We start from the raw sequence: 58,041 nt of genomic DNA on the forward strand, positions 1-58,041 counted from the left end.
GCACAACCTCTTCACTGGTTTCTTGAATCTGTTCCATTCATGCTAAGCACTGTCACTTCCTTTTACTAGAAACAGCATCAATTAATGAATTTTGAAGTAGATTAAAAGAATACATACGACAAATTGAAGTCTTTGAACTTGGGGAAGCGCCAAGGACAATGCTGCAGAACAAATGACAAGGAAAACCATGGAAAAACAGTGATTCTTCAAACTCTCCATAGCTGAAAAGCTTTTACCTTTTGTTTCCATTTAGACAATGTGTTTGACCGAGAGAGACGGGTTTACATAGGGAAGACAAATGGGAAGGTTGTTTGAAGTGGAGGGGGTTAGGTTTTTGATTCAACAAAATGCTCAGCCAAAAAAGCTTGGGGTTCAATTCAACCCTGTTCTAGGAGTTGATGCACCTGCCAAGAGATGAAGCAGGGGAAGAGGCGGCGGAGACGATAAGTTTTGGGAATAAAACATATGAAAAAAAGGGTAACTTGATATTTTATCTCTGAATCATTTTGGGTTTACAAAAAGACCTATAATTAGTAATTTATCTAAATTTTAGGGGTTAAAATAAAAATTAAACCATTTTACTAACGTGTCGCATCATCAAACTAACGGAATTTAATGTCTCAGTGATCAAAACTTAATTAAAACAAAATGAAAGTGACTACGAATTATGTTTTTTTAAATCCAGTGATCATACGTTTATAAAACTTAAAAAAATGTAACCATTTGTGTAATTTACCCTAAAATGAATTAAAGATTATTATCTGAGCACGTGCACTAAACGTTATTGTTTTTTAAATGCTTTAAACGTTATTTTAATAACAATAATTCAATGAATTGGTCAACTTTTAATCAAATTAGTTTGGCTTAAACTAAAAAAATCCCTAAACTATACTCATTTTTTGCTTTAAACCCCTAAACTATTTTTAGTCAAAATAAGTCCTTAAACTATTATATATAACCACTTTAAGTACCTAAACTATATTTTGGTCAAAATAAGTCCATAAACTATGTTTCTTTTTTGCTTCAAGCCCCTAAACTACTTTCTTAATCAAAATAAGTACCTATTTTTGTGTGACGTGTTAACATCTTATTGGCTTGTTTCTGTTAATAAAATTCATCTTGCCTAGCAAAACAAAAGTAAAAAAAATGATAGGGCTTAAAATGATTAAATATAATAGTTTAAGTACTTAGTTTGACCAAAAAGTAGTTTAGGGACCAAAACAAAAAGATGGCATAGTTGAAGGATTTATATTTACTTTAAGTCAATAAGTTTCACCTACCACAATTATTTGAGCACATGTTTTCCTGCTCATGCCACACGCGCTATACTCTCAAGCTTCGTGCAGTGTATTTCTTAACCCATCCTCTATAAATTGGAGCATCAATCTAAGCCTAAGCAACCAGCATCCAAAGCAGTAAGCCATGAAAACCATGCCACCTGCAGTTTCATTTCTCTTCTTTCTCTTGTCAACAAGTTCGTTTTTCTCATCGGTAGCCAACGCCGCAAGGAAGGCTGTGCTCGATTCCGAGGGCAAAGCGCTCCGCTCAGGCGTTCAATACTATATTGTTTCAACAATACAGGGTGCCGGTGGTGCTGCCCTCGCGTCACGCTCGGTTGAAAAACCATGTCCAAAACTCGTAGTCCTAAACGGAAATCAACTTGGCGTGCGGGTGTTATTTTATCCCGACTACAACGAAACCACCGTCTATGAATCCACCGATGTAAACATACAGTTCGTCCCCGGTGCGGACCCTGACTGCAAAACATCGACTACGTGGAAGCTCGACGACTATGACCCTTCGTCGGGAAGATGGTGGCTCACGGTCGGTGGGTTGTAGGTAACCCCGGTCCCCAGACTTTGACGAGTTGGTTCAGAATCAGGGAAAGGTGGAAATGGTTACGTATTAGTTTCTGCCCTGCGGTATGTGATTCTTGCATATCTTTATGCAATGAGATCAACATGTTGTCTTACAATTCGAAGGTCGTTTGGCCTGGCTAAAGGAGATGGCGGCTCATTCTACTTATGAAAGCATCAAACGCCATAAAGCAAGTCGTAGAGAAGCACTCGAGTAATGTTGAGTATTGAATTCAACTATCCATTTAGTTTCAGCTAATAAAAAAACTAGATGTTTGCTTCAAATAAATCTGGCTTTCAGTCAATGAAGCCATAGTTGTAATGATTTCGTTACCCTTTTGTAATATTGTCAACTTAGCTGAGTCTTTCGAATTAAAATATCAGTTGGATAATTCCATTCATTATAAAATAATAAATAGATATTAAGATATATCAAAGTTGTCTAGAACATTTTCGAAACCTAAGCGAAAATAAAAAATAGACTTTGATTGAAAGAAAATATAATTTATTACTTTAAACAATTAATTTAATGTCATAGAAAAATTATTAAATTTTTTCGAACATTAATTTTATTGATTTATTAAGAAAACATCTTAAATACAATTAAGAGACTAAAAAATTAAATGTGGGTATAAATTATGTTATAGAGTTTTATTCTGAATAATAAATTAAAAATAAAGAATAACATATGATGTTATCATTATATTGAGATTGGAGAAGATTAAGAGTATCATTATATTGAGATTGGAGAAGATCAAGAATTAAAGAATATTTGATAAATTAAAAAATAAGATTTGTAAAAAGAAAGAGAGAAACATGATTAGACTTCATTCATAAAAGAAAACCAAAGATTTAATTGATATTATTATAATAAAGATAATAAAAATTTAATATTCATAAAAGAAAATTAAAGATTAAATTGATAGAATTTTTAAATATAAAAGATTTTGTTATTACTTGTTTGGCCCGTAATAGAATAGAATCTTATATATTAAATTGAGCTGAATAAAGTAATTAATATATCAACAAATATTTAATAAAAAATAAATATCATTTGGCACCACTTAATCAGAGATAAAGATGGAAATGGACACTAAAATGATCCAGCGTATTATAATCAAATTTGATCCTAAATCGTGCTTAAAATTGTTTTCATACCTCTAAAACGAATCAAATTAAAATTAGGGTAAATTATAAATTTATTATTGAATTTTATTCTCTTATTTGCTCACTAACTTTAAAATTTTTAATTTCCGTTGAACTTAATACATTAATTTTTTATTGTTGTTGCTGAAGTTTCTCTCCCCCATTTTGATAACACTGTTAAATAGTTAACGGAATAAAATGATGTTTAAGAAAATAATTTTTAATAAAATGACATCGTTTTGTATTTATAAACAATCCATTTTAACGCCGTTAAGTATTTAACGTCCAGTGACCAAAAAAAAATTAATTAATTTTCAGTGAAGAATTTAAAAAATAAAATATAATGATTAAAATAAGATAGCAAAATTCATTTAAAATTTGTAATTACCCTAAAATTTAATAAATACATTATTTTGTCTTTCCTAACCAAAAACCAAAAATTATTTAATCCGAGACAGAAATTTTCTTTTGGCTGTAAACTTTTATTACAACATGTTTTTTTGAACTCAACTTTTACAACATAAAAAGCAAACCAGAAACGACACATAGTGGAATCAATAGCTGTGGATGTACTTGTTGTTTGAATTTGGAAATGACTGAAACAAAATCTAAGCACATACACTGATTCAAAGCTACAGCAGTCACTTGCATGTGTTTCGATATCTACTTATTTCTATGTTTTCTTATTGATTTAAAAGTTATATTTAAAATTTATAACAATTATTCCAAGTAATATCACCTTAGTTGTAACAATTATGAAATACCTATTTTAATGTATATAAATGAACTTCAAATTAGTAAATGGTAGTTTTTGAGCAGACTTTCTTTGATAAAAAAAAGCGACGTTGATGTGACCGCTCATCATTTACATCTCTTTTTACCACCGCACATCGCCTCAAAGATTCGTACACGCTGATATCTTCTTCCAATTTTAAAATTATATTTTTTACGTAAATTATACCTTTAATATATAAACTATTAGTTTTAAAATATTTTAATATTTTAATTTTTATTTTTTTAAAATTATACTTAATACAATTTTATTTTATTTTAGTATCACTAAGGTTGTAAATGAGACAAGATAGATTGCGATTTACTCGAGATCGACTTAGTCAATGATCGATAAATACTCGGATCGAATAGACTCGACTCGAATTCTTAACGAGCCGAAACGAGCTATAGGATACTCAACTCGAAAAGCTCAAAGCTCGAAAATATAATATATTGAGATTTTATTTTTTTAAAATAAATTATTAATAGTATTAATATTTATGTGTTGATTTTAAAAAAAAAAGCACAGTAAGATTTTCATATATTTAATGTTTAGATTCGAGTTTGAGACTTTAATTTAGTTAAGTTTAAGATTTTTTTTTCTTTTCGAGCTGCTCACGAACTTCAATTTAGAATTTCGAATTCGAATCAAACTTAAAAATTTTAAGCTCGCAATTTTTCGAGTCGAGCTCGACTCGCTCGTTTACACCCCTAACTGTATCACATTATTAAAAACTTAACATGTTTAATTCCTAACTTATTCATTTTAATCCAGGTTAATATTTAAAATATTATTTTTTTTCAAAATTTCACATCAATATTTTTAAAAAAATGCTAATGATCTTTTAAAATAAAATAAAATTTAGGTATTAAAACAGTTTTACATATATACATAATAACTTATGTACTAATTTACGCCCTCTCTTTTTACGATATCAGTAATAAACTAATTTGATTCAATTTACACATTCAAAAAATACAATTCTATATAAAAAAAAACTCGATACACAAGATTAAACAAAAGCCACAAGTTATTTTACAGATACACATGATAAAAGATAATTCAAGTTGATAATCACTGAACCAAATTAAAAAGAACCAAGATATCCCGACAGATCCTTCGGCCATTCATACGACTTGTTCCTGCACAAATCTGCTGTCACGATAGTAACTCAGATGTGTTGGAAGTTAGGTCATGGTTTACTAAAAACATAACTCAATGAAAAAAAAACACAACCATACAGCATAAAGGAGTTCTTGAGACATGTAATAAAGAAGGTTTGCTTGCATGTATGGAAGAAGAAAAGAGAAGACTGTAGATCTCCCTTCAATCCAAACAGGGATCTGACTTATAGGGTAAGGAGCTCCTGAGACACGGAAGCCGAAGATCCTATCTTTCCAAGTGGGGATAAGATAGGGCTTGGATCCATAGCTTAGCAGCTCTATATACCTCGCAAGACCCTCTTTGGACTTCAACGAGCTCCACCCCAACCCACCTTCAACCCTAGAAAAGGGACCCAAAGGACGAGTTGGTTCGAGTTTGACTCAGCTACCCAATCTTCTCAACCCTACTAAAGAAACAAGAATTCCAAGTCACAAAGAGCACAGCAGTTGGGGGAGAAACCAACAGGTTATAAAAACAATATCTAGTTGATTGTAAACTATTATTAGAATATCAATTAGACCCTTCATTAAAAATAGAGATTGATAGAAGAGATAAATCATTGAAATGTGAAATAATTGTTGAAGAATTTATTGGTATTTTAATAACAGTTAAGATTTAAATTAGATAATATTTTGGTTACATATTATATAATCGATAACGACGGTTAATGATAAAGTGATCGTTCTGTGATACATAATATTAGTGACCATTATATAGCTTTTAAAACTTTAGTGGTAAAAAGAAAATTAACGAAATATTATTGGCCATTGGTAAACTTTACCTTTTTTCTCGGGAAGCGGCTCATAAGATGTTCTGTTTTGATAAGGGCATGATAAATGGTGCAGGTCCAACCCACGAGATTACCATTAATTACTGCTTTCTGCTAGTGTGCTCCTATTCTTTTACCGTTAACAAGACAATTTAACCATGGTTCCCGTACAGTAATTTCGCATTTCATAACAAATATTCGTAAATTAAGGGGGAAAAGATGTCAAAAAAGTACAAGTCAGGAAAGATTGAATAATGCATTTGATGGGTAATTTTACTCCCACTTAATCAAATAATTTTTCTACACCCCATTTCAATGTTTTTTTTTTCACAACTATAGAGTCATTTTCAACCAAATAAGACATAAAAACATTCATAAATTTAGAATTTTTATAATTTAGATATACGATCATACGATCAATTGATATAAAGGAAGACATTTTGATGTCTTCTTCCTCATGTATGACGAAATCTAGAAGAAGATAAACATTTTCTTAAATCTTTATGTGAATGAATTTTCTCGGCAATGCTTCGAATCTTTATAACCATACATATGTTATATTGTTTGGTTATCCTTGTCAGAACTTACAGATGTTTAGTTCCTTCAAATATCTGGTCTTGTTCCAATTAATACCTTGTCTGAAATGATAGTTTAGGTACTAAAAAGATAGATACTAAAATTAAATAAATATACATTGAGGAAGGAAATAATGAAATAAGTTAATCTTAGGATTAAATCCAAAAACAATGCATAATATTAACACCTTATATAGAATTTGGCCTTTATGAAAATATAGCATCACTCAATTACGTGGGAAATCTGAAAAAAAAGGGGAAAATGGTAGCCTCTAATTTCCAAAGGAAGAACAAGGAAAGAAGCAATCACCACTCGAAATGGGCACTCAAGCAGCAGCATTATCATCCCTTTCCCTCTCCCCTTCAAGCAGCTATGCATTCAGTTCATCTTCTTCACAATCAGTCTCTTTTAAACCTTCTTACAGCCACTCAAGCATGCCAATTCCTTCAAAGAAAGGACCAGAGCCAACCTCGACGAGAAGGACAAGAACTCAATGCTCATTAAAGAGCAGGAGCCAAACCAAGTATGATGCTTTCGTTTAATTAAACTGCTCATGATAGAGGATGATAATCATGATATATGCAATTGATTATCATAACTCGTTTTTTGCGTTCTGTGTGTTGTTTAATATGTAGGAAGTTGAGTGCGTCAAAGTATTGAAAAATGCAGCAAAAAGTAGGAAGTCCCAGCTGAGGATATTTTATCGGCTTTCTCTGTTATCGAGAAGGCCAAGATTGATCCTTCTGGGTGTCTTGAACTCTTGGTGGATCGGAATCTCCTGGTAGAACCTGGATGCTCATTTTCACTGCTAAGGTTTTCGTTTGATTCCTATCTTCGTTTTTATATGGTTTATTCTTGTTGAGTGATATCCGATTGAATTGGGTGGAGGAACAATTGAAAGGTGGTCGATACTTCCCTCTTACGGCGGTTCAGAGGTTCGATGCTGCTGTAAGCTCTTAAATCCCTTCCCTTTTTTCTCTCAATATCACATTAAATTTTGGCTGCTTGAATTGGATATGACTCATACAGCAACGAAACTGCAACATTCTTTTATGTGTGGCTTAGTATTCGATAATAGGAAATGTGGAATCAGTTTCAGTGAACAAGGATAGCAAAGATAGAAGGCGACGGCTTCGATTTGCATAATTCCTCTTGTATGCTTAACAATAATGATTGAAGGTGTGCTGTTTGCTAAATTCTTGCTTAAAGTTTAGTTTACAACCATAGGTTCTTTGTGTATGTATGTGTCTGTAGGATCATTCTTCGTTCGTTAGCCGATGAAATGTGATGAAATCATGCTATCAGCATGTCTAATGGCCATTCATGCTTATGTTCGATTTAAATCGATGTTTCAGAGTGGGACATTCCAGTATGGTGAAAAATCTCAGTACAGATATGGCTTGTTAATTTTTGCGCTGCTGTTTTCTTGTTCCTTTGATGCGTGTTAATTTAGAGACTAATGGATCCCTGCTTGAAAACTGTTAGGCAAGGAGGATTGAGAATGGAGTATTGTTGGACCAATCGGTTTCCTTACTTTTGAAGGAAGATTTTCATGGAAGAACAGAATTCTGTCCTTCATTTTCGAACGAATCCGGATTAAGATCTGACCTTTTAACCCTTTAGAGATCGGTCTTGGCCAGAAAGACGATAGAGAACCAACCACCAAGTATCCCTTCTTTATCTGGTTCTATATCGACGAGGAAATCGCCGTCGCTCGAGGAAGAAGCGGAGGAACTGCGTTTTGGTGCCGGTGCACCAGTGTCACTACTTGAATATACTTCTTTGAAATTCTGTATTCATAGTATGCAAAATATACATTCCACACTCTTTTCTTAAACTGTAATATACAACAAAGTTTGAACTCTACTCGAGCTACACGATACAGCATCGTCAGCCTCTGCGAGTGTTTAAGATTCAGAAAACCCTTTGCATAGCTTTTTTAGCCTGAAAAATTCGACAAATGAAGCTTGTAAATTTGTGCTGAAAAGCAAAGCTACAGTGATGAAATTGCAGCAATGAGAGAATTGATGGTTTTTCACCTCTTGTTCCCAGTTAGTGCGTGCTGTGATGATCAAAAGAAACATCATTTGAGTAAAGAGTGCAGCCCTGATACCAAGACAAAGCCCCTATAAAAAAATTCCTGATAAAGCGGATTAATTGCATCATACGTTCTCAAATTATCGAGTCAATCGGATCGAATGAAGAGAAAATGTTACCTTGGTGCCAAGGTGGAAGACAAAAGCTAATACAATAGACAAAGGGATGCCAACAATATAATAAGATCCGAGGTTCACGTATGCACCAATCTTTTGCCAACCACATCTTCTTGCAATGCCTAAAATGTTCACAAAGATGTCACAATCCGAAGTTGAGCCGGGTTGAACCCCTAAACGGGGCATCGAGTTTCTCATTACTCGATCCAAGAGAATAATGATATACCCAAGTTCGAAGAAGAAAACCTGAAAGAACATTGAGCTCCATCTACCAAATTGGATACAGCAAGAATTGGGATCATGGTTGAGACATATGCGACAATTCGTGCATCGTTACCATAAGCGTATCCCAAAGCATTGCTCATCAGCATCAGTGCCAATCCCACCAAATGCCTGAGCCACTGCCAGGACCAGGGCTACACGCACGGCCAACCGGGGCTTTTGGATCTTCAGCTCCTAATTCGTTCACACCCTAATACTGTCATCAAACCAAAGCCTCATTAGCTTTACATTAAGATTAAAACGCTGGTAAACAAGGGTTTCCATTATCAACTCACCTTGCAGCACTACTCAGTCCAAAGTGTATCATCAAAATGATTGAAGTGGTATTAATGCTGTGAACATTGAACATAAACTGAAGATTTTTCGGGTGAAACGAAGAATATGTTGATCGAATCCGGATCTAAAAAACTGACCAGATTGTAATCACAGAAGTTTCCAACTCCGGATTCCGAAGAAGACCCGACAGGAACACCAGTATTTGGAATGACCATGATTCCAAGCTGTTCAATGCAGAGACAAACATAAAAGGTTTAATAGTTCATTTGCATGTTTCAATATCGGACTCAGGGTTTTAAAAAACGGTATGCGACTGCGATTTCGGCCGCGATATAGCGGTTTCGCTGCCTTCCGAGTTACCCGGCCGCAATAGCAATCACGGTAAATCCGAAATAACCGAAAACGTGACCGCGATTTGAAACCCTAATCGGACTGTGTCGGATCGACTTACCATACCATTACAGCTGAAGGAGCAGCTAGTCAAAGGAAGGGCACAATCTCATGCAAAGACTCTCTTGAAAAGCTAGTCCAAGTTTGGGCACAAGAGGGTGAGAGATTAATATAAAACGCCAACATCAACACACTGATCCAGTAAGAAATGGAACCAGCCAGAGCCGCACCTGTGTTCCCAAGCCCAACTCTAAACACAAGAACCAACACATGAATATGTACTAAAGTTGTGACCCCAGAGCTCAACACCATTGGGAATATGTGTTCTGTGTTCTTAGGAATCTGAGAAGGCATTGAAGGATGGCATAAGCAAACAGGGTCGAGATCATGTAACGAGCGTACGCTCCTGCTGCTCGAGAAATTTCAGGGTCTTGGCCGAGGGCAACCAGGATCGAATAGGCATTGGGTAAAACGATAGCTAAAGGTACGGTGATCAGCGAAAGAACAACCATGGCTTGTTGCGTGTGCGTGCCGAGCATTCGATACTGCTTCGCCTCGTATGATTGGCCACATAGGGTCCAATGCTGTTGACATTCCCATCTGTCACAATACAAGAAAAATAATTATAAATTCGTTCCCTTAACATAAAATCATGCATTAATCTCTGCTTACCAGCAAGTTAAACCCCAATACGGTTGCGAAAGAAGTGGCCAGCGAAGCAGACGAAAGAGCTACAGCACCCAAATCACCCACAAAAATAACGGAGATCAACTGTAAGTAGTACAGCAACAAGCTTCACCTATTAAAGGGGCCGACAGCTGTAGCTGTTTCTTCACTTCTTTGATGATCTCCTCCCTTTTTACTCCTTTGTCTTTGCTATTTTCACCATACTCCATGGATGAAACTATGTTGCACTATACGGATACGGGACGGAAAACGATAATCTTAAAATTACTATTTACGGAGACATCAAGGGTAAGACTAAAAATTAAATTATAAATAGATGTAAAAAATCATAAATAAAATTAATATTTCACAAAAAAATTAGAAAATAAAATCCATAAGTAAATTGTAATATTAAAAAATAAAATTCATAAGTCCATACTTCATAAAAATTTGAAACCCTAAGATTTGAGAATTTTGGCCTAAATCTCTAAATTATTTATGTGACCAAATTATAATTATTGTAAATTATGTAACCTTTTTAATAAACCCTAGAATATTTGAGGACTAACTATGAGATTATCCATTTTTATTATAATCACAAATCCCTAACTTTATTCTAAGGTTCAGACGCGCCTCCCCTATTTATTTTCCTCTTCTTTCCTTCGTTTTTTTTTCACGAATGTTCGTCCACAATCGTTTCGTCGCCATTCTTATTGATCTAAGGTATATAGATCACTGGCCATCGTCCAAAAGCTTCCATGTTGTAACTCCAACCCTCTCCGTCTAGGCTGTGTTGATATGAAACCTACAAGCTTTGGCTCTCATCCGTTGCCGTCGTGGGTCGTGTTACAGAGTCATATGAAAAAATTAATATTCGAGGAGCAAATGGCCAAGTCTCTAAAGAACTGGCATAAGGTTGCCAAGAAGAGAAGCAAGAACAGAACAAGAGGGGACGGATCCGTGGGATGAACAGTCATGCCTTCGTTGTCGATGAGCGTCGAATCCACGCTGAGTCGAGGAACATCATCAAAATTATTCCTGGGACATCCCCGAAACATCCCGGATAAGCTTTGACCATCCCGAATTCAATCAGCCGTTCCTTATCACCGTGGCACATCCCCAATACGTACCCCAGCCCTCTCCGTACTATTCCTGTGCCAAAAACATATCGAATACTTGAAACGGACCTTCTTTACCGCCCCGTGCTTATTAGGGATGAACTGAAACTGATGAGGGATTGATCATTTCTCTCGTCTCCATTGTGTTTTTTTTCTCTGACGAGTAAAATGATTGATTGCTGTTGATTACACTACTTTAATGCAGCTTGTTACACGTGTCGAGACTTTTGAACTTTTGACTCTACATTTTCTACGAAGTTGCTGTCGGCACTAAGTGGGACGTTCAATCTTAGGTATTTAAGTAAAGATAAACGTTAATTAATGAATAAACTATACCGATAGTCTCCCATATTTTCTATTTGATCGATTTTGGTCATCAAAAAAATTAAAGAGAAATTGTTACTAACATTATTGGTCCGTCCGATTTCAGTTTCTAACGTTATCGGCATGTCCGATTTTAGTCTCTCAACCATGTTAGTGACTTCAACAAAAAAGACTTAAAATAAAAGGGGATTTAATAAAATTAGTAGCATAGTAACTTAAACCGGACGAATCGATAACGTATGGTACCATTTCCCCTTAATTTTTTTGTAACCAAAGTTTGTCAGATCTATAACAAAAGGGACTACTGACATAGTTTATCCTTAATTAATTTAATATTATATTTTATAGGATAAACTGTGTGAATAGTCCCTTTTGTTTAGGGCTTGCCCGATTTTGGTCACCAATTTAAAAATTAAGGGTAAATGATCCCTAATGTTATCGATCAATTTGGTTTGAGTCCTTCTGTCATTAACCCTTAATGAATGTGACATTGAGGGACTAAAATCAAATGGGAGTTAAAACATGAGGAACTAAAATCGAATAGATCTATAAATTATGGACTAAAATCGAACGGATCGATAACGTTGAGGACCATGTACCCTTAATTTTAAATTGCTAACCAAAGCCATCATCTTAGATATTTAAGTAAAGATAAATGTTAAATAATTAATACTATATTTATAGGGTAACTATGTGAATAGTCCCTTTTGTTTAGGGCATGTTCGTTTTGGTCACCGATTTAAAAATTAAGGGTAAATGATCCCTAACATTATCGATCCGTTGGTTTAAGTCCTTTTGCCATTAACCCTTAATGAATATGTGACATAGTTGAGGGACTAAAATCAAACCAGAATAACAGTTGAGGAACTAAAATCGAATAGATCGATAACGTTGTGGACTAAAATCGAATGAATCTATAACATTGGAGTCCATACCCTTAATTTTAAATTAATGACCAAAATCGATTAGACCGAAAATATATTTATCTTATTTTATAATTTTTAAATCTATAACGTTAGTAACTAGTTACCTAGTTACCTGTTTTATAATTATGGCCCATTTCTTTGAAACACATTGGGGCTAATATTCATCTTCCTCTGTTTCGGTGGTTCTTTATGGGGCCATCTTTATTTCTAATTCCAGATAAGAGTCGGATGGACGCTAGTAGATGTGTACGGACATTATTTTTAATTTTTTAATATTTTTTATTAAAAAATATTATTATCTCTCAATTTTTTTAAATTCTCCCTAATATGGAATCTTACAACCGATTAGAATTAATAAAGTTTAATTATAATATTTTAATGTGGTAAACTAAACAAATGATCACTTAACTATATATTTCTTGTTTGGTCATTAAAAACAAAATTACAAACAAATCACCGAAAATATATTTTATTTTTATTTAGTCATTAAATTTAAGTGATTATATAAAATGAAAAGGAATTATATACAATTCTATTAGTTTTCTTTCAAGGTGCTGCCTTATGCGGAGATCTAGTATTGTCCCCTCTGTTGGGTTTTTTTTACTTATTTTATTTTTATTTAGATCTAAAAAAATATCATCTCATTTTGATTTCTTTAATTTGTTATATTCTTGAAGTATTGGTTTTTTTCTGCTTATAGCATGGACGTTCATCTATTTCTATGACACAATTTTATCTATCAAATGTAGTTTGGCGTTTTGAGTTGCATTCAGCACGAGTATCTCATGATCAGAAAAGGTCAACGATCTTGTATAATTAGATCCTCATTTGCAATAATTGTCGATGTATTCGGAATCGTTAGCGGAGTAATCTTTTAGATTGGTTCTCTCAATCGCCACTCCAATCGATATTGCTTCTAAGTTGACTAGTGATGTGGAGATTATTGATAGTTGCTAGTTTTATGAAAGATGAAACTTGTATTCAATGGAATATTTTGATTTTATTTTTCTTCATATCCTTTGAGTTTTTATGTTTAGGTTGTGTGGTCTTTGGTGTAGCTTACATTTTTGTTTAATGAATTTTTAGTTTTATTTAAAAAAAACTTGATAGTCTTGTAATTGAATTGTTTTTTTAGTTAATATTTTTTATTTAATCATCAATATCTAATCTATGAACTAATTGTTTAATCACCAAGTTCGGGATGGATTGTTGTTGTTTATCTACACCTAGGACACTAAAATATCGAACCACAAACGAAGAAAGGCATGCAAGAAAAGGAAAAACATATTAGCTAGTGATTGTGAGGCCCCGATTCTTGTCTCAAGAGGACACCAAAGGCCTCCATCGTCTTGTCTCAAGAGGACACCAAAGGCCTCCATCGTTCCATTCCATTGATAGATAGGGGGGGGGGGGCAGAACTTTTAATTTTTTCATGTTGTCAAAGAGTTCAACAATGGATTTTTCGTCTTGCTATCATAAATCTATTATAAAGACGATTTTTTTTAATTTAATTTACTTTGAATTTAAAACAATAATAGAGTCAAATTGGGTCAGCAAATGCATGAAACTGTTCCCACCCAACTTTAATAGTAAAATTCCCATAGCATGGCATAATATTTTGGTGGTCTATGATTAAGACACAAATGTGAGTCTTTTGAACATCTAATGGAGAACTGTTTTCTTAAAATGTTTGGCTAGGATTTATTGGATTTCCCTTTGTTTTGTTTCGGGAACTTTGTCCAAGGTATAGTTAAAAGGGCGGACAGTTGGCTTGGCTCTTAAAAATAGATTAATTTTCGGAGATAGACTTAATATAAATTTCAAGAACAATTATAAATAAAAATAAAGGTTAAAGAATGATTGTTATTTTTATAGGTCGTAGATTCGAGATTTAACGATTGTAGAGTATTTGAGTGTTTATTGTCAAATGGTTGTGAGTCTTTAAAACATATACTAATCAGAGCATGGTCTCGAATATTTTCAGCGTCCTGAGCGAAAAATCAAAAATAGGCTCTTATTGAACGAAAGTATTCTATTACTTTAAACAATTAATTTGATTTGTAAAAAATGATTATACTTTTTCAAACATTAGTTTCACTGTTTGGTTAAGAAAACATTTTAAATATGACTAAAAGTATAAAAAATCGAATGTGGCTATGAATTATGATATGTAGCTTGATGTTGAATAATAAATTTAAAATAAAGAATAACATATTATTTTAATGTTAGATTGAGATGGAGAAGACTAAGAGTTAAAGAATCTGGTACATTGAAAAAAATGAGATTTGTAAAAAAAAAAGACAATATGATTAGATTTAATTCAAAATCAAATGCATGAACGAGATGCAGAAAGGGAAGAAAATTTGAGAATTTTATGAAATTGAAAAAATAGAGGCTTTAATCATAAAGGTAGAAATTAAGATTGAAAAAAGATTAGGGGCATCAATTATAAATGTGTAATTGATATTGAAAAATTTAGGGCCTCAATAATAAAGGTAGAAATTGAGATTGAAAAAACTTATGGGCCTCAATTGTAAAGGTAAAGAGTGAGATTGAAAAAAACTTAGGAGACTCAATTATAAAGGTAGAAATTGAGATTGAAAAAACTTATGGGCTAAAGGTAAAGAGTGAGATTGAAAAAAACTTAGGAGACTCAATTATAAAGTTAAAAAAGTGGGATTAACAAGTTAGGGGCCTCAATTATAAAGATGGAAATTGAGATTACAAAAATTAGGGCTCAATTGTAAAAGTAGAAAAGGTAGAATGAGATTGAAAAAACTTAAGGGCCTCAATTATAAATTTAAAACGTAGGATTAAAAAAATTAGGGACCTCAATTATAATTGTAAAAAAAGAGATTGAAAAAATTAGAGACTTCAATTATACAAATAAAAGGTGAGATTGAATAAAATTAAGACATCAATTATAAAGATAAAAAAATAAGATAAAAAAATTAAAGGCCTAATTACAAAGATGAAAAAATAGGGGCCCTAAAAGGATCCCTGAGCAATCACTTAGGACACTCCCCTAATAGCCGGCCCTAATATTACTACTTGTAAAACCCCCCCCCCAATTAATAAAAAAGAATAAAATAATGATCATAATTATCATTATATTTTGTCACACCTCATTATTTAGATACGGTGCTATCTCAAAGTATTCCACAAAATTCAATAATGAATAATTCATATAATCTAACGGATATTAGGTGACCCTTTCTTAAGGGAGAAAACATCCTATCAGGCGGTCGATTAAAAAAATAACAATTTAATTATTTCATTAATTAGTTTATTTTCTTTTCGAAGAACATGTGGAATGATAACCTCTCATGCCAATGAACTCATTGTTATATGCTTAAAATGAGTGGTCACACACTATGGATGTGACTGTTAATGCATACTACTGTTGAGATGATAACACATAGTCTTCCCTCGCACCAAGGAAAACAAGTCCCATATCCACAAGGAAAGCCTTTAGTGAATGATATACATGGGGCAATATTGATATATGCAAGACTTTTAAGAAAATATTTAATTTAAGGTACAAAATTTTATAAACATATAATTAAATTATTAATGAATAATATAAAAATTATTTAAATTATATATATATATATATATATATATATATTGAAAATACAACTGCTCATCTCATGTACATGTGAAAGGAACCAATAAAAGCACCCCAACGCTAAACCAAGGCAACCGATGAAACAAGAGATTCTTTTCATTACGTCATCCCACCATATCCCAATCCAAAAGGGGAAAAGCACAAACTTCAATAATATTCATTCCCCAAAACAGCATGCTTTAGGGGATGGGTCCCATTCCCCACACCTAAACATTACCCTTTCTCCCTTCTTTCATGAGCATAAAAGATACCGAAACGATAAAAAGTAAAACTATAAGATATATCAAAATTTTTAATAAACATTATTCTATAGTCCATTTAGATTATAGGAGTGATTTAGGAATGATTGTTATTTTTAGAGGTCTCTAATTCGATCACTAAATATTATAAAGTATTTGAATATTTATTGTTAAATGATTGAAAGTTTTTAGAACAGATAATTAATATTTGAAATCTTCAATCTCAAATATGAAAAAAAAAAAGCAATGTGAAATGGGGAATTCATGAAGTGAAGATATTTTAGGTGCATGAGGGTGGAAGGGGTGTGTATTGGGGTCTTGACACGTAAGCAAGGGATATAGGGTTAATGTGGAAATGTGTAGGAATCAAATAAGTAGAAGAACCCACCACCCAATTTGGTCCCCCTCTCCTCTTTTCCATCACTGTGCAAGTGAAAGCTGATTCAAGCCAATGCCCTACAAGATAAAGATATGTGTGTTAAGGGATGCCTTCTTTTGCTCTTCCTTGTTTCTTGGCAACTTGCATTGTGGGGGCTAATCGATGTCGAATGAACCGAGTTTAAATATAGATATTGGCAATCGTACCATATATAAAAATAAAAATAATTGTCAAGAAATAATAGTATTATGAATAATAATCAAACAATAAATGAGTTTTAAACCGGTTATAATTATTCATAAACAAAATTGTTAAAAAACATAAATGAATTGAACACATTTTATTCGTTTTTAACATTCCTAAATGATAAAATTGTTCATAAGTCCCACTAAAAATTATATGATAATGAGTAATATTTGTTCAAATTTTTCTTTGTTTTATTAATAGTTCACACGTACTATCATTGTAGCTATTTGGGTCTTATATGAAGATCATATTTTCTTTTACCATTAAAGTCTATAAATAAATTCATTTATTTAATTTAATAAAGGGTAAAGTACACAAATGGTCTTCCGACTATAGGGTACTGCTTTATTAAGTCTATTGACTATTAAAAGTTATAAAATAATCCCATGATTATACAGTGTTGTTTTGTTAAGTCTCTCGACTATTAAAAGTTACAAAATGGTCACCCGACTATTCATTATGTTTTAAACTCGTTTTTTATTAAAAATTTGACGGTATCTGAGCTAAACACTAACATGCTAACTATGATATGATAAATTCTAATCCTAGAATTTCAAATGACTATCATATGTCAGTTATCATGTTAACATCCTAACTATGATATGATAAATTATAATCCTAGAATTTCAAATGACTATCATATATCAGTTATCATGTTAACATCCAACTTATACAATCCTCAAATTTTTAACAGAAAATGATGAGTTTGGAACATAATGAATAATCGAGTGATAATTTTGTAACTTTTAATAGTTAATGGACTTAACAAAGCAACATTCTAGAGTCAGAGGAATTACCTATAGTCGGGGACCATTTGTGTACTTTACCCTTTAATAAAAGAAAATAAATATATTGAATTGTGGACCATTTACGTTTGTCCTGAAGTTTCATGCTAATTCGGTCCCTATTCCAATACATGAAATTGAATGCATTTAGCATGGTGGGTCTCACGTATATCAATCATGACAAGTCAACAAGAAAATATGCATGATCTTAACAACTTGCCAAAAATGACCTAAAGGTTTTACAGCCCACAACATGCTGGTTTCTGACTTTGTAAAAATGATTGATCTTACAAGATTTGAATTGCAGATAAAAAATCCTATTGCACATGGCATATCCTATTCAAAGCTGCCACAAGATCATTGAAACTGAAATTCTGTTTCACTTAATTAACCTAAACAATAATTTTAATTATTAAATACACTAATATGATCAAATTAGGGTTGGGAGTTTTAAGAACGATAGTTGCACTATTAGGGTTGTTAAGGAGATGACAAGTTAAAAAGGGAGTAGGTATCCCCAAAAGGAAAAATTTTACTATCCTTTTATGAAAAGAGTTGAGAATTGTTGGTACCTCCCCTAGAAACATCCAGTTATCCATCTGCCCTACCTTACCATTTCTTTCTATAAATAGAGGGCTATGGGAGTCCTGCAATAGACCATCCCCCCTACAGGTTTTCTTCTCACTCCTTTATTATTTTCCTTTCCCTTTCTCACTTGCCTTTTAAAGCAACATTTCCACTTGTTGTAATGATTGTTTAATTAAAACAACAGGAGGAGGAGGATGGGAAAGAGATAGAGGAGGCACTGGTGCTTGTTGTTGACAGAAGATAGAGAGCACTGATGATGGTGTGCAATGTGCATCCCACTCCTTTGTGCTCTCTATGCTTCTGTCATCATCACCTTCAACCCCTCTTTTTTACTCTTCCCCTTCCCTCCCTCCTTTTCTTTAACCCTTTCCCTTATTTTCACTTAGTATGCTATGTGGTTTCTAGTTTGTTTCTTGCAGTTCAAGATGATCTTCATCAGCTCCATGTCCATTAAGCAAGGTTTCAGCTCTGCAGGAAGAAGAAAAACAACGGTGGGAGAGCGCCCTTCCTAATGGCCTGACCTAATTATGTTGAGTTCCGTGAAGGGATAGCTTAAGGCATCTGTCAAACATTCGGATGCTATTTGTTTATCATGGTTAAAGTGATTCCCTCGCCTTGAGGTACCACTTGCTTTGTGGAAAATTCTAAGCTATCCAAGAACAAACCAACGATTGATGATTTGATAGATCACAGATGTACATCACAGATATCCGACATATTGATATTTCGGCTCCGTACTGTTAACCTTTTATCGACCCTTGGGGTCCCTTAAAATTAAGCATGGACAATGAAGCATTTATTGCATTATTGATATCTCTTCCTTTATAATGTACACTCGCCCGTGATTATGGGTTAAAACTTAAGATTTATACCATCTGAAGGGTCCAGCACATGTTAATCTTCCTTTGCAGGTTCATTGAAGATATACAACCCGAATTTCCGAAACCCGGCGTCTCACGAGCAATCGAAGACCCGGACAATATTCGTAATCTACACCTTAACTGTGAATTGAGCTTGGTTGCTGCAACATACTTATCAACCTTGCACTCGTTAACGTTTAAACTCGAAACTTCTAGAGATAATAATTATATATTTAATTAATCACTAAAACACTTGCACTACAGATAAGCAATGAAAGAACACCACAAAACAAGAAAATGCAGCAGGGAGAATACGAAACTGCTGTTTAGAGAAGCCCCGAAATTGACTTCTCAACAATCAACACAATGAACTTTGAGATGAGCAAGTAGCAGACCGCACGAGCAGCCGTGAAAAAAAGAAACTCTTCTTCGAGCAGCAACCAGCCAGAATACTGCACCTTCAGAACACTAAGGCGCACACTGCAATCCAGAACCACTAGACTAAACAGTTCACCAACAAAGCTATCTCAGCAGAATCAGTTCATTAGTATTTCTGAAAAATCCGACGCAAAGAAGAATGGTCCCGAGCTTAAGCATTTGCTCCAGAAAGCTGTCAAACCAATAGCCGAATCGACTACGGAATCTGCATCATAACTTTTATTTTTGAAAATAACCTCTTTCCTATGCAACCAAATAGACCAAAGAAAGTTAGCTTCCACATTAAACGACATCCATTCCGAACGAAATACCACACCAAAACAGAAGAGAGACTACGTTACTCGAGCAAGTAAACTGAAATTCCACTTTGAGAACCATTTCTGCTGAAAACCATATCTTCACACAATGACAAAGAGATGATTAACCATTTCCGATTCTTTTTGACAAAAAACGCAAAAGCAAGCGTACCTACCGACAGAATCCCTCTCCTAGTCAACTCGGCGCGGACAGGAATCCTACTCAGAATAACCTTCCAAGTGAAGGTTGCTACCTTAGGCGGAACATTTACCTCCTAAACAACTTCCAGACTTTGTCATTCGTCGCAACAGAATCAACCTCGCCACGACAGAACATTCTAGGAGAATAGATGTCGTTAGGAAAACCCTACCAAACCAGCATATCCGAAGAACTGCTACTAAGAGTGGCTCGATTTAGAGTTCCAATAAAATCTTCCCAACATGGAACTTCGGCGTCCGAAAGAGGTCTACTAATTTCTATGGACCAATGCCATACACCATGAAATTTGCTACCAAACTCATTAAAGTAACTAGCTTTGTTTAAGGCCAAATCATAAATCAGCGAAAAAGATAATCTCAACGAAGGAACTTCTGTCCAGAAATCAGGGATCTACAAAGGTAGCTCCACATTCTGTTGATAATCGTTTTTTGTACGACATCTTCCTAGCCGGGATCTGCGAAGTAGCACGACATTCTGTTGATAATCGTTTTTTGAACTCACGACCCTTCTTCACAAATTTTTTGGTTCCTTGCCGTACCTCCACACCCATATCTTTAGAAGGGATTATTTTTCAACCCAAGATCGACCAAACCAAGCCCCCTAAACACTTTGGTTTGCAAATTGCTCCCAACTCACCACTGAATAGGCCTTCCACCAGACAATCCCCATAAGAAACTTGAAATCAGGGATCTCAACTTCGTTTCCACCGGCAAAGGCATTTTAAACAAAGATAAAAGGTAACCAGAAAGATTGGCTAGGACCGAACGAATAAGTAACTTACCTTTCCAACCTGCTAACCGAGTTTGAACTTTATCAATTATGGGATTCCATAAATCTTTCGAGTTCCTTCGGTTACCTACTGGAAGACCAAGATAGGACATAGGTAAACTATCTTGCGAACATTGGATGAGAGAAGCCCATTCTGCTGAAATTTTCGGCGCTACATTAAATCTGACTAGCTTTGATTTCTTCAGATTGAGACTAAGACCAACTGCCATTTCAAATATTTTTAAAATTCTCTTCACATTCACTAGCGAGCCTTCATTAGCCTCCGAGAAAACCAGCAGATTGTCTGCAAACTGAATGTGCGAAACTACTACATCTGAGTTGACCAGTCTAATGCCTTTAATCAGATCTACATCCAACGCTTTCTTGAAGAGACAACTAAGAGTTTCGCCAACCAAGTTGAACAACAAGGGGGGACAAAGGACACCCCTGCCTCGGCCCTTTCTTGGACTTGAACTTCTCCGACGACACTCCATTCACCAAAACAGATATAGAAGCAGCAGAAACACGATACCTAATCCACTTTCTCCATCTTTTACCAAACTTCATTCTTCTCATAACGAAATCAAGAAAATTCCAGTCAACTGAATCATAGGCCTTTTCTAAAATCCACTTTTAAGATGACTTGTTTCCTCTTCCTTCTAATAACATCGTTAACAACCTCGTTTGCAATTAGAGCGCAATCCGATATCTGTTTATCTGACATAAAGGCGAACTGAGAGTCACCCACCACTTTTTTCAGGATCTTATACAGGTTACCCACAAGGGAAATCGACCTATAATTAATCCTCTAAAGTTTCTGGAGCAATTCTTTTTGGGATTAAAGCAATGAACGAGTGCCCCAAAGAATCATCAAGTTGCTTCCCTTAGTAGAATTCCCTTAGTAGATTTTCTTGTGAAAATCGAGGTTAAAGCCATTTGGACCCGGAGCTCTCGATCCGTTTATAGAACTAATGGCATTCCATACTTCGATTTCCGAAAAGGGACCTCCAGCGCACGCTTAGAGCTTGGTCGAATAGTACTCTATCCATCATCCAACTTCTTTACTGGAATGGTTTTAACCTCATTAAAATTAATTTTAAAATGGTTCTCGAAAGCCTTAGATATCTTTTTCGGATTCTGGACCACAATGTTCCCGAGTCTTACTTTTGTTAACGAATTGACACGCACTCTCCTTGCCGCAGTAAGATGGAAAATTTTCGTGTTATGATTACCCACCTTAACCACTTTAGTCTTGATTTTTGAAGCCATTCCCTTTCTTCTTCTGTATCTTGCCCATAACTCGTTCTATTAGGATCTGATTTCACCTAGAACTTCATTGTTGGAATCGGCCAAGACTTTTCCTCCAGGTCCTGGATTTTTTTTTTCTAGATCGGTTGTTGAGATAGATCCTTAGACTTTAAGCCCGACACCCACTGTTTCGAAGCCTCATTTACTTCTTCCAACAACGCAACCATGCCTTTGTTCTTGCATCTACCGCACACTTCCTTGATCAGGTTCACATAATTAGAGTCTTCCACCAAACAAAAGAACCATTTAAATGGTCTCACCCTTTTTCCACCGACTTTAGTTTCCAACACTATTGGGTTGTGATCCGACAAGCTCCTGGAAAGAATGTTGGATTAGGTTCGGCAGTCAAACTAAAAAAATCTGATGACACCAGGAAAATGTCCAACCTACTTGCTGACAAAGAAGAGCCTCCTCTAAACCATGTAAATTTGCTCCCTTCCAACGGAAGATCTACCACATTACTGACATGGACGAAATCCGCAAAATCCCTCGTTGTCGAAGAGCTAGCCGAACCACCAACTCTTCTTCTGCATGCAACACTGCATTAAAATCTCCAGCCACAATGACTGGGGAACTCAAACCTGAGATTCATGAACAATACCCTTTTGGTTGCTTGATCCGAAGGAGCATAAACGTTAATAAAAGTGATTGACACCTCTCCCGATTAGGGTGTCCAGACAGACCACGAATATTCCCACTAATTGTCATTTACAAAACTAGGTTCATGAATCTCACCTTAGATTTTCCACTCCCCAACTATAATTTCCTGCCTTTTATCTTCTCTACATGGGAAAACGTTTCATGTTTGATATTGTCCCGACTCAAATAAACTCGTTAGATCATATTAAAAATTAATATATTTTTAGAGTGAATTATGCATTTAGTATTTAAACTATTAATTTTTATATATTTTAGTATCTAAACTTTCAATTTTTTCAAAACTATGCCTAACATTTAGTTTTCATTTCATTTTAGTATCCCACCATTAAAAACTTAACGCATTTAGTACATAAACCGTCAGTTTTTGTCCGTTTTAGTACCTGGACTTTCAATCTTTTCAAAACTTAAAGTTAAACATTGAACGGAGATACTAAAATGAAATAAAAACTAAAGTTTTTAACGGGTGTACTAAAATAAAACAAAAATTAAACTTTAGATGCGACTTTGAAAAAATTGAAAGTTTAAGTACTGAAATAGACTAAAAATAATAGTTTAGGTACTAACTACATAATTTACCCTTTTTTAAAAAATAAAATAATTCGAAATATTTAAAAAACATTAAACTTTTTCCCGAGTTCATCAATCTGCCAATCAAATAAGCATAACTGATTCAATCACTTTGTTTCAATAATTGAGATGAGACAAACATTTTCTTTTTGTAAGAATCTCAATTTTTAGTTTATAGATTTTGCACATTATTGAGATTGGAGTTATACCAAACATATGCTATGTGAAATAAGAAGGGTAGGGGCAGCCCATGGCCCCTTAGTGGTAATATTTCAATTTTAATCCCTTGAAAGTTTTAAGGTTAAAGTAAAATTATATTCTGATCCCTTGAAAATATAGAATTTCAGTTTAGCATTCTTATTTATATATTAGGATCGTTGGACGATGAGAAATTAAGAGATGAGATTAATATTAGGAAATGAGAAAGTATTCACTGGAAAAAAATAAAAGTTAATCTCAACCTTTAATTTTTTTCTAATCCAACGATTCTATAAGAGTATAAAACTAAAAATTTTACATTAGGCGTAGGTGAATCCTATAATAATTAAGCGAACGGGTGCGTGAAGCCCTTGACCTTAAAAAAAAGTTAAGCTATTGAATTTTATCCATTAGGTCTTAATAATTTTTTTTATAAGATATTAATGTTATATAGTACATTGCAGTTCTTTATCACATGGAATTTATAAATTTATAATTGAAATTTTAAAAAATATATTAAAATTCTAAAAATTTAATAAAATCTTGAAAATATCACTCGACAAGATCGTAATATGATATGGGACACCAACTAGTCCAAAAAATGTTAAATCGACGTTGATCAAAGAGGTGAATTGATAAAATTTCGAAGGCTATGGGTGCAAAAAATCAGGGGTTAAACTGATATTTTTATAAAAAAAAGTTTGAGAATTTCATACACCTTTAAGTCATATAACCATAAACTAAAAAACGACAAATTTACATTTTAACCCTTAAAGAAATTATAATTTGATTTTGACCATTGGACTTGACCCTGGGTGATGAGGTCATGAAAGGATTGTGAAACAAGTTCAAGTTGGCCTCTTCTTCATACCTGTCCAACATGCTAAATCTCCCTCTTGTCTCCCCCAACAAAATCCAAATCATTTATAAGTCAATATAGGGAAGAAAAAAAAGTAAGCCAGATGATTAAAGGACTACATGCAACTGACAAGGCCCCCACTGCCATGAATATTCCATAAAAATTACATGTTGCATGTACCTTTAGAGGCGTCTTGCTGCTCAGAAAAGGTTCTTCCCATGCTTGTTTATATAGTTTGAGCAACTTTTGTTTGTGATAATACCTCAACCAAGTAAACAATGGCACAAGAGAATTGTTTCTGAGAAAATGAAGCTTGTTCTAGCATTGGTCAAACTTCATTTTTGCTTTGCAGGGTTCCACGTTGTTTCCAGGGTTGCACTGAACGTTGGTGTCAGCAAAGTAGTTTACCCTGTTACAGGAACATCATTGCTTTGCTTTTGTTGAGCCCCTTTGATTACTTCTTGGAAAAGTGAGCCATAACGACTTTTGATTATTGGAATATGTTTTGAATTTGTGGTGTTTAATGTTCTTCAGGAAGGAAAGGCCACCCCTTACTTTTCCTTTGCTGGTTCAGTTCTTTCTTCTGGCATTACTGGGGTAAGAGTCTAAGAGATGAATCAATTAGCTAGAAACAGTTGTTTATTAGCTTATTTTACGTTCTGTATGCAACTCAGAATCACTGCAAACCAGGGATTTACCTTCTGGGATTGTATTATGCATCCCCGACATTCGCTTCGGCGATGCAAAACTTGGTTCCTGCAATTACTTTTGTTGCAGCTGCTGCTCTACGGTAAACCAGTTTCATAAAACAATGACAATGTTTACAAATAGGATGGATTTGTTTATTTTCTTATTCGTGTTCAGACTCGAACATAACGATATTGCAAAAAGACATGGATTGGCAAAGGTGTTGGGAACCATTTTAAGTATAGGGGTGCCACTATAATTACTCTCTACAAAGGCCCCCTTCTATTGCACCAATAAAACATTCAGAACTGGACTTGGGGATGCATTTACCTCCTTGGCCACTGCTTATCATGAGCTGGTTGGTTGGTTTTCCTGGTTAGTCCGCTAGTTCCAAACCATCGACATATACATACTTACCTAAATAGATAGTATAACATATAATCATTCGAGATTTTGCAGGCTCCTGTATTGAAGAAGTATCCAGCTAAACTCACACTCACTTCGTTTACATGCTTCTTCGGGCACATCCAGTTCTTGTTCATAGCAGCATTTGTGGAAACAGATTTCAATAACTGGAAAATCCAATCGATGGAAGAGCTTTTCACCATTCTCTATGCTGTAAGAAACTTTTGTTCCAGTGTTGCATATTGAAACAATGTATTGATCTATTCTCTTTCGCACGACGTTTCATCGTGTAAACTCTTTGCTTCTTTCTCAGGCAGTTGTGGCATGTGGTATTGTGTTTTCGCTACAAACATGGTGTATTCACAAAGGCAGCCCTGTTTTCGTAGCCGTCTTCCAGCCTTTACAGACACTTTTAGTGGCGATCATGGCATTTGTAATTCTCGGTGACAAATTATACTCCGGGCGGTATGAAAAGGGAACTAGCTAGCTATCTATGCATTGATCATGGCATATTTTGAGCTTACCATTTTCCTTTTTTGGTTTTTGTAGTGTAATTGGTGCAGTTCTGATTACGGTAGGCCTTTATTTAGTACAATGGGGCAAAACCAAGGAGAAAAATGTTGCTGAGGATGAAGACACATTGAAGAAGCCTCTTCTTAAAGATCCTGAAAGTGAAGTTATAGAGGATGAAACAAATAATGCATGATGTATTTGTAGACTGATATACAGATCAATGCGGTTCCGATACAGGCGAAAGACCCGAATTGTCTATAGGATACATCTTAACATGTAATTAATCTAAGAGGGTTCTTTTTTAATCTTTCCTAAACTGCCTTTAACTTGCACAATTGTACTGAGAAAAGGCTATTCAATGGCTTTTATATAATTGAAGTATGATTTATGGTTGATCAACCAAGCATGTTGCAGTCATTGTATGTAGGATTTGTGTAGTGTGAACTGCTGCAAAACTCAACATTGTGTGTAGGGTATAATATTTACTCACTTTCTACAATTCTTTAATCGCAAAACGGATTCCACCCCATCGGCGACGACAATAAATCGGAAAAGTATGCATAAGATGGATGTAGATGATGAATGACAATACAGTATTTACTCATGTAAGAGCTCAAGTGCTCTTAACAAAGTTGGTCTAAATCTATGGATATTGAGGGTCACATTTTGTTGCTCCATATACACTGACTTGAATGCATTCCAGCCTGTTTTGCAATGGCTGATGGATTGCTTATAACCTCGTGATGTGATGGATATTGTTGGATCAAGGTACTCTTTCTGTTTTGATCTTGTATTCCAAGTACCTTAGGTTCATGCCTTGGATGGCTCTCCGAAGTAGGTTCGAGCAAGCCATTCGAACCCTCCGATGGGAAGAACTTGAATCAAATTGCATTCTTCGGAAGGAAAACCATGTTTGTTAAGCCAGCTCCATGGACTCCCATCATTACGTCGCAAGAATTCACGGTCGCCGCTACTCTCGCAACATTCGAGTCGGCCTCCTCAGCGACTACTTTGTAGCCTAAACTCCTCGCCATCCTAGCAATTTCATTCGTATTCGTAAATGAACGTGTTCGTTTTCTCGAAGAAAGAAGAAGCCGAGGTTTTCTTTTGTGACCGTTGGTAATTTTTTATAGCAGTGCTCTTCTTCAAGGAGTAAGCACTTCCAAGAAACTGCCTGAAGTCTTTCATTGAATGACGTGATTCTGAAGGATCGATCCTCAACTCTTTCGGGTCACGTTTCAGGCCGACGATCATGCTTGTGAAACAATGAACTTGTTCTTCTTTATCGATGTCGATCGGCTCGTATCTCGAAAGCATTCGTAGTATAGTTTTGAACTTGTTGATCCACCTTGGATTCTTGTTGGTAATAAGAAACTTTACTTCTCCATCAAACTGTCGAGAAGCTAGATACAGAGGAATAACTATATCGGAGTAGTCATGGAAATTGTTCCCCGCGTAGCCCGCGAGGGAGAAAACGATGGCCGGAACATCGTGTTTCTGATCGCATCGAGGTAGTCCGTAGCCATCCATTACCCCGGATTTTATCGACCATTTGGTCACATGATTCATAGCCTCTTTATCTTCTTTTCGAGTATATGGACTGATAATCCACGAAGTGTTTTCCGTGGATGAAGCAGACATGAAAATTGTAGAGGATTTCCATGGATCCTTGTCCCCATTCATGTCACAAAATTCTGTTCTTCTTTCAACATTGCAAATCAGCTTCTCCGGCATAGCACCTGAACCATCAAAATTAAAAAATCAGAGTTTGCTTCTATAGTTCTATAGATTATGCTCTCTTAAAACACACGAGCAGGCTCAGTCAGGTCGTGACCACGACAGACATCTACTGAACATACCTTACCCCTGATCACTTGCTGAGAGCTGCTTTCATTGTTGATCTCTGGCGCTGACACTAGTGGCCTATTGGAGCTAATTGTTTCGTTACTCGTTGCAGCATTAGTGTAGTTGAATCCAGGAGTCTTGGAACCGATTGAGCCATTTGTTTCGTTTCTCGATGTAAAATTTGTACTAAAACCATGACTAGCAGCTGCGAGTACTGTCGAATTAAAGCTAATTGCATCATCACTAAAGATTGTTTCACTGGAGCTGCCTGTATTATTAGCCGCCACCACCATCTCAACCTCAGACTTGCTTGTTTCGTCGACAACCATCGGTACCGAACCACTCGTATCATTGGCCCTTAGCTTCAGAGAGCTCGCAGATTCCGTAATCCTCGGCATTTTCAGACCAAACATCCATGGACAGCCTCTTACTTGCTGTAAAAATAAACGACACCTTAAGTAAATTATACTTATAAAGTCGTCACGAGAAGACGACAATTTATATGTTCTCACGACAAGATCAACACATCGAATGGGTTACTTACTAACTGGTAGGGCCAAATAAGGCTTGAAGACAGTGCAGAGGCTCAATGCATGAGAAAACAAGCCAATAAATGCTCCATATCCAAGCTTCTTTTGGTCGTACTTACTAAAGCTTCGAGCCAAAATTGTATCATACACCATTTTCAAACTTAAATTGCATTCAAATTAGATGTAAATAAAGAATCATTACATATATATATATATAATGTTACAATAATTAGTTAGTTGAATATTTTTTCCAGGATTAAGAGTCTGCTATGGACTGCATGAACATCGAAGGGTATGGAGCAGTTAAAATAATCAAAGTTTTCAATGGTGGTTGAGTTCAAGACACGGTTCGATTAAGACATGTTAACTAGATTGTCTCCTCGGTCATAGGTTGGATGCATGATCGGAGGAGTAGGAGAGAGCTTTGGTAATAAGAAATTTGCTTTGCTGTCCCAAACTTTGAACTATCAACGTGTGTTTAATTAAATATAATATTAGTATCTTAATAAGAGATTAATTAGACAGAAGAATAAGGAGTTGTTAAGGGATTGCTTTCATAATAACACAACCACCCTTGGATTTGTATACCTAAGCTTCCTTCATGGAAAAACAATCATTTTTTATTTATGATAAAGAACTTCATTAAAAAAAATCATTTTTCGACTCATTTTGTATATTGTTATATGAACTATTCTATATGTTGAATAAATTATTTTTAATTGGATTTATGTCTCGTGATGTATGTAATACGTTACAAAGAATTTTAAATATTCAAGTTGAAGAAATAATTTTTATGAACTTTATATTCCATAAGTTGAATAACCTTGTTATACATCCCAAAAAATATATATTATGAAATGGGTGAGAAAATGGAAGATGTAACGTTCCAAATTCCGGATTAGTAATTTCGGGTTAATTTGAGGTTCATAAGGCGAGCCCAATAAACTTATAGAATAGTTTGAACTAATTTAGGTTTAGAAATGGGCTTGTATTTGTCCCAATTGATAGAATTGATATCATTTTAATCTTTAAGTGAGAGTTGAAGGACTAATATTTATCGTTAAAAGAATTTTTTTGGGTTAATCATTTTTGTGGTTCTGTGTGACGCCTTGGTCTATCGATGTTCGGGTCGCACTGGATTAGGACGTTATAGAAAAACCTTGTTATATTTTAATGAAATGAAATGCTTGAAAATTGAAATTATTTATCATCCAAACATAAAAAAATAAAAAAATGAAAGTTACGAGACTAACATTTGAATTCTATTGTGCAAATATTACAATTACATCACATATTTATTCGAAATTGAACTGAAACTTAATGTTAATCAAAACTCAAATGATGTCTATCCACATTACATACTTGGTTAAAAGAAGAGTCGATCATCTGCTTTGAACCTACTATTAACTAAAAGGATAAAGCACACAAATGATCCCTCGACTATAAGATATTATTTTATTAAGTCCCTTGACTATTAAAAGTTATAAAATGATCATCTAATTATAGAATGTTGCTTTATTAAGTCCATCGACTATTCAAAGTTACAAAGTGATCACCCGACTATTCATTAAGTTCCAAACTCGTCCTTTTAAGTTAAAAAATGATGTTTGTCTAAGTTGGACGTTAACATAATAACTGAGATATGATAGACGTTTGAGATTTTGGGATCAGATTTTATCATATCACAGTCAACAGATTAACATTTAGCTCAGAATACCGTCAATTTTTAACGTAAAAGACAAGTTTTGAACATAATAAATAATTGGGTGTCCATTTTGTAACTTTTAATAGTAGAGAGACTCGACAAATGCAACACTCTATCGTCAGAGGATCATTTTGTAACTTTTAATAGTCGATGGACTTAATAAAATAGTACATATAGTCGGGGGAGCAATTGTATACTTCACCCTAATTAAAATTAACATATTGTTAACCCTTGTGGAAACTACTCTCACCTTACCTAATAATAATCTCTAAAGCATTGAGAATTAGCATCAGCCTTTGGAATCCTCTTAAACAATTGAACATTACCCATTGTTGAGCGGCGTAACATTTCCAGCAAAATCAAGCATCTTCTCTACATATGCATCTCTCCATTTCCTCAATGGCGTCTCAACCTCCACTAGTTTCCCTTTGATCATCCCCCGTCGACGACGACGACGACACTCTCCCGACATCAAAACCGTCTCGTTCTCGTCGTCTTCGAGCTTAGTCCTCGTACGTTCAGCTTCAGGTACTTCCTCCTCATGAACCTCTTCATGCTCAGCCAAGCTGGGAATTGAAAGAAAGATATTAAGGTGGACAATGACATTGAGCAATGACAAAAATATAAAGCAAAAACCGTGGGATTGTATGTTGAGAGAAGAGTTAATGATCAACGAACTGCAAGCAGATGAAAATTTGACCTAATTTATCAACAAAAAGATGGGTTTCAATTCAAGTTCAGTGATTTCGAAGCTATAAATGAAAGGAGTTGGGAAATTATGTAGCCAACTGCTTGATAAAACTAAAGTCATTGTTTAGGTATCGAAACACGTTACCAAGTAGAGTAATTAAGTCTAGAGTTACTACCACGAACCAACTGATCTCAGTAATAAAAAAGAATTGTTGTTATTTCTCGAGGTCTCAGGTTTAAATACCAATAGGAATGTCATGTATATGAGCGTTCAATATCAAGTGGTTGAGATAATCTTTGAACATATATTACATTGTAGTTACCTCGGATTAATAAAAAAATATAGACCTACTAATTTAGTTTGTATTGTATTTTTATTAAAATTTGTTTTAATTATTTTTGTCATAATTTGGGTTATTTTGACCATTAGTTTGATTATGTATTATAATTGTTGATTTTAATTATAATGCTTCGAATGTTATCGTAATTGTTTCGTATATATTTGCAATATATTTTTAATTGTAAACAATTATTATACCAAAAAACAATACATTGTCGGTATAATTTCTTAAAGGTCTAACTACACGGTTGATCACTTATCTTTGGGTTTTATTCACTTTTGGTCACTGATTTCAAAATACATAAGATATGATCATTTACGTTTTTATTTAAACAAGATTTGGTCACCTCGAGCTAACTGTCATTAACACAATTAAATATTTTGATATATTCACATATTTGGTCCCTATTAGTTATATATTCTCTCAATTTAGTCGTACTTTTAATAAATTAAAATAAATTAAATATTTTTAAATGAAAAAAATGAAATATTTTTAAATTAAGTTAATAGTAAAATATATTTAATAAGTTAATATAAAAATATTTTAAGTTAATATATATAAAATTATTGTATATATAATTTGAGTCACGGATACCTGGTTCATAATTTTTTTATATTCTTTAAATTATATTATTTTAAAAAAAAGTTATACAAAAAATTCTAAAATTTAAAAGTCTATAATATATATAATACACATAAACTTTAAAAATTCAAATACATCATTGAAATAAAATTTATTAAAATTTAAAATAAAGAAATATAATTAAATTTCAAATGTTTTGAAGTTAAAATAAATAATTTAGAATATTAATGTTAAATAATTTAATAAATTAAGAATTTAGAACGTTATGGTGTCAAATTTTGAGAAATTAAGATTTTAGAATGTTAGAGTAAAAATTTTGAGGATTATGAATAAAAAATAATAACAAATAAATATATATAATAAATCGAGTACTTGGTTGGAGGGTACTCAGTTAACCAACATTTGTGACCCATGCTCGACCCAGAAACCTGGTGGGTACCGACTCGAAAAATCGGTATTTTATTACAAATACTTGATATTTTTTAAATGGGTCAGCAGGTCGACGGACCAGCTCAATTGGGCTGGTATTTTTAAACAACTTACTAGCACTAGCATAATATGTGACATCATTCAATTGGAGGATTAAATTTATTTTAATTATTAAAAATATGACTAAATTGAGAGAATATGTAATACAGGAACCAAATGTGTGATTAGATCAAAAGTATTTAATTGTTGTTAACGGCAGTTAACTCAGGTGACCACATCTTAATTAAATAAAAACGAAAGTGACCATATATCTTACTTAAAAAAAAACAAAAGTGTCATATTATGTTTTTTGAAATCAACTATCAAAAATGGATAACACAAAGATAAGTTACCATCCATATAATTAATCCTTTTTAACCTAAAAAAGCTGTATGGATCTGACAGGTTCACTCTTATTAGAATAAGTAGAGTTATTTTTTTTTAAATTCCTATAGAGTCAAATCAGATTTAATTTAGGGTAAAAGTCTTTGACATGTATGAGATAATCATATATTTTTATTCTATATATTTAGAGAAAATTACTATAACACTTCTTCTATATAATTTTTTCTAATAGGTTTTTATTTTATCGAATGAAAATAAAAAATTTATTTGTTTCAAGTCTAATATGATCTGAGTTTTTATTATAAAATTAAGGTCATATTTCAAGTCGAGTAGAACCTCATTTAAACAACTCAATATCTTAATAAATGATTTTATTACAACTCAAATACGATTTTTTTAAATAATTTGAGTAATGATCAATATCAAGGAATAAATTTATTATAACTACCTTAGGGTAAAAGTATAACCAATCCCAACTAATATCAAATTACATTTTACATCCAATAAAAGGAAACATGGGCTATAGTTGCATTACCCTATCATTAAGATACTTAAATTACAAGTTTGATTTTAATTGCAAAATAATTCCTTGCCTAAAGGGGACCCTTAAAATTCTTTATAGAACAAAAATGTTAAGGCCTAAGGAATGACAATCGTACCATTGCCCAAATGACTACCTCACTATTCCAATAAACTTGGCAGCTAGTCGAAGTGTATTTATCACTTGCATTAATATATAATTACTTTTCAATTTTTTTTTATTAATGTAAGGTGTTTCTAAGTGGTAGTATACGTTTTAAAGACCCTCAATCATTTAACAATGAACGCTCAAATATCTTGCAATTTCTAGTGCTTAAACTATGGATGACAGACAGATACAATTTCGTGTATTTCGTACCGTACTCACTCCAAATTTTGTCATGAATAGTGAGTAGGTGATAGGTTTGAGACTTACCCGCCCCGCATCCACCCTTCTGACATTCTCCAGTGCACTAACTACAACTATATAAATTTTGGATCATTATGAATTTTGGTATAATTTCATAGATTATTCTATAAATTTTAAGATTTTATATGAAATGACTGTAATATAACCAGTTAGGTATAAACATTTTTAGAATCGTTCTCATATCTGAAATTTGTGGGGATAGAAATTTGTGGGTGGACGACAAATGAGTATGATATGGATGGTGGATATCCATTTAGATACTGGGTGTGGGATGAATTTAAGAATGCTACAAGTGTGCATTTAAAATATTTAACCATCGTAGGTGCGAGTAGATGATGAATACGAAATATTAGGTGGGTATAGAGAGGGGGAAGAGATATTTGCTCATGCTTCACCCGTTTGTCATCCCTAACTCAAACCTAAGATCTCTAAAAATAACAATTATAATTTTAACCACCAAATAACTGTTTGTGTGATTAATTTCAATTTAAGATAAATTAGTTTTGTTTTATTTTATTATTTCAGTGTCGTTAGTGTAAAATTAGACATTTTATTATTTGGTATAAATATTAAAAACAATTTTAAAAGAAATTTTATTATTAATTATGTATAACTAATTTAAATGTTGTATATTTATATATTTTGCTTGTGATAATAGTTCACGTCTACTTAAACTTGTAAGAATATGTAACTTAAAACTTGTAAGAATATTTTCTTTGAAGTGTGAAATTTTAAATTGAAGTTTATCGTACACTGATTTGATTTAATTTTATGTTTTTATTTATTCAAATATATAATAATGAATTGATTTGCCAATTTAATTATATAATATTAAATATAATTTTAGGTTTAATATACCAGAGGTAGCTATACTATTTAAAAGTAAAAATTAATCCCTATATTACATTTTTGTAAATTTGAATCAATGTGCTTTTTTTTTAACGAAGTTTAGTCCATGTACTATATTTTTTATAAAACTTTTATCAATTAAACCATCCATCTTTAAACAAATAAAAAACTATTATTAATTGAAACATATTTTTAAAATTATCTATAATAATATTAAATAAAGCAAGTGAATGTCATTTTTTCTTACATCATTTTAATAATGTTAAATTTAAAGACATATTAAATATAAAAATTAAAACATATTAAATATTTTAAAAATAAAAAATATATATTAAATCTCATGGTAATTTAAAGGCTTAATACAAAAATAAGTGTCTAAATCTTACCGTGAAAAATGATTTGATGCCTAAAGAATTTTTCATTAAAAATTGATGCATAACGTTTTCTCAGTTACACTTCTAGGTGCCCCTATTATATTTTTTAAAATTTTTTAATTTATTTAATAAAAAAATATTATTTTTAATTAAAAAAAAAAGAAAAAAATAGCTTAATTTATTTACAAAAGAACCTCAAAACTTAATGAAATTATAAAAAAACTCTAAAAACTAAAATATCTCATTTCAACCCCCTTACCAACTGTGGAACGCTGGAGGAGCATCGACGGAGCGACGACGAGGATGGGTTTTGAGTGGAATTACACGGTGGTTCGAATGGCGGTGACAACGTGGATTATGGACGTAGGGATCGACTGAAATCGATGAAAAAATTATGGTGGCTTAAAATCCGACAAATCTCCGAACGCTTCTCCACGACAAACGGCGGTAACTTACGAAGAAAGTCTAACGTGGTTTTAATCAAAAACGTCAATATTGTTTTTAACCTAAAATATAGAATCATCCTCCAACCGAACACCATATGCAGTTCCCCAGAAATACATCTATAAGGACTTACCGTATGCCCAAAGGGCGTAGGTGCCAACCTAAGGGAGATCATTGGGTCCATAAGATCTTATCCTAGCCGAAGCATAGGTGCCCACATGAAGGGTGTGCCTTCAGGCCCATAAGGACTTACCCAATGCACATAGCAAAGGTGCTACCCTAAGGGAGTACCTTAAGGTCCGTAAGGTCTTACCACTAGGCCCATTGGACCTAGGCGCCCAACCAAGGGTCGTCTTTAGGTCAAAAAGAAATTACCAGCTCGATCAGTCTGAACTAATATAAGAATTACCAGTTTGACCGAAGTTGAACCTGCAGAGACTTCGTACTAGATCACAGAGTATCCCGAAGAAAAATATCTTTCAGACAATAACCAGTGGTAGCAGGAAATCAAAGTTCAGACATACTTATTTATCAGTAAAAATAGTAACCAGAGAATAAGTGTCAAGTAAGCATGATTTAAAATACAATAAATCAAGAATCTTAATTAAATAGGTAAATCATACGGTAGTCCAATCAGAACAAAATAATTTATTTCAAATCAGAGAAAATAATCACGTGCACATGGTATTTCAAACGGATATTTAAAGCATACATTTATATGGCCACAAGAAAACACACCTCGCAAAAAGAAACGTCTGGAGTATCTATCGAGCACCAGTTTCACTACGTTCTTCTGTTGTATGATAACCTAAGTCATTACAAAACATGGTTATAATTTGAGTAATATACAAAAATGAATATTTAACAAGGTTATAAAACTATACGAGTAATCAGGGGCTAGCGCTTACGGACAGATCGAGAGGAATTAGGATGAGCAGATGAACGGTCAGGAGAATCATGGGTACCTTAAATATACGATAACATAAATTAGTTCTCGACCCTAAATTAAATTAAATGCACACTCAGGTTTAATGGTCAATTTAGAGGCTTTCAGGTTCGAATTTGGCAAAACGAACTTCAGCTTCGGACACATGACATCGAAAAATATAAAATATGACTTTTCAAAAATTTAGACTTTTTGGTCAAAGTCAACAGTCAATGTTCAAACTTGACCTGAGTGACGCGATGAACACAGGGGTGGCGGAGATGAGGCAAAACGACAGCTAGAATGACCATAATCGAAGTAAAACTGAGGGAGAAATTGGGTTTTTCGACCGGCTTTTCGAACGTTCCCCCACGGCAGACGACGCGAGGTTTCGGCGATTGGAACCTCGGGCTGTGATCGGACTGAGGCGATACTCCCGATGGTGCTGGCGGTGTCTCCAACCGACAAGCGGTGGTGTCGAGTCGAGGAGGGCGAGCCGACTGGTTTTTCACGATTTTGCGCCTAATTGCATGTCATATTACGCGATCAGAGGGTTGGGGTTAGACCATTGGTCGTTGTTGATCTCGGTGGATGCGACGGTGCACTTCACTGCTGACCACGGGGGGCTGAACGGAGAGCGGCGTAGACAAGGGTTTGTTTAATTGGGGCTAGGGATTTCACTATTGCGGGGTTCTGGAAAATGGGTTGAAACTCAATCGAATTATAATAAAAGATATATTTATTAATTAAAAACACAAATATGAGTCTAGCCTAGTGGCTAGGGCATAGACATTCATAACCTTAGAGTTACGAGTTCAAGTCCTTAAACTTCCTAGATTTTCAAAACTGGTCCAAAAATTTTAGAAACTTTTAGTTTTAAAATCAAATAATTTATTTAATAAATTTAAAATTAAGATTGGGGTGTGACATAATAAAAATATTTTTATTTTTTTAAGTTTTAAAATAAATTCTCAAAATTATCAGGACTCAATACGTGTCACTTAACGGTCAAATTTAACGACCGTTACATTCCAAACACTTAAAAGTGTTCCGATGAAAATGTTAGACACCTAATTTTAGCGAAAAATTCTTTATGCACTACAATATTTTTAGAGGTAAAGTTTAGACACTTATTTTTATGTTAACTCTAATTTAAAATACATTGGTACCATTAACCCTTATTAGTATCACACAAAATAGCACCTGGGACCCTATACTTTTTCAAAAAATAAATCAATGTGACTCTTGACATTTTTTGTATTTAATATGATCTTAAAACTTATAAAAATAAACTAATGTGATCTTTTAACTAATAGTTTTAATCGTTAATTATTATGATACTGATGTGATCTCTGAAATAACAATCAACCGTGATTGATGATATAATAGATAGAATAAATTATTATTATTATTTGATTCGTGTGGAGGTAATGTGGATTGCGCAATCGGCATGCCTAATCATTCAATACAGAGTGAACCCATCATTTGTTCTTTTTGTGCAATGAACCCAATCATATTAGTTTCACACTATCACCATATTTATACCAAACCAAAACTGCATTGAAGATGGCTAATGTCAAAGTTCCAAAATTTCAACTTAAATTCAGATATATTTCTATACTAATACCATAATATGTTATAATGATTAATTTTAATTACCTCGCACGAATATATAATTACAATATAATTATAATCGTACTTGTAATAAAATAAAGTAAATTTTAAGATAGGGTTTGCCAAAAGTGGGACAATCATTGCGGACACCATTGAAAAACTAGCAAATCTCGATTTATCTTGACTGGAGAGAGACAGCAAAACAAGGCAGGCGTGAAGATTAAAGGTGAAATTACAGGCCATGTTATTATTTCAAGCGGGAAACTTTGTTTTTTAGGTAAAATTTCACTATGAGTCCTTAAATAATACGTAAATTATAGAGGATGTAGTTTTATGTTCTGATTTGGTCATTTTTAGCTCTTAAATTTTATAAATTTAATCCTAATTCAACCGATGAATTTTATATCTTTCAAATGAAATTACCATTACTTCATGTACTATACTTATAGATTTAAATTTTATATTTATGCATAGTACAAGGACTAATGAGAAATTAGCCAGCCTTTTACTTTATAATTGATTTTGTTCAAACACCTAATTCTTGTCGGCATATTTGATCATGAGCTGAGATTGAACAATAACCTTTTCTAATTCAAGTTTTGTTATTAAAAAAATCAATTATAATGATAAAATTATTTTCGAAATATAAAATTAATTAATTTTATAAAATATATATAAGCATTGAATCTAAACGAATGATTGAGATTGAGAAAAAAATAATATTAATATATAAATTTTAACCTCAGTCGTTTATTTAGATTCATCCAACGACTATATTTTATAAATATTTTAAATCATAATACATTATACTAATTTTATTTAAAGTATGAAAATGTGAATGAAACTATTATTATTATAAATGGAGTAGTAATAATTAACTTATCTAATGCCTAAATCCATTAAATAAATCATTTGATGTACCACGAAACTTTTTTACTTGTCGTAAAATGGAAAAAGGAAAAGTAATGAGTGTGTAAATATTTGCAATGAGGACTTAATCATAGCATTAGCGTTGGTGGGCAGTAGAATTCATGCCCATAATCATCATGATCAACCCAATAGCACATACCATTATTTAAAAATATATATAATGTTTAGGCAAAAAGAAATTAATAATTAATCAATTAAGAGCATGTTATTAATTAATTGCCAGTCTTAATTCACATGCTTATCGTAAAAAGAATAACTTCAGTGACCGAAAATGTCTTATAATATACGATTTTAATCAACTCTTTTTAGATTTGCGAAAATGACCAACAAATTCGCAACGCGGACTCCAATTTCGCAAATCAGTTTTTCAAATTCGCAACGCGATATGTAAATCGCAACGCGAATTTGTAATTCGCAACACAGAAGTCAAATTCGTAACACAGAAGTCAAATTCGCAAAGCGCGTTTATTTTCATAACGCGTTGCGAATTTGAAAACCGCGTTACGATTTTGAAGAACCGCGTTGCGATTTTGGAGAATCGCGTTGCGAATTTGAAAACCACGTTGCGATTTTGGAAACTGTGTTGCGAAACTGGAGTTCGCGTTGCAAATTTGTTGGTTATTGTCGTAAATCCAAAAAAATTTGGTTAAAATCGTATATTATAAGACATTTTCGGTCACTAAAGTTATTTTCTCTATTGTAAAGCCCATTTATTTGGATGTCCTTTGGATGCCCGTCCTACCAATCATGTTGATTCAAGTGGAAAACAGTTTGATATCGCTTAAGCATATCTCAAGTTCGAGTTCTTGTATACCCAAAAAATCTCTGTTGCGATACTCACCCACCAATACTAGGTGTACGAATTTATCCAAATTAATCAAGGTAAAATCTTAAGAATCAGGAGTACAACCAAAAAAAAGACAAAGGTCCAATTTTGTTGGACATGTGAAGTTACAAGAGATGTGGATACAAATGGAACATTTGGAAGGGCAAACCTCATATTTCGGTGGCCATCGTTGTCTGACTTTTGACTTTATGGACAAAGTTTGTAGCTAAATTACAAGTGTTTTTTCATTATGTCCACACCATTTTGAGGAAAATCTTTGCCATGAAGACACTATTCAAATCTTAAAAATTTTATCAATAAATAATTAAGACTCAAATTGTTTGTAAGAGTATTTATTAATTTGTTTTACTTATTGTTTATAATCAATAAACAATACTAAGTACCAAAATTTCCTTAGCCCTCTTAATACTATCATTTTTGTTATGTTTTTGTCACTCAATTATTTTTAATATTATATATGATGTTATTTTGATTTCATTTTGATCATCCGTCGTTAAGATTACGGAATTATTGATGTAATTTTAAAAAAATAAGTGATGATGTGATATGTTTATGGTTACATGTTAGCATCACCGTGATTTTTTTGTACTAACTTCAAAAATAGCTCCAAATGTTACCAAAATGGTCATTTTGTCCCCTATTCTATTTTTTGAAAGCATTTTGGCCCTCACATTCACTTGGAGGCAAAAATAAAACCCTCTGTAGATAAAATTATTAGCTAAAGTACGATTAACGCTCCAAAATAATGTTTTTTTAACCTAAAATGAATGAGGGCTAAATATCTCCCAAAAAATAAGCGACCATTGTGATTGTTTGTCAAATGTTAGGGGTTCTTTTGACCTAAAATGAAACGTTGGGGCCAAATGCTCCAAAAAATAGAATAGCGGGAAAAATGTCATTTTTTAAAACATTGGGGGGCTAATTTGGCATTATGCCTTAATTTTTTAATGGTAGGTGACCAAAATGAAACAAATATAATGTTAGGTACGATTTTGAAATAAAAATAATGAACTGACCAAAACATAACAAAAGTGATGTTGGGTATTAAACATGTAGTTTACCCTATTTTTTGCCTAATAAAATAATTCTTTATAATTAAATATGATAAATTAAGTTTACTCTCTTAAAATTTAAATTCAATAGTATTCTTTAAAATTTAATAATCTGATTTTTTTGGATGTTTATTCTGATTATGCATGTGATCAGCTTGTTACAATGTTACATAATTTCCTTAGAGACCTTTGTTGGCTGTGTGACCTTCAAGAATAATCTTGGTTACTTCAATAAATTAGCGGGCGAGTGTTGACACAAGTAGTTGAGATTCAGAAATTTGAACTTATAAGGCTAAATTCAAATTCTACTATCGCTCTTGATGGGTAATCTGTAAATTCCTATGTAAATCTCAATTGACTTAAATATGATCTGATCATGAACTAAGGGAACCACCTTTGACCTAACTTTAAATTACCCATACTTCAATAAGTAGCAACACGGATATTAATAAGCTTCAAAATTAAATTTTTATTTTTATTCTTATTCAAAAAGAGTATCACTATTTTATCATTGTCACGAAAACAAAACATCCATCCAATAAAGGAATATAAAAAGAAAAGAAAAAAACTACTTTCCGCATTGTGTTAAAGTGGATTGAAATCATTAGATCAAGTAGCTTTCACTTGCATGCTTAAATTTCACATTGTAATTTTATTTTATTATCACCGATAAATTTATTTCAGTAATTAAATGAATTATTATTATTCTTAGATATTACGGATTTGAGTACCAGCAACTGCAACAGAGTGATTATGTGTTCATTGTTAATGGTTGAGAATATTTAGAATAAATATTACTTTATAATTACCGCTTAATCAAAAAATAATTTTATTTTATAATTATAATTTAGATTAGTTATTGTTAGAGATAGATAGATATATATTATGTTGGGTTTGATTTTGATTGACCCGAACCTGATTCGAGTATTTTATTCTTTCATCTATCATTCGATCTAAATTTAGAGAGCTTTTATCAGACTTGAAATTTGATTTAATTTTTTAGATATAATATTCTATTTTTATTAAGTAAAATAAGGATATAACTAAAAATATATACAAGGAGATATATTATTTTAATTATCTCAAATATATAAAAAATAATTATAATATTATTGGGTCGAGTCAAGAGAATTTCATTATAAATTTAAATCTAGTCCAAACTCAAAATTTTAAAAACAATCTCAACCATTGTATGGTCAAGTTAAAACTTGTCGAATTTAAACCTCATATACATCTTTCAATATACCGTACAAACTTATTATAAGATACCGCTCTAAATCTAATATATTCTATTCACAATATTAATAACTTTTAATTTTATATAAAAAATTAACATCTTATTTTATTATATCAACTTATAATTAAAATTTTTATTTATTGGTTTGTGAATTTCTTCATTCAGTAAACTCACCGAATTAATCATACAAGTGGTCCAAACTAAAAAAGTGTATTTCACAATTCTTTGTCCAAATTCCACATGAAAATTGCCACTAATTTGCAACTCAATTTCCCATTTTGACCAAACCCTCACCACTATAAATAACAAGGGAACTCCGCATAGTTTGCATCAAACAAATCCATACACACAAAGCTCACATACACTCAAACACAGACCAGAAGAGAAGAATGAAGACATCATACACGGCAGTGTTCGCGGCGGCAGCAGTGGTGGTGCTCCTACTGCTGACGGAAGCGGAGCTGTCGACGGCGGTGACGTGCAACCCGACGCAGCTGAGCCCTTGCGTGGGTGCCATAACATCAGCTCCACCGTCCAAGGCGTGCTGCAGCAAGATCAAGGAACAGAAGCCTTGCCTCTGCCAATACCTCAGGAACCCCAACCTCAAGAAATTCGTCAACACACCAAATGCCAGGAAAGTTGCCTCCACCTGTGGGACTCCCTTTCCAAAGTGCTGAAAAACCTCTCCTTTTCACCATATGAATGTGGTTTATTATAGCAGCGGTGTGGGATTATCTTTGTTTTGATGTCTTTAGTAAGCACTAAGTTCATAGCCTCTGTCATTGTCACGTTTCACCACTTTGTTTACTGTTTCTGTGTGATCTATCTGAGATATTCTACCAGTTGTTGCAGACGTAATCTTGTTTAATGGAAATCAGTGTTGGATTATTACTCTTACTAGAGGTCGTTGAAGTATGTTCAAATGATCTTTCTGGCTATTGAACTTTCAAAAGCTACAAAATGATCATTAAATTTATTAAAATGTTATAAAATGAACACTAAGACATTATAATAAGCGTAGAAATCCGATAACTTCAGTTGTCCTACGACCATTTGTACAACTTTTGATTTTGCCCCACCAATTCAACCGACTTAAGTCTTAACCAATGATTCTCTGTTCAACCGGCCAATCCGATTCATTTCAGACAACTATGCATATAAGAACATGATCTTAGTATTAAAAGAAAAAAAAAAAGACAATTTTATACTATGTTCTTATGACATGGTCGACGGATCTTGACCGGGTCATTACACTTTCTATATTGCAATGGACCTTACACAAAAACAGAGCCAAAAACCAGCATAAACCATTTCTGATGGATGGGGAGTAAAGGACATAAAGATTTCACCAAATGAACCAAAATTCCTTTGTTGAAACATGAAGAGTACAAAGAGGATATTCAACGGGCCAACGAATGTCACATTTGGGCCAACGAAACAACCCATGAATTGAAACTTCAAATTAATTCATTTATACCGAAGAAATATCATAAGCTGTATAAAATTAAAAATATAAATACGAATGTAAACAATTTATGAAAATTAAAACTCCAAAATTAATGGTATGTAAATAAGTAGAAAGTAAGACTTTACAGACTTGAATCATGACAAGGTTCCTTTAAAGATGCCGATGTTAAAACTCGAATTCAAAAACTAAACATTAGGTAAAGCCCGTATATACATGTCGTGTAATCATAGGCATGTATTCAAGAGTCAACTACTCGGATAACAACCCGTATATAGATTGTTTGTATTGTAGAGCAAAGCCAATCTGCATAGGTGCCGAGATTGTAAAATGTAGATTATTAGCATTAGATCAACCACAATGTAACATGAACTCTATTCATTGCACCGAGTCGGTAAAGCCCGGATTTTCGAATGAATAATGAAACAATGATGCTATGATTTCCACATCTCAGATAAGAAGAATATGCATAGCATGAAGATGATATACAGACACACACACATATATCAATTAAGCGTAAGTATGCACAAAGATATTAGATAGCATATCATCGGACCTAGTAGTAGTAAAACTGAATGAAAAGCAAAGCGCAAAGCAAAACCATACCTACACTTGAGGCTTTTCAAATCGAGACTCGAGAGCCAGAATGTTTCAAAATTGAATTTCGAAATGTGTAACATCCAAATACAATTCCAGTGTTCAAATTCCAATAAACCACAAACCCCAGATAAAAACATAAACTATAGGTTTACAGTAGAACTAACCTTGAGCACACAAGAAGGCAGAATACAAGGGATGATTTATCAGCCAATTTCTCTTAAGCAGTTTCTGACAAACGGATAAAAAAATTTTGATGCTATAGAAGGAAATCAGGAATCACTGACGTTTGTGCAGGAACTTTCAAAGGCTCCTCGGCTCTTTGTATTGATTTATGCCTACCACTACGGTTCTTTTTTTCTTTCTGAACAGTATCTTTTCTTTCCTCGTCATTTTTCTTCCTTGGACTTCTCTGTCTTCTCTCTTTACCTTGACTTCTCCTTCTTGAACTAGAATTTCCATCTCCAACTGCACTTTCTTTTGATTCCACATGAGGATCTGTATGTTGTTTTTCCTTTCCTTTTCTCTTGCTAGAATTAGAAAGGTTGCTTTGAGACGAAGTGGGTAGAATATCTTCACTACCAAAAAGAACTTCACGAACAGCACCCGAAAGTGAATTATCTCTCGACTCAGGCTGCTTCATTGCAACAGGTTTCTCATTCACTTCATCCAATTTCACCACCACAGGCCTAGGCTTGCTGTGGTTCGGTTTTCTCTTGGGAACAAGTGATTCCGCTGTGAGTTTAACAAGATGATCAGCATTATCATTGATATCACCCTGTAATGTGGGGTCATTGGCGGGAGGATAATCATTTGAAATTATTTCACTCTTTCTCAAAGGAAGATAATACAACCCATGGCGCTTACGATGCTCAGCCAACAGCGAAGTGGACTCGTGTGGTTGTTCAGAGTCTTCTTTAATCTGAAGGCTAGAAAAAGACAACCCATCCTTCTCCTCATTAGGATTTCCAAAAGAAAATGAGTTCGATGAAGATGGTTCAATATCACCACATATCATTTCCAAGTCACTGAGGTTCTCCTTAAGCACTAGCCCATTTGGTAGACAAACTTTTCCCTGTGCACTTAAAGAAACAGGTCCAAGCTCCTTGGAAAAGGCATCATGCATCAGTTTGATGATTTGGAAGTTTCCACTCCTTTTCCCTCTGAATCCTTTTTTTCTTGAATAGAAGAATTCAGAATTTCCGGTTTTGTCAAATCAACAAAACCAAGCAAATTTCGTGCTCTCTCCTGTACTTCCACATCATGGCTTCCTAATAGAGGGCCAAAAGCTAACTCAACCAGATTCAATAGGTCTACAATGGACTCCTCGGTGATAGGAGCAGAAGCACGTGTCTGGCCATGTACAACAGTCGCATCTGCACCATTTTCAACAGAAAAATCGTCAAATAATTCGTAGGAAGCAGATGCTGAAACTCCAGAAGGCAAATAATCCAGGGATGCAGAGGGAGCAATACTTTCCCCTTGCATAATGCAAGTATGCAGGCAAAACACTAACACTTTAAAGGCAGACTGAATGTAAATTGCCCTTATAGATGGTGGCAACAAATTAGTGCGAGGCTGTAATAGTGCTTCCATGAGTTCTAATGGGTTCCTGGAAAACTCAACATATTCTCCAGATTCCCAAGCTGCAGCAGATAATACACCATGCAAGAAAGAATTTCCAAGTAAGGCGGGATCAATCAGCAAATCACGAGCAACGTGAACAAGTTCTGGCCTAACATCCTTGACCCTCAAACCAATATCAATTAACTGGTTTTCAATTTCATCTCCCATCTGGCAATGTGGGATTCTAGACATCTCACCAAGAAGTGATACATACCAATCGAAGTCAACAATAATCTCATAAAGATTCCTCGAACAAGTTGACAGAATAGAACCAAGAATCTCATTACAAAACACGGGATCAGATTTAAGTGCATAATTGACCAAAACCCTGGACATTTCAGACACATTATGTTCAGATACCATTGCCATCACAAGACGCAAGGATTCAATCTTTATATTAGGATCCGCATCACTCAATGACTTAATTACAACTTCCTTATTCTCCGCCACAGCCCACAAGTGCTTTTCAGCTACAATCCTAAGAGCCTGCAATCCGAGGTACTTAAGATTTGGATCCTCGTCCACCAAAAACCCACGAACCTTTCCAACCGCAAGCCTCACAGCAGATTCATACTCGCTTAAACTAGTAACCACAGTCCTAATGCACTCAAACAATAATGACGTCGCCCCAGTATTCCTCATAAGATCACAAATCGGCTCAACAACCCGTTTTGCTAGCCTCGGTTCAAGAGGAGCCAACTTAGAAAAAATCTTCAAGACCTTAATTGAAACCCAATTGCTTTTGAATCAACCAGAATCTTATAAAACTCGGGTGCCAAAGGAAGATACGATTTGGGATCTTTACAAACAAGTTCAGAAAACACCCCAACAACCGCCGACAAAATCTGTGGATCAGAATTCTCTAAATTCTCAACTAAACGCTTAAAACACACCCTAACGGAATCCGGGTATTTCTCAAAAACCCTTAAAACTACAGCTACGGCCCTTTTCCGAACATAAAGCTTATTACTAGACAGTAAAGTGAAAACTTCCGGGGTCAAATCTCTAGCGAGATCAACGTTAGCGATTCTAGACAAGCATTGAAGAGCAAGACTTACTTCGAACTCATTGGTACTGTTAAGATCCTTACGCAGATGATTGGTAATGAGGAGAAGAATGGGAGTGGAATCGTGGAAGGAAAGCAAGATCGCGTGGTAAGCAATCTTCTTGTGGGAGAAACGAGGGGAAGAGAGTACTTCCAAGGCGGGGAAAACGGCGAAGGACATGTCGTGGAAGTGGAGATTGGAGAGATAGGAGAGCTTGAGGAGAGCTGTGGATTTGGTGGAGAGGTCAGTCGATTTGATCTCCTTGCGGATTTCTTCGAGGGATTTGGAGATGAAAGCTTGCTCGCCGATCAGCTGTTGTCTTAGGCCTTTGATTAGGTCCTCTAAACTGCGTTGGAACAGGGAATCCATGAGCGATGGACCTGACATCGCCAATTGTGAGGGGAAAAGGGGATTTGGGTGTTTGATGGATTACTATGATTGTTGCATTGGAATTTGGGAGGTTTTTGGAATTGAAATTCTCTGCCAATTTTTGGGTTTGAGAACGAAAGGCAAGTCCCCTCTCTTTTTCCTTTTTTTACTACTTTAATGGGAGAGACGACAGATGATGAAATGATGTATTCATCGTGTAAATTTGATCGAAAATGAACTTGTAATTATTTTAAGAGAAAATTCTATGCTTACACACTAAACTTTACTTTATATTTTATTTCACTCACCGTATTTTTAATTTTTAAATTACTAATTGAACTTTAGACATTAAACTTTTTTTGTCACTCGATCGTTTACTCGGTAATAAAGTGCTTACGTGGTTTATTTTAATAATAAAACATGCCACACATTTGCTCGCTAAATTTACTCTCTCTCCTATTTCACTCATTATACTTTTAATTTTTTTCAATTTTAATTTAACAAAGTCATAACGCCATTAGAAATTTAACGGTCGAGTGACAAAAAAAAGTTCAATGTCTAAAGTTCAATGAACAAATTAAAAAAATTGAAAGTACAATAAGTGAAATAGGAAAAAGAGTAAAGTTCAACAAATAAGAGTGTAATTTACCCTTATTTTAATTTTTTATAATATCTTTGATATTTGATTTATATATGAAAAAGTAGGTTTAATACCAAAATAAGTATCCAAACTGTATCGTTTTTTTTTAAATAGGTGCATAAACTATTTTTTAACTCATCCAAGTGCTTAGCGTTACAAAGTTACCCATTTAGGTGACCGGAACGTCAACGATGTTAATTTTCCTCATTAAGTGACATATGTCACAATATGGTGATTTTGAAAAAAAAATTAAATATTAGAAATATTATGATATATATATATATAAACACTAACTTTTCTTAGATTATAAAACAACCCCAAAATCCTAAATCATAACATTAATCCTCCGCTATCGCCTTTCCGATCGCGACCACAGCCACTGACATAATCCCTACCATCCTCCTACTCATACATTATCATAGTTTTCGTCGATTGGTCGTCATAATCATGTAGGATCATGATTTTCATCCTAAAGTTCACAGGATATAAAACGTTGATTCTTCGTGTAACACCCATAACTTGTATACGTCTCGAAATACGAGTTATAAAAGTTACATTAATCTTTCAGACATCCATTGATCATAAATGCTTAAATTGTTTTTCCTTTTTAAACATTTTCTATTTCTACTTAAAAACTTTTCCTTTTCCTATAAAATCATAAAATAATATTTGATCATTGAAAATGAAATAGATTTCAAGCAGTCTAGTGTTGCTTCATAACTATATAAAACTGCCTAAACACTACTTAATTTAAAAACCATTTAAAACATAATGTTTATATTATTCACTCATAAATACGATCATAACTAAAATTAGGCAAAACTAAAAATTAATCTTAGTTTACTATTACATACCCTTTTAAAATAAATTCAGTAAAACATACCATCAGGTGTAATGTACATGCCACTGATAAGTCAAAGATAGGATGTCTTACTGATTATGTAGGTAGGTTTGACCTCCAAAAGATGTTCAGAAAGCTCCTCACTTCACGTCCTTTTCTATATTCGAACCTACGCATGAAAATCATCATGCACTAAGTAAAACTTAGTGAGGTAATAATATAGCTAAATTGATATAAAACATAAATTCCATAAAGTATACAACATAAAACTGTAATTTAAATAAAAAAAAACATTAAAACTTTCAAATCTAGCTAGTCAAGTCGTTTTCCTCTTGAAAACCTAAAAATCATCATCACAAGATTTTTATCAAAAATAATGTAAATCAACCTCAAATGTCATAAACAACTCATTTTCTTTTCATTCGAACATATTTCAGAACTTTCATTTTAATTTCATATTTCTTTCTTTCATATTCTTGTCATAACTTTCACATTTACTTCTATATCTCAATGTATATGTAAGAGAATGCAATGTATGTGAGTCAGATGAGTGTGCGCAATAAGCACTTCAGTGCTATCATCGTAATCATAATATCCACTCCAAGTGCAATCATATCACTTGCACCAATGGTGCTACACATAATTTACACAAATGTATTAGATCATAATCGTAATCACTCTACCTCATGACATGCCAATTGTACGTACGACTCTCAATGCAACATACAATGGGTTTTCAAATTATATCTTATTCGTTTCATAATCAATATTTCAACTCAAAATCATTTACCAATCATTCTCATAAAAATCATAATTTTGACAGTTCACACCCTAAACACTCATAAGATTTTATATAAACATTATGAAAATAATTCATATTTAAAATAGAAAACATGCTTTAAATAATACGAGGTTGACTTATCACAAGTCATCCTCAATCAAAATAACTACATAAATAAATAAATTGCATTCACTTTGACACTTTATTAATAAATCAAAATATAAGTCTCACTAAGTTTTAGAATTAATTCTTTGTTTTTAAATGCTTCGACTACACAATTTATCAAAATTTTATATTCTGACATTTTACACTACCTTCAAAGAAATATTATTTTATATTAATATACATGCTTAAAAATTATTTGGCTCATACCACTGAAACCTAGACTCAAATAAAAATCTAATCATATATGTCACTTCATCTAGTTCCACTTGTACAATTTATAATGAATTTTCAAAGTTGACTTACAGGAGTTGTTTTGAACAGATTTTGCTGCTCTGTTTTCTGACCCATACTCAAGTAAAAATTCATATCTCTTTGTACACTAATCGAAATCATTAGTCGTTTGTTTTAAACAAAACTATACTGATATACAAATTCAACATTATAAAGATCATTCTCTAATCATTTCAGTATAATTTATAGTAATTTCTGAACTTACTGTTGAAATCTTGAATTCTAGGCACTTTCCTAACTCATTCCATACTTCTATTACTTACCGAATGAACATATAGGCTTGAATCACAATTCACATAACATTAGGAGTCACTTCCTAATGTAGTAACTCCAACAATGGCTCATCGCAAGTTAATGTTTACTCGATAACATAAATACAAATTAAATGCACTCACTTTTGCCTCATTATCAAACCTTATCCACGATAATCTTCTCAATCACTCATCTTTTCCTTCCCTTTTGAGTTACTTGGATACTATATTTATCGTGGTCTGTGAATGTTATATAATAACATAAAATATTCAAACTATATGTTAGTATCGAACTAACATAATCTAAGTTTAATTATAAAATTCGATAGAGATAAAATCGATACTTAAATCAATATAAAACTAAATCATGTTTCCCATCAAAATTTCAAACTTCTCAAAATGCTTATTCGATCCCATAAATATTTATTTCCAGTATCAACCCTTCAACTTGTGCCAAATACACAATCAAGCCATTAATTATGATTTGTTTTTCTAAAATTCACCTTATATTTTCCACTAAATTCATAATGATCATTCACCATTACGGTCATTGCACTTTAATTTCTAAAATTTCCATCACCTTAATAAAGTTCTCAAATCAATATTTTAGCATTCAAAAACTTGCAATTTCATCCTAAAACTTCTTAAACTTTTCGAATTTAACCACCCATCTATATAAACTTGTAATTTGATACCAACTCAAGAATCAAAATGCATTGCCTTGAGATAGATTACTCGGGGTCATGTATTTCAATTTCCGACGATCATTAGAGCCTAGAGGGTTATATATCGATATGTGTCATAGTTGCAAGCAATGAATTCATGCACCGATAAACTCCAACAACAAGAATGGAAACCATACACGATTTTCAGTCACTATACACTCGAAGACGAAGACGAAGATGAAGACTTGAAGAATTCGTTTGTTATTTTGTAATTTTTGGAAGTGAAAGTTCTCACTGTACATAATAAATTTCACCAATGATTCACTGTCCCCATATTCGGATACCTGATTCACTAATAATGTGTAGATATTAAACACGAATGCAAGTAATGCTTGTTAAAGGGAAAATGATGGAATGACAAGGGAAGAGCTTAGTTTTGTTGCCTTGCAAGAAACAATTTCACAAAAAAAAAGACCACTGCAAGGGCACCAAACAACCAATGCTCCATGATTAGATTACAAGTGTATACCAGTTCCAGAAGCTATAGTACAAACAATTTTTATATAAAACAAATGGTGACACCACAAAAAAGAAGAAAATTCCTTCAATAAAAAGATAAGCAAACCCAAATCCTCTTTATCTACAATTCTAAATTGTGTTACTCGAACTCGGGTGTGCGTCCGACATGAGTATGTTTAGATTATCCTAAGTTCTTCAATATGTCGGACATGAGTACTTTAAGAAAAAATGAAGAGTCGGAAAGAACATGTCTACACAATATTTGATCGAGTCCCACAAGCCATGAGATCAAAGGGGTACCTGTTTTCCTTTTGTCTCCTGAGCTTTGTCACACACTCAAAAGATTATGCATCAACATGTACATAGTGAATATCAATAATGGGAAAAATGGAGGTGAAATTTCATTTCCTGCTCTTCTTAGCTTTCCCATTACGTAACAAGGAACCTAAACCGAAGAGATTCACCGTCCCTTTCGAGATGTAAGGCGGCGGAACGTTCAAGACCGGACTGATTCGAACGCCATTGCCGTATGCATAATTCCCATTGTTTTTCTTCAAAGGAGGCTTCTGAGGAAACTGATAAGCCATTGAATTACCATGCTTGTTACCGTCTTTTATAGACGACGATCGTTTCGGATTGGCGAATGAGCCGGTCGAATTGCTTCGCGAAAGAAGCGGTATAGAGCAAATCAAGCTCTTCTTTTTGTCACAGTTGAGGCTGCTACTTCTCTTGAAACCCCAAAACGACTTGGGCTGCGTCTTTTCTTCCATGTCCTTGATCCGAACCTCGACCGACGACGACGATGATTTAGGCCGTGGAGGAAGCGAAGCAACCGATGGAGCTTCACATTTTTTGACCACTTTTGGAAGTATCATTCCGTTTGCAAACAATTCATCTGCCGATGAATATTGTTGCTCGAAGTTGATGCTGCTGCAAATGCTGAACTCGAAATCCGGACAGGGCTTCAACAGCATTGTGTCCCTTCGAGATTCACTCGGTTCTGTCGTTGCTTGGATTAGATCATGCGAAAACGACACCCGAGGACTTGTTTCCGAACACATATTGTTGTGTTTTTCGCTTTAAAAAACAGGGTTTTGAAGATTTAGAAGAATCCGATAACGTAAACAGGTGGGAAAAGGAATTCAACTACGGTAGGCGGGGGGAGAAATTTGAAGTTTTGAACATTGACAACGATTCATTGAACTGAAAATACAAGTCAAAGAAAAGGGAAATGACTATTTTTTTGTGGATTTCGAGGAACATAAAGGACAAAAGACCAGGAGTTTTGTCTGGGAGAGTTAATGGATCAAACAGAGATATATAAATCTTTCAAATTTTCCTGCACATCAAACAGAGGTAAAGGACAGGAGGGAAGAAAAAAAACTGGGAAACAAAGGCAAAATTTTCCTGGAAAATATAGAGAGAGGGGGGGGGAACACGGTGGGAAAATCCAAGCAAGATTTGCTTAACAAAAAGGAAAATTTAACCTTTGAAAGGGAATCAAAGACACGGCGCAAATGAAGGGAATAGTTGAGAATTTAAGGGAAGCGTGAAGTTTTTGAGAGCGTAATGCAAGAAGAAATTTGCTCACTTTTGCAAGGAAAAACAAAAGTTAAAACCTTTCTCAACGTAAAATTGACCATTTGGAATTGCCGTCTCAACCACTCTTATGATGACCGTTTCTTCTCTATATTATGAACGACGACGAATAACTTGGATTATTGTAAAATGAGTTATTAAAATTATCAGTTTTAATATTTATATTTTTAATTTTTTAAAAATCATACTTAAAATTTAGTTTTTATTTTATTTTATTACCCGTTATTAAAAATTTAACACATTTAGTACTTAAATTATCGGTTTTAGTCCGTTTTAGTATCTAAACTTTTAATTTTTTTTCAAAACTTAACGTTGAATTTTGAACATAGTACTACAATGAAACAAAAACTAAAGTTTTTTACGACATGTACTAAAATTAAACAAAAACTGAACTTTATGTATGATTTTGTAAAAATTGAAAGTTTAACTATTAAAATATACCAAAAATGATAATTTAAGTACAAAACGCACGTAAATTAATTTTACGCTTTTTTTTCGAGGTTTTTTATATTCTATAATATTTTGAATTATATTTAAGATTAGTCAAATTTCTTATCACTTAATTTAATAAATAATAGTAATTTACAGATATTTAATAATATGATATAAAATGATCAATAAAATTAATAGATTAAAAAAACTTATAAGGTCCATTTCAAATTCAATAATGAACAAATTAAACTCTCAAAATAAACATAACAATTTAATCCAGTCAATTTTAAAAGTGAGCAATCGAGGACAATAGGTTTTGTTTTTATATTATGTGAAAGTTCTAAATTTAGTTGTACTATTCAAATTTTTAAATTTTTTGTCTAAACCCATGTAAAATCTGTTAAGAAATTCTATTAATGTCACGGATAAATTATATTTTTAATTCTAGTTCTCTTAACTTTATGGTCGTGGGATCGAGTCTCACGGTAGGTAATTCATAATTCTGACTGTCGGAGGTCTCCCACGGAAGCTTCTCTAAATCTGGCGTTGGGGGCAGCCTACTATCTTACCTCTCCCTTATCTCATTACATATGGGAATAAGGTCAGCTAATTTATTATAATATAAAGATGAAATGTACAACTTACAATCAATGTGAATATTGATGATAGAATTCGACCTATTTGATAATTAGTCCTTTTTGAAAGCCCACATATATAATTTTTCATCTTTTAGGGCGTTGAATTTAAAGCATTAATCGAGTGTTTTTTTTTCAACCTTTTGGTGATGAATTTGAAAAGCTTTTTGACATTGATTTTTTACCTTTTGTGGTTGGGATAAATTTGAAGCTAAGATAAAGGAAGAACCACATTTTCAACATTTATGTTCTGCCCGTCCTCCCTTCCCCACCATTTTCAACATTTAGGAGTTTTATTAAGTTTAAAGTAGAACCGAATCATGCTTTTCGTCGTTTGACCGTTACGATGCTAACGTGACAGTCTATCTCACTTGTTTGAGTTACCAATTTATCTCATTTATCATATTACCTGCCACGTTATCAACTACTGTTGAGCGTCATCTCAGTACCGTAACAGTCAACGACGAAAAATTCTGGTCAAAGAGTTATATTAGGCTTATTTTATGAGTTAAAAAGGTCACGTTAAGAGATAAATAATATAAGGGTCGATTTTTTTTAATTACATAGACCACAAATACCTTTTTGCCATTTTTTTCATGTATAAATTTTGAAGAGAAAATAACCTCAGTGACCAAAAATCTTAGATAATATACGATTTTGACCAACTTTTTTTGGATTTGCGAAAATGACCAACAAAATCGCAATGCGATATCTAATTCGTATTGCGATCTCCACTATCGCAAATTCACATTGCATTTCGCGTTGCGTTTTTCCATTTCGCGTTGCGATAGTTGGAGATCGTGTTGCGATTTTCCATTTCGCGTTGCGATAGTTGAAATCGCAACGCGATCTCCATCATCGCAAATTCGCGTTGCATTTCGCGTTGCGATAGTTGAAAATCGCGTTGTGATTTTCCATTTCGCGTTGCGATAGTTGAAAATCGCGTTGTGATTTTCCATTTCGCGTTGCGATAGTTGAAAATCGCGTTGCGATTTTCCATTTCGCGTTGCGATAGTTGAAAATCGCGTTGCGATAGTCTACAGTTGTCGTTGCGATTTTCCAAATTCGTTGAAAAAAAAGATTTTGTTTCTTAAGAATTTTCTCTAAAAAGATAGTATACGCGCGGACGTGTCGAAGACACGTATGACCACGACCACGACCACGACCACGACCACGAGACGAGACGAGACGGACGGCGGCGGCGGTGCGCGAGAGTCCCCCTTGTTCTCTATCACTCAACAAGGAAGTGGGAAAGCCAAGCCTTAAATACCATTCCCAATAGTGTTTCCAATACAATGTGGGATTGAGCATTACCAACACTTGTTTCCAATACAATGTGATTATTCAGGAAACAATTAACAATCATGCACCTTAAAACAACTGAATTAACAACCAATTACATTAGTATTATACGATTAAATATGTCATAATTAAAAGTCAATCTACAATCAATCGCGATTATTGCAATTTTAAGCAAAACATTCAAAAACAATATCACTATTTAAGGCTCAATCCCACATAGTATTGGGAACAAGTGTTGGTAATGCTCAAATCCCACATAGTATTGGGAACAAGTGTTGGTAATGCTCAAATCCCACATAGTATTGGAAACACTATTGGGAATGATATTTAAGGCTTGGCTTTCCCACTTCCTTGTTGAGTGATAGAGAACAAGGGGGACTCTCGCGCGCCGCCGCCGTCTCGTCTCGTCTCGTCTCGTCTCGGGTCGGGTCGTGGTCGTGGTCGTGGTCGTGGTCGTGGTAATACGTGTCTTCGACACGTCCGCGCGGCTAAACGTTTAGAACTAGGCCATCATTTGAATATGGGACTCTACACAAAAAGTATTAGATTTAGAATTAGGCCATCATTTGAAGACTCATATATGATATTTTAAAATTTAGAACGAAGACGATAATTTAAACAACTCATATGCAATTGACTCTTTTATTTAGTTATCTTTTTTACTTTCTATTTCCCTACTTAACCTAAAGTTTGTGTACAATTAATGTAATTATTTGAATCTAAGTCTTGGTTTTGTCTAACAGATTAAATTACCAACGTTTAATGAGTATAAGAATTAGGAATTGTGGCTAAACGTATTAGATGTGTTTTGGGGGAATTCGGGTTTAAAATTTTAGATCTTACCCTTAATTTATTTTGTCGCGCTCCCGATTTTAGAATTTCGCCATAGCTAATTTAGACTGGACCTGTATCACACATCTAATTTCGGTTAATAAACCTCCCGGTTGAAATTTCTACATACATGAAAATTCGAATTCAAGACTTGTTTAAATGATATTAAATTACTTATTATTTGAATCAATCCATTGATAATAATTATATAATGAAACTTGTTCTAATTATATGATGACATATGCCATTAATAAAAATTAATTATAAGTTATTAAAACTGAAAATGACACATAAGCCTGACAACTTGTTTGTAATTTTTATTTTTATTTTTAGTGACTACAATATTTTTTATAGTTTAAATCAATCAATCATTGCAACAGTTGAAATAAACCACCCACCTACTGACTCAATCTACAATTTTGAATGCACAGAGATTTTCAAAGGCACAATTGGTATATAAGTTCGAATGGACTTCAAATTAATACTTAATTACTAATAATATTAAACAATATTGGTTAACAACGTGTTTTGATTTAAGTGGTAAACAGTTTAATATTATTTAAGTAATATTTCAGGTTCGAGTCATTGTGTAAGCAAAAAATCCTTACTAAAAGATTCACTCACTAAAATTAGGTGTACGATTCGGATCGATTCAGATTAATTAAGTAGAAGTCTAAATTTACATAATTCAACCAAAACTTGTACTAAATTATTTAAAAGGGTCCCTCTTCGTTGCAATAATTAATGTAAGATATATTTGGGTATTGTTAGAAAAAATAAATTGATGAGATGTTTATTTTTGAACAATGTTTTGAGGACATGCTATCCACCTTCTATCCTACACCATTGTTGGATTAAATAAATCATGACAAAAAAACAAAAGAGGTCTTTATATATATATTTTTTTAAGAAAAACTAATATGGTCATCATATTATTATTTATTTTAATGTGACTTTTTAACTAATAAAAAAAAATCTAGTATGGTCTTTTAACCAACGTTTGTCGTTGTTTACTGTTACCTACTGACGTGGCAGTTCATATATTATGTTTAACCAATATGTCATGTTATTCGTCACATTATCAATCACCGTAGGTTGTTATGTCATTTCTGTGGATTGTCACATCAGCACTGTGACGATCAAGTCAACGATGAAAAACGTTGGTCAAAGGATAATATTGGATTTATTTTTTGAGTTGGAGAGTCACATTGAGAGAGAGAGAAATACGAGAGACACATTAATTTTATAAAAAAAAATACAATTACATCTAATTCCTTTTTACCATAAATAATTGAAGTTGGATTATTTTTCATGGCGTACTCTATTTTGAACATTCCTCCTCTCTAAATCCCAAAAATAAATATTGCAGAGGTGATCAAGCATGCTTTGTGCTTTAGAAAATGATGTTATGATATATATAATACACATTGACTCCATTAAAGTCATATGATATGGTCAAATAATTTTCACAAACCGAAGGACAGTAAACTTGAGATTTTCTTGTTGATCGGTAGGCCTGTAAATGAACTGAACGTTCATTGAACCGTTCATGAATCGTGCGGCGGGAAGTTCGTTTATATTCGTTTATTTATTAAATGAACGAATGTGAACAAGATTTTGTGTTCGTTTAATTAAATGAACGAACACGAACAAAAGACTCGTTCGTTCATTTACGTTCGTGAACGTTCGATTATATGTTTGTTTATGTTTGTTCATTTATGTTCGAACAGATGGCAAGTTGAATATGTTATGAAGATTATTGAAGTTGTTTGGATTTCAAGAAGATATTTTTGTTGAACAAATTAACTTTAAGGCTTTATTATGTTCATATAGCTTATTTATGATTTATGTATGCTTTTGTCGTATTCGAACAAATTAAATCTAAATTTGCAGGTTATATTAATGAATTTTAAGTTGTTGTTGTTTACTTTTTTTACATTTATTTGTTGTGTTCGAATAAGTTTGTTTTTTGTGTTTGTGTTGTTCGTTTATTGTGTTCGTTTATAGTCATTTATCATTTAAATGAACGAACATGAACAAAATTTTCAGATCAAAACAAAATAAAATCAGGGAACATAAGGGAATAATTTTTCTCTAGTAAGTTGTTTTCATTTCGGCAGTGTCGTGTATCATAATC

General features: G+C 33.5%; 6 protein-coding genes and 3 pseudogenes across 6 annotated transcripts; 4 read left to right on the plus strand and 5 right to left on the minus strand.

Moving 5' to 3' along the window:
- Positions 1-1,422: 1,422 nt before the first annotated feature.
- On the plus strand, positions 1,423-1,839 carry LOC120118799 (21 kDa seed protein-like). The gene has a single exon (XM_039138772.1). The coding sequence runs from the start codon at positions 1,423-1,425 to the stop codon at positions 1,837-1,839; it is 417 nt and encodes a 138-aa protein (XP_038994703.1).
- A 4,761-nt stretch (positions 1,840-6,600) lies between these two features.
- On the plus strand, positions 6,601-8,184 carry LOC120118800 (annotated as a pseudogene).
- A 6-nt stretch (positions 8,185-8,190) lies between these two features.
- On the minus strand, positions 8,191-10,340 carry LOC120118801 (protein DETOXIFICATION 16-like). Its single transcript, XM_039138773.1, has 10 exons — positions 10,229-10,340; positions 10,117-10,175; positions 9,847-10,028; positions 9,639-9,694; positions 9,511-9,530; positions 9,192-9,278; positions 8,834-8,952; positions 8,723-8,742; positions 8,500-8,618; positions 8,191-8,409 (listed from the first exon to the last, which is right to left on the minus strand). Exons 1-10 carry the CDS (start codon positions 10,338-10,340, stop codon positions 8,191-8,193), a joined length of 993 nt encoding a protein of 330 aa, XP_038994704.1.
- Positions 10,341-19,529: 9,189 nt separating this feature from the next.
- On the minus strand, positions 19,530-21,419 carry LOC120118802. Its single transcript, XM_039138774.1, has 5 exons — positions 20,939-21,419; positions 20,794-20,852; positions 20,314-20,547; positions 19,983-20,212; positions 19,530-19,725 (listed from the first exon to the last, which is right to left on the minus strand). The coding sequence occupies exons 1-5, from the start codon at positions 21,417-21,419 to the stop codon at positions 19,530-19,532; spliced, it is 1,200 nt and encodes a 399-aa protein (XP_038994705.1).
- Positions 21,420-22,699: 1,280 nt separating this feature from the next.
- LOC120118803 lies at positions 22,700-26,354 on the plus strand (annotated as a pseudogene).
- Positions 26,355-26,688: 334 nt separating this feature from the next.
- LOC120118804 lies at positions 26,689-28,628 on the minus strand (annotated as a pseudogene).
- Positions 28,629-42,164: 13,536 nt separating this feature from the next.
- On the plus strand, positions 42,165-42,746 carry LOC120118420 (non-specific lipid-transfer protein 2-like). Its single transcript, XM_039138448.1, has one exon. The coding sequence runs from the start codon at positions 42,239-42,241 to the stop codon at positions 42,524-42,526; it is 288 nt and encodes a 95-aa protein (XP_038994379.1). The 5' UTR covers positions 42,165-42,238; the 3' UTR covers positions 42,527-42,746.
- A 1,221-nt stretch (positions 42,747-43,967) lies between these two features.
- On the minus strand, positions 43,968-47,092 carry LOC120118419 (AP-3 complex subunit delta-like). The gene is given in 3 exon segments (XM_039138447.1): positions 43,968-45,048; positions 45,051-46,277; positions 46,280-47,092. Coding segments are annotated over 3 exon segments (2,796 nt in total). The 5' UTR covers positions 46,971-47,092; the 3' UTR covers positions 43,968-44,170.
- Positions 47,093-51,506: 4,414 nt separating this feature from the next.
- LOC120118805 lies at positions 51,507-52,166 on the minus strand. Its single transcript, XM_039138775.1, has one exon. The coding sequence runs from the start codon at positions 52,164-52,166 to the stop codon at positions 51,507-51,509; it is 660 nt and encodes a 219-aa protein (XP_038994706.1).
- Between the last annotated feature and the right edge of the window lie 5,875 nt (positions 52,167-58,041).

The sequence above is a fragment of the Hibiscus syriacus genome, unplaced genomic scaffold (genome assembly GCF_006381635.1).
Source record: "Hibiscus syriacus cultivar Baekdansim isolate YM2019G1 unplaced genomic scaffold, ASM638163v2 tig00110328_pilon, whole genome shotgun sequence".
Classification (NCBI taxonomy): Eukaryota; Viridiplantae; Streptophyta; class Magnoliopsida; order Malvales; family Malvaceae; genus Hibiscus; species Hibiscus syriacus.

Coding starts and splice junctions, on each gene's coding strand:
- LOC120118420 (XM_039138448.1), top strand. CDS start 42,239: ATGAAGACATCATACACGGCAGTGTTCGCGGCGGCAGCAGTGGTGGTG.
- LOC120118805 (XM_039138775.1), bottom strand. CDS start 52,166: ATGTGTTCGGAAACAAGTCCTCGGGTGTCGTTTTCGCATGATCTAATC.
- LOC120118801 (XM_039138773.1), bottom strand. CDS start 10,340: ATGGAGTATGGTGAAAATAGCAAAGACAAAGGAGTAAAAAGGGAGGAG. Junction 9,695..9,846: donor ATTTCTCGAGCAGCAGGAGC/GTACGCTCGTTA, acceptor TCTTGTGTTTAG/AGTTGGGCTTGGGAACACAG. Junction 9,531..9,638: donor TTCCATTTCTTACTGGATCA/GTGTGTTGATGT, acceptor TCCTTTGACTAG/CTGCTCCTTCAGCTGTAATG.
- LOC120118799 (XM_039138772.1), top strand. CDS start 1,423: ATGAAAACCATGCCACCTGCAGTTTCATTTCTCTTCTTTCTCTTGTCA.
- LOC120118802 (XM_039138774.1), bottom strand. CDS start 21,419: ATGGAGTGTCGTCGGAGAAGTTCAAGTCCAAGAAAGGGCCGAGGCAGG. Junction 20,548..20,793: donor GGTGGAAGGCCTATTCAGTG/GTGAGTTGGGAG, acceptor CTACCTTTGTAG/ATCCCTGATTTCTGGACAGA. Junction 20,213..20,313: donor GCAGTTCTTCGGATATGCTG/GTTTGGTAGGGT, acceptor GAAGTTGTTTAG/GAGGTAAATGTTCCGCCTAA.